Here is a 72,089-nt window from a genome sequence, read left to right on the forward strand (position 1 = left end):
GGCTGGTTACATTATTTGCACTATTACTGTAAGTATACCTATAAACAAAGATACAGAAAGATACATACATACATACATCTTTATTATTATTATTATTATTATTATTATTATTATTATTATTATTATTATTATTATTATTATTATTATCTGTTGTAAAATATGTATTGTTATATTTGTAAATTTGTTTTATATCTAAGTAGTACAGGACACAACGTGCAGCCTAATACAGCTATAATAATACAAGGCCGCTGGCAGCCTGGCATATTAGGTTGCGTTTGTCTATTTAGTTAGAACATAAGAACATAAGAAAGTTTACAAACGAGAGGAGGCCATTCGGCCCATCTTGCTCGTTTGGTTGTTAGTAGCTTTTCAAGCAGCTTCTTGAAGGGCTTCCTAGGGTCTCAGCTTCAACAACTGGGGAGTTAGTTCCAGAGCCTCACAATTCTCAGTGTAAAAAAGTGACTCCTATTTTCTGTTCTGAATGCCTCTTTGTCTAATCTCCATTTGTGACCCCTGGTCCTTGTTTAGTTTTTCAGGTTGAAAAAGTCCCTTGGGTCGACACTGTCAATACCTTTTAGTATTTTGAATTAGGTCGCCGCGTAGTCTTCTTTGTTCAAGACTGAATAGATTCAATTATTTTAGCGTCTGCATATGACATGCCTTTTAAACCTGGAATAATTCTGGTCGCTCTTCTTTGCACTCTTTCTAGAGCAGCAATATCCTTTTTGTAGCAAGGTGACCAGAATTGAACACAATATTCAAGATGAGGTCTTACTAATGCAATGTACAGTTTTAACATTACTTTCCTTGATTTAAATTCAACACTTTTCACAATGTATCCGAGAATCTTGTTGGTCTTGTTTATAGCTTCCCCACATTGTCTAGATGAAGACATTTCTGAGTCAATAAAAATTGCTAGGTCTTTTTCACAGAGTCCTTCTTTAATTTCAGTATCTCCCATATGATATTTGTAATGCACATTTTTATTTCCTGTGTGCATTATCTTACACTTTTCTCTATTAAATGTCATTTGCCATGTGTCTGCCCAGTTCTGAATCTTGTCTAGATCATTTTGATTGACCTTTGCTGCTGCAACAGTGTTTGCCACTCCTTCTGTTTTTGTGTCGTCCACGAATTTAACAAGTTTGTTTACTATACAGAATCTATATCATTAATGTAGATTAGGAATAGCAGAGGACCTAATACTAATCCCTGTGGTACTCCACTGGTTACCATACTCCATTCTGAGGTTTCTCCTCTAATCAGTACTTTCTGTTTTCTACATGTTAACATGTACATGTGTTTATCCATGTACATGTGTTTCCTTGAATCCCTACAGTGTTCAGTTTGAGAATTAATCTTTTATGCGGGACTTTGATAAAAAAAAAAAAAAAAAAAACTTTCTGGAAATCTAAATAAACCATGTCATATGCTTTGCAAGTATCCATTATCGATGTTGTATCCTCAAAAAAATCAAGCAGGTTAGTTAGACATGATCTCCCTTTTCTAAAACCATGTTGACTGTCTCCCAGGATACTGTTACCATATAGGTCATTTTCCGTTTTGGATCTTATTATAGTTTCCATAAATTTGCATATAATTGAAGTCAGGCTAATTGGTCTGTAGTTACCTGGTTCAATTTTGTTTCCCTTTTTGTGGATCAGTATTAAGTTTGCAATTTTCCAGTCTGTCGGTACAACCCCTGTGTCAAGAAACTGTTGCATGATCTTGGTTAGCGGTTTGTAAATAACTTCTTTCATTTCTTTGAGTACTATTGGGAGGATCTCACCCGGCCCAGGGGATTTGTTTATTTTAAGAGCTCCTAGTCCCTTTAACAGTTCTACCTCGGTTATGCTAAAGTTATTTAAAACTGGATAGGAACTGGTTGACATGTGGGGCATGTTGTCTGTGTCCTCCTTTGTAAAAACTTGTGAAAAGTAATCATTTAATATATTTGCTATTTTTTTTCTTCGTCTATGATTTTGCCATTTGTGTCTCTTAGATATTTAACCTCCTCTTTGAATGTTCTCTTGCTGTTGTAATATTGGGAAAACATTTTGGAATTGGTTTTAGCCCCCTTAGCAATGTTCATTTCTATTTCTCTCTTGACCTTTCTAACTTCCTTTTTGACTTGCGTTTGCAGTTCTGTGTACTCTTTTTGTGTACTTTGTTTTTGGTCCCCTTTTAATGCTGTGTAAAGTGCCCTTTTTCTCTGAATATTTTTTTTTAATTGATCTATTAAACCATTTTGGCAATTTAGTTTTACATTTAGATTTGTCTAATTTAGGGATGTAATTGTTTTGCACCTCTGGTAGTACATTTTTGAATAACAGCCATCCTTTTTCTATGGATGTTTTCTCTATTTTACGCCAATCTTCTGTTAGTCGCTGTTTCATACCTTCATAGTTTGCTTTTCTAAAATTGTAAATCTTAGCTTTAGTCGTTACTTTTGGGGTTTTAAAAAGCACTTCAAATGAGAACATGTTGTGGTCTGAGTTGGCTAGTGGTTCTCTGACCTCTATTTTAGTTATTCTGTGTTCGTTATTTGAAAAGACTAAATGAAGGCATGCCTCCTCATGGTCGGTGTTTTGACAAATTGTGTTAGGAAGCAGTCCTTTATCATTTCCACCATTTCAATTTCGTCCGTCGTGCTACCCACTGGGTTTTTCCATTTTATATGGGGGAAGTTTAAATCCCCCATTAGTATGGCTTCTCCTTTGGTACATTGTATAACAGATTATTTTGCTCATCGTCTGATTCTGGCGGTCCATAGCATGCTCCTATTATTATGCCCTTTGAATTTGTGTCCGTTATTCTGATCCATATTGATTCGGCTTTATTTTCTTTGTCCAGGTTTAACACCTGGGCATCAGGTGTTAAGTATAGCAAAAAAGGGCACTTTACACAGCATTATAGCGCTACCCCTCCACCTCTTCTGTCCTGTCTGTCTTTCCTATACAGTGTATACCCACAAATATTATATTCGTCCCCAGCAGGGGAGTGTGGAGATGAACATTAGTGCAGGAATACATGCCCCTAAACTCTTCCCAAACACACAGCTTATTTTTCCTTGGGTATTAAGATAAACAAACCACAAAAACATGAAAAACAACCAGGCTATGCTCTGTACTCAACAGTAGTTAAATTAATTACAGGATAATAAAAGACAGCTTACTAATAACTAATCTGGAGGCAGCTGCTGTATGCAAATTATGTCATTTTTACTAAATGAGAAAATCTTACATTTGATTGGTCAGGGTGACAGCTTATGTATTTGCAACACCCTAAATAATAATAATATAATAATATACTTATTTTTATTTAGTGCCTTTCATAGTGGATCACCATCAAAAAGCACTTTACAGAGGTAGGCTGAGAACTGTGCATTATATACAGAGTCACTTACAATAGGACATTGATTTAACATATTTTCTGCTGGATGAAGCAGAATGAGGTTAAGTGACTTGCTCAGGGTCACACAGTGAGTTAGTCAGTGGCAGGGTGGGATTTGAACTGGTGACCTTCTGGTTACAAGCCTTAACCACTGGAATACACTTCCTCCTATCATAAAATAAGCTTGGACTAGGTTTGTACAAGATCTAATGTTTAAAAAAAAAAAATTTCTAACACTAAGTGTACTGCAAAAAAACTGAGAATTCAGTGCAACTGGTAAGTACTGTATTGATCTATTATTCACAGGTGTGGAAAATACTACAACTGAACCATTACATTTTTATGTTCCCTTTTTATATTTTACATTTTAAAGCTGCAAATATCAGATGCCATATGCTGACACAGTACAGTTGTAGATATAATTTAAATTAGAAGCTTTGGCTTTTGAAATGTTTTATTGTACAATTAATTTGTATCCCAACGATGTTCAGATGTCACCCTCCTGAAGTGTGGTTGGTAAGACATTGTGGGAAAGCGTAAGCACTTCTGAAGGTGGTCATCTGTAATACAATTTCACTGGTGATTTTTGATTAAATTAATTGCAGAGAAACCAGATTCCCAGTGATAGGTTGAACCAAACACGACTAATAAAAATAAAAAAAAGTGTGGAAAGCTTTTGCTTCACAACATCCATTTGCCAGAATGTAAATGGTTGATGGAGAAATAGAAGCAACTCATTTCAGAGTTTGAAGTCATGGAAACATGTATTAAAATTGTCCATCCGTTTCACTTGAATCCTTGCATGACACAAAGTTTAGGGAAATGGATCATCCTTCCCAAGACAGTGACAGTGATTGGAAACTACAGTATAGCAGAGTTTGTTGCAATCAGCCACCTGGTTAGTCCTTTTTTGTGCTCAAAGCATAACTTGGAGCTCCATCAGTCACAATCAAAGTTTATTTTGTACAGATCCAGGAATTTGCTTTGTTCTTATTTCACTAGTAGTTCAGCTATGCAAAGGCTGCACATAGAGTAAATCTACCCTAAAAGATTTTCTATCAAAAAAACCTGAGAAAAGCTGACACTTAATAATTTATGTCCAATGACTCGTCAACAACGATAAACACCAATTTGGCCAAAGTAATGAGGAAAAAGTCCTCCAGAGCACCTCCACATGTCTTTTGTCAGATAACTGAATTTGTTTAACAAGATCAGTGGTTACCTTTTTAGCTTTCTTGTTGTTACACAGCACATATTGCAACATTTCTATTACACAGTCCTTCACAAGCTCTCCATCAGTGAATGGTTCTTGTTCAGCAAGAAGCCACTCAACAAAGCGTGCAGCTGCTGCTGCATGTTCCTGTTGAGAAACTGTGAGGCTGACTATGAGGTTAGCATGCTGATAAGATGAAATAAGGCTTTCAGTTTTTTCTTTGAGGATTGTAGAGAGAATATGTCTCCTTAAAAGTGTGTTTGGATTCAGAGTCCCTCCGGATATTTTCAGCTTTGCAGACTAAAACAGTTTGTGTGCATAGCAAACACATTGGGCTTAAATCGTTGTAACCTGGCAAAATAAAAAGATGTTCAGCTGGAATTAAACTGATGGTTTCCACAATCAACTTTGTGCATTCTAGAACTGCTCCTGAATTTCTCTGCTTTACTGCTCGCTCACTTTCTCTCTCACACACAACCTTGTTCTCGCTTGAAGTTAATGATGCCTAAAAAGCAGGAAGTTGTGTTTGCACATACCTTCTTTACACAACCCCTCTTTATTATTGCTTGAAGACAGTGTAAATTATTTTTTAAATGATCCAGTTTAAAAAATATAAATAGAATGGTTGCCATGGGCTACAGTATAAGCTTTTTGGGGCTGGGTGTAGCCCACAAGCCTCCTATTGAGGACCACTGCATTAAGCTGTTCAATTGAAACAGCCTCAGAAGCCCAGCTACATCTTAACTACACATTATAGGAAGATGTTCTTATTGCTGTGACTTTAACCTATTGACTACACAATGTAGTCAAAATAAAAAAAAAATGATGTTCATAGGAAAAAGACACAGAAGTTGTTATTAATCTAAACCTATCATAAAAAGGTAAATAACACTGTCGACGTTACATATGTAGTCACATAACTCAGTCAATTTAGGGACTATAGAGTCTACTTAAGTTGTATTTCGAACCACTTTTAAAGCAATATCGGCATATTTTCCTTTAAATTGCATCCTGGATCTTCTGTATCTTCAGTGTGATTTGCTATTGTTGGGTTTAGCAGATGGTATAGTGATTTAACAAAGCGTGTGTAAGGCGAAACACAAATGCTCAATAGGACACTGAAGAACAGCTGTGTCAGATTTGCATCCAAGTCTGTGTTAATATGCAATTAAGAATTGCAGGAAAACCTGGAGTAACACAAACTGTTTGTCGTATGTATCTCAAATGCTTCCTTTGGACATCTGCTTGCACATTCAACATCCACTAGTACTTGACAAAATGTCTCATAATCTCCTTCAGAATCAGCTAAACAATGATAGTCTTTAGAAAAAAATGTTTACATTACAAAATGACACATAATAAGTATAGACTTCTTGAAACACAGGGCAGGATTTTTAAAAGTTTGTAAATGATAACTCCAGTGCTAATCATTTTGGCATTTTCAAGCAGTCGTTATGCCTATTTCGTTATTAAATAATCGACCTAATGTGATTTCCGAAATTATGTTCATTTGCGAAATAATGTTAATATCTTAACAAGCAGTGCTTCTTGTAACTATTTTGTTTGTTTGCTTGGGAATTTAAAAGCAAATCTGTGTTAATATGCGCTTGGAAGAAGAGGGTTTTAATTAACGAAAGAGTATATAACTCATCTTGAAACAGACATTTAACAGACTGCAGAGAGAGTGAATAGGACCATGGTTAATTTCTTATATTATCATAAGAAAATAAATTCCAACCAACATACATAGATGGCTTTATGGTATTATATATATATATATATATATATATATATATATATATATATATATATATATATATATATATATATATACAAGAGAGAATATTGTTTCTCTTTTTAACATTTAACCAAAAAAAGATTGGAAAATGCACATTAAAAGATTTGTATATAGTCAGCTGTGGCAACCCCCCCCCACCCAACGAGGACTGACTAGTGGGGTTTAATACACAATTTTAAATGAAGTTTACAAATTATACACAGCACAGTTATTCCCATTGGACTGCTGCTCATTGGAGGGAGAGCCGCCTCCCTGTAGCTTTGTAGTTTCCATAACAGCGAAGTGTGCTTCCATTCATTTTTCTTGATCTTGTTAACATGCATTTTGATTAATAAGTTCCCCTTATTTAGTCGTTGAGACAGGAAGTGATGTAGGTGACCTGTGACAATTGGGCTTTTTAATGAGAAATTAACTATCTCATCGACTCAATTTCAAAGCATTAACGGATTGATTTAATAAACGCATTTCATTTGAAAATCACTCGCTCGTAAAGCTCTCATTGCTATACCACGAGTTTGATACAATAACGCTGTTTTTTTTTTTTTTTGAAAATCCTGCCCATAGTGTGTTGCAAACTTTGAATGCCACCTTGTTTGTGTATTTGCACACATTTTGTATTTACAAGGTTGCATGAAATACATCACTGAAAAAAATGACATTTCGACAAGTAAGAGTGTCTTTGACAAGGTATCATTATAGCAGCACGATAGTGCCGCTATAGTTATGGTTTCAGCTTTTATTGTTATGTTAAACAATGATTTGCAACCATTCATATCATGCCAGTGGTAGGGGGCAAGTCCTTTGAAACATAAACACTTTGTGACATTGTCTTTCTAAATCTTTAAACATCCTTTCAACCCGATTAGTGTTTTGATAAATGGGGGTGCAAAATGTACAAATGTCCCCTGTGTACAATGTGAAATATAATGACATTTTTCAGCAGACCCGGAGAAAAAAAAAAACTGCAATACCTACAGCTATAGTACATAGTGCTGAGGTAGCTGTCTCTGATGACTTGATTTCCTACAGTTGTTAGAATTTGATTGGATTTGTAGTTTTAAAGTTATTTAGATTTTAATGTTGATTTTTACGATGTGTACATTCAAGTGTTTGAAAGGTGGTTTTCAATCAAAGACACAAGCCCCTAACACAAGGCACTGTGTGAGAATGCTGCTCAGTTAGACACGACTCCGGCTCTTTTGGTGGGGGGTATCTGCTCTGCAGCCAACCACCTGGAACTAATCTCCGTTCTCTCTCGCTATGGCAGCATTTCGCTACCATGTGTAGGTGTGACGAATGACGTAACAAAAAACTACCCACAACACGAAAAAGACTTGAAACCAGGGTGCATTTGTAACATGCCGAGGTACCAGACAAGATCGTAATCTAAACTAAGGTACACTTCAGTAATACCCCGGTCGACAAAGACCCGATCTGCAGTGCTGTCCTACTGAGGCGTATGATAATAGTATAGTATTTAACAGGCAATTCTCCCTTGACGAATGTGAGTTTGGACTAGGATCCATGTAAAGTGGCTGTATTAATGAAATACAAATACCAAAATACAATATTGACTTTAGGTATAAATAAGTGGCAGAGTAGTGCCCCATTTCCAAATACAAAGTCCTGATGGTCCGGTGTGCTCCGGCCTAACCACACCCTAGTAACCTGTGTCCATAACTTTGCCTTCTGTATATCCTATACAGAATGAGTCATTTACACTTCTTTTGGAGGTACATAGCATGCTGAAATGAAGGTTAATTCATAGAATAGTTAATTCCTTAATTTCCATTTGGTATTACAGAGATAAGAAAATAATTTAGTTCAGACACTTATTAAAAAGACCTGTCAAAGGTGATAATACATCTAGTAGTAATCATCAGTACCAGGAGCACAATTAGTGATACATGTGATTCTATCAATCATCGTTCTGAGAATGAGTAAAAGTATTGCCTTTTAGTTACTTTATTTCAGCATACTAAATTAGAAATTATCTGGTAGTATACAATGTGGAGAGGGTATCATCACAGTGGAAAATATAGGGAGGCACACTTCTTTAAGTAGGAATATCTTTTATTGAAAGTAAGTAATTAAATATGTATGAAAAATTTTTAACTTTGTACAAGTTGAAATGTATACTGACATTGAAACTAATTAATTAAATACATATACTGAAAAAAAAAAAAAAAAAATATAAAAAATATATATATATATATATATATATATATATGATATATATATATATATATATATATATATATATATATATATATAAATGCCCAAACTTTGTGCAGGGCTACTGTATAAAGATGATAAAGATGTATTAAAGTAAAAGTATATATTTATGAAAGGATTAAACGTGGGGACTGAAAAAGACAATTTTGCAGTTCCCCTAGATTTTATGTACATTTTTAACAGTGAAATTGTCCAATCTGACAGTGCTGCTTTAAGAGAAAATGAAAAATAAGTGCTGTGTTTAGTTTTAAACAGACCACGCATGATCACTGAAATATTTACTTTACATGCTGCTTTAGTGGGGATAAGCTGAGGGAAGGTATTCATGACCCATGGCAGAATGTTTACTCGTGTCAGAATGACATTGAGTTTAAAACTGTTTAAATGTACTGTATGTGTGAGGCCAATCTGTTTCATCATGTTCGCAGTCATTTATGACACATTTTACTGGTCATCTAAGGAGTTTAGACGGCTATAACTCATTCATTTATTAACCTAGTCTGGCCTCTAGTATAAGAGAGATTTTCCAAAGCATCAAATGGGTTTCCCTTAAGCACTTAGGCGCCTGTATACGTCTAACCATTTGAATGTATGCACTAGTGTCACCCTTATGACTAACTTGCTTATAAGCTTTTGTTTTCACGGTGTGTTTTTTTTTATTATTATTATTATTATTGTTATTTAGTTTTGATATTTTAGGAATAAATGCAGTGCTGTCTTCATGTTAACCAGGCCAATTGAAATTGGTAAATTAGGTTAAAGAGGGTGGGCGCTGCTTTCCCTATAGCTGGCTGATTTTTAGTATTAGTATTTTTAAACCTTTTTATTTTCAGTTTTGTTTTTGTGTGTGCATTTATTTATTTATTTATTTTTTTACTGGGATGCACTATAGTCAGGGACGGGCTGCTGATTTGTCTTCTGTTTTTTTTTTTTTTTTGTGGACTTTATATATAGCTGCCTGCTCGCATTTCCTGAGTAACAGATTGTTATAGTTTTTGTTTTAACTATTTATTTATTATTTTTGCTGTGTGCTTTAATCTTTTTTTTTTTTTTTTTTTTTATTGGGACTTGTACTTTTAGATTATTTATTTTATTTATTTATTTATTTATTTTTTTTGCTGGACTTTTTGCTGGACTATTCTGTTTGCTGTTTATTGTTTCATCACCCATCCACCCCCGAGAGGACATCACCCCCCAAGGAGCAGAGAGAGGACACTGTTAGATATGAGAGACCCTGCTCCCTCAGTGTAGTGGCTTAGGTGTGCTGACTGTCGAGTGTTGAGATAAGTACAGTCGTTTACTGGCACACCAGGCAAAGGTGTAAGGTGGTCCCACACGTGTAGAGGCGGGATTTTAGAACTATTGCCATACACTTTTACTCACTCCTTCACATCTCTCCCCCCTCTTCTTCTCCCACTTCCTTTCCCTACTATCTTCACTCCAGGACGGCTGCCGGAGGTGACCAGCACCCTGAGTGGCGAAACCCGAGTTGGGGCTGAGCTAATTCGGGCTGAATGATGTACTTTTCCCCGCAACAAGGCCATTCTTGCAGTTCTACATTTCTTCCCCCTGCCTGACCCTTCATTTTTGTGATATTCAGTTTTTCATTTTTATTTTTTTCAAATCTTTTAAATCTTGTTTTTGGACTCTAGTTTAACATTATTATTTTTTTTAATTTTAGATGCTTACCTTTGCCTGCAAATATAGTAGAACTTTATAAACTGGCAGGGATGGAGTTAAATTCCCCTACCTGCCTGGGTTTATTGTGTTAAGGTGGCTGGGGTTGATTAGAGTAATTAACGATCAATCAGCACCCAGCCACCTGACATAAAAGGAGGCCTCAGCTTCCCATTAGGGAGAAGAGGGAGCTGAGGAAGCAAGCTGGTGTTTGTGCTTGCTGTTTTTGTGGGTTTTTTTTTGATCCAGTGAAGGCATCGCCCAGCCTGGAAACCTTTATTTTTGTAAGTCTTGTTCTGTGTCTTTCTATTTGTGTTTAAATATCTTTGTTTTTGCCCTTGTGCCCTTTTATTTTGTGTTTATTCATAATAAAAGTATTATTTTTTTTGAACTGCAGTCTGTCTCTGGGCCTCTATCCACTTGCCAGCCTGTCACAAGAACCAATAAAAGCTTCCTCATAATACTTACCTGTTGGTGTGCCTCTTTGCTGTGCATTCGGTGTGTGGACCTCCGGATCAAAACGAACCTGTGCAAAGAAAGATAAGAATAAATTGACACTTACCTGGTTATAAACTTGGCCCTGTGTAATACTGTCAGTGAGAGTAACTTCCCAGTGAGTCCTGGTGCTCACTAGCCTCCACCAGATGACATAGTCTAGGACACAAGTAATTTACAGTGACACTAGTACTTTAGGCATCCTTACCATTACCAAGTGTGATTGTTAATGCATTTACATATCAAAACTTAGTAGTTTCGACATCTAAAGTTTCACCTGCTGCTACTTGGTGTAACTGTGTAGCTGAACTCTATAAAACACAGGCAGTTGCCTCACGGTTTAAAAGAATAATGATGGATTTGTTTGCAAAAGAAGGGAATAACCACATTCTGGTTGTAAGTAACCTAAATAAATCTCAATACAGAGCGTATTTGGCAGGACCCCTGTAGCTGTTTTTCAATTACCAAGCTCTTAGCTGTTATTGTGCCGCCTTGCTTTTGCACTCTTCTGAATCAGAATATATATTAATTTTCAAAACGCAACAAGGAGATTACATTTTTAATTGTATTTTTTTTTTTTTTTTTTAAAGCATAAAGGTTAATATTATGAATGTATTGTAGTTAGGCTAGGTTTTCACTTTACAATTGGGGCTGAAGAAAGAAACATTTAGATGAAGAATAACCTCCTTTTAATTGAAAAATAATTACAATTAACTATGTAAACTCTTTGCTGCTTTAAATAAATAACTTGAGACTCGGACTGAGTTCAAAGAGTGCAAAGTTGGGACGCTACCACAAAGCCACACCAACAGCTTTGGACTTTTTTGTTGGTATGTAAAGAAACAAATATTCACATCTGTACAGTAGTTTTACAGAAATTGTGATCATTTAAATTAGGATGTTAACATTCAAGAAGTCCAGGTTACCTCCTTAATATTTAGGATATTGTTCCTCTTGGTCTTTTATTTTACCCTGATTTGGAATGTACAACAATTGTTTCCCCTCACAGCTCAGGAGAACCCACAACCAAGCCAGCTTCCTTTTTTACACCCAGGAACTCAAGAGTGGATGTCAGTGAGCTACCTGCCTCTGAAGGAAAAAGGCAAGCTCTGCAGGTGTCTTCACACAGCCAGGAAGCATACTTGTGCTCCCGACTGTATTACTCGCCTTGTGCACCACGCTGCTGTGCTTTTACTAGGTGAACCACTCGGGGACCTCCTATAAGTTATATATTTCCAAACATTTTAAAGACTGCTCATGTAGACACTGTGGCACTGAGAAAACTGGCCAACATATTAATGAGGCTATTTTATGACTGCAGGCTTCGCTAATTTAAAACTTCTCATTTGAATATTAATCTGGCAGCCTATTGCTTTCGGATATGTACTGATAGCAGATAGAGTAGATAACCGGTGCATATGGCTAAACTTTTAAATACAGTTAGAATACATCACTTCATATTCTTTACATGCATTCTAATTTATAAGTAGCTTAGTCTAAAGTACAGAAAAGCACATTCATCCAATTGTAACCCTATGAGGGGATATAGATGTCTATGTGCACAAACAGAAATGCAGATGTCTTAAACCAGGGGTTTTCAATTATTTTTTTAAAAAACTGCACCCCTTCTGTGTGGAGGTTTCAGTAGAAGTTCCCTTTACAATGTTCGCTGTACTGAATGCTATCACAGTTGCAATAAAAGGCAGAATAATCTGATTAACATTTTTTTTCCAGTTTATTTAATAAATCATTTTTCACAAAAGTTTGGGACTGACAAACTGCAGGTTTTGACAGACAGTAAGCTTCATTCTTAAAACTGAATTACATGTCTCCGGATGTACAGAATTAAAATACTGTATTTAGGAATCTCTTTCTATTTGGCAAATTTATTATAAATAATACAAAATAGTCTATATTGTAAATGTTTATCAAGTTACCATTTACTTCACATCTCAGCATAATTCTGTGTGCCATTTAAAATGTTTACAATATCAAAAACACTATACAACTGTAATAACTAACAATATATATATATATATATATATATATATATATATATATATATATATATATATATATATATATATATATAAAATATCTATATATATAAATTTAGCCACACAAATAACCAATTGTTAAAGCCAGCAACACAAATAACCAAACAGATTCTGTATAACTCACAGGCCTACCTGTCAAAACTGAGTTTTCAAAATAAACTGAAAATCTTAGTGCCTGAACTGAACCATTCCACTGTTTTGCTTGGTAGAATGGCAGACTGTGATATGGTGCTCCTTCTAATTGCTTTTAAAAAAGAAAAATATCAAACAGAAAAACAACCAAGAGATGCTTCACAGTTCTCTCTTGGCCCCTGTGGTTCTTATTGTACTGTTGTAGGTGGCTGATTTGGCAGCAGTCAGTATTTGTAAACAGGTCAAGGAGTCCATCATACATGTTTTTTTTAAAAGCCAAAATACAGAACAACATGGTATTGCAACGTTATTCATTACACTGCACATGTTATCAATCCACCTCAATTTCTAAAGCAATGGGTGCTGAAATTGTAATAGAATATTCTTTCACTATTTATTTGTGTGACTTTTACACTTTCCTGCAGAATACTGTGCAATATATGAGTCTGCACATGTCTACTACAGATGTTCTGAACTAATCACAACATGTAAATAACTTAACTTTCTTGATCTCCATTTTTCCGTTGGCAACACAGATGTTTTCTGAGCGTCACTAGATTTCCTGTGTTTTTGTGATCTATCGTGCTTACCACAAATATACAGTGTATATATATATATATATATATATATATATATATATATATATATATATATATATATATATATATATGTGTGTGTGTGTGTGTGTGTGTGTGTGTGTGTGTGTGTGTTATATTTATTTATTTATTTTTTACGAGGAGGGCTTTTCGCAGACGGTAATGCACGTGAGCATTGAATGCATGCCTGCCACAGGGCTCCCCTGGGTCCTAAACCCTGGTAGGTGTATACAGGATTGCAGTAACCAAAGACAGTACATGACTTTTGCTGAAATTAAAGGTTTGCCGAAGTCATGGGGTTTAACAGTGGAGTTTTTGTTTGAGCAAATACAGGAGATAAGATCTATCCCGGGAGGTGTTTTGGGAGAAGGGTCCAAGAAACGGGAGAGCCGCAGCAAATAAGTTGACAGGTCTGATAACTTTCTGTCGTGCAGTTTGCACTTTGGGTCGATCAACCCGCTTCTATTGCTAAATGCGCCGCATCTTTTTGAAATAATAGAAAAACTCCCAAATATGGAGTATTAAAGGGTTCTATTTATGTTTACCGGAGCATTTTTTAGTTAACAATTTTTTTTTTTTAAATAAAAAAATGCAGAAACGTTGTGCTTCACTGATACAAGTTGAAAACAACAGAAATCATGAGCAGCACACAGTGCTCTCCATAAGCAAAATGCATTTGCTTAAACCGCCAGCATATATATATATATATATATATATATATAGATATATAATATATATATATAATATATATATAATTAATATATAAAATCAGAGTGAAAATCCGCTTGAAAATTCGATCAAAATCTTGCATGCATACCGGTGAAAAGTGTAGACGTGATAGATTCTTTGTTTTTATTTTTTAATTTATTCCCCATCTAAGTTCACTTTGAGCTCCTGAACAAAAATGAAAAATTAATGCACAGTGGTTTAGAGATAACATATAATACCATTAAAAAATAAATTCAAGGTCATTATTTTATTGAACTTTCATTTTTATTTGTGCATTTCTGAGTCATTCTGCATACCCCTGTGACCCTTAGAAGTACACTTGGTTGAAACCCCCTGTCTTAAACCATCTACATCCCTGTGTCGCTGTTTAAAATCAGGTCTATAGAAGCATCAACTAAGCCTAAAAAAAAAAGTGTAACTTTCTAAACAAAATGTATTTGCCTTTGTAAACTGCCCCCTGACACTTTTACATAAAGTCATTGATTAATCACACAATTATAAAGAATAAAGTCAGGAGTTACTGCAACAATACTCATTAGTCAGTTGCAATTTCTAAACCAGACCAAATATGCAATATAATTATAAGAATACAAATTAGTACTGAGTATTAGTACTGGGATACCTAGTCAGGATTGATTCTACAAGGAACCGTAAGAATGCATCAGCCTAATTAAATGCCAGTTCTATGAGAATCTAACAACCTATTTGCACCTATAGCTTTGGTTATACACTGTTTTAAAACTGAATTTGTAAAAAGCTCACCACCTACTACAAATGTGTTTATATTGAAGGAAAAATGCAACTCATATATCTTAGTAAGTAATGATATGCCATTATTTTGAGGCCATACTGATATGATTTGGACCTGGGTTGGAATTCAAGCCATTTTCTCACAAAATGTTCTCATGAACATTTTATGTTGGATGAATAAATGTGGATAGATTGTACACATGTCAGTGTGGTTCACTTCGGTCTAAAATGGTTTTGCACAAATAATCCGAATTACAAATAAGTAGAGAATTGCTCAGAGGGATAGTCTTGAAAGCATTACAGTTGACAGCCCCATAAAGCTAAAGGCTGGGATTGCAAGCCTGATAAATTATGTTGTCCTCAATATAGATGTAATGGGGCATAACAGCACTGCCATTTTAGTAGTTTGTTGGTGGACAGCCTGCTCTACCAAATCTAAAGCAACTCCACCAACTGGCTCACTTTATATTGCTGCAAACAGTATATCTAGTTTGTTTAATGCAGTGGAAAAACACTATATAAATATTGACATCTCAATCCCAGCAGAAGAACGTCAACAAAAGCGGGAGATGAAATAATTATTGAAGAGGCCCTTAACAGTGAAGAAACATATTTTGGACCAAAGCCAATTCATCAATAGGGAAAATTAAGAGTTTGGAAAGGCATCTGTGCCAGCATTATTGAGTGCCCTGGATGCAGTCGTATTGGGTAAATAACTTATTACATCTTGAAAGACAACATTAGTTTATTAATACAGGTGTCTTAGAACACTAATTAAAAACTATACGGTATACTAGTACATTGGAACCTAATTGAGGTGGTCACCAAAGATTGTAAACTTGATCTTGGCAATTCTGTGTGAATTTCTATTACAACATATTCTGAATTGTGAAAATATTTTTTTTTTCATGTTCTTGCCTTTTAAATGACACAGATAAACACAATAAGGAATCAGTCATGTCATATTTTAAGTCTTTGCTGTTGTTACTTGCTGCAGAACAAATGATGAATAAAGCCCTCTGTGTGTAACCATGTGTTTCTTCATATTAAAGATCAATGTATGCAGTAGGTATGTATGTAGAGAGTAACTGTGTGCTCCACTAATAATCCAGGATGCTACGACCACAGGGAGACATATGGAATGAACATCTCTGCAGTATCAGCAGGAGCAGGACCATGCTTGTATCACACCAGTAGTCAATGAAGTGATTTCAATGTGCTGTCCAGCATTACTTTTTGATAAAATGTGAGCTGCAGAATTCTGAATAACCTGCAGCCTACTCATGATCCCACTAGACATGCCAAAGAAAAGAGCATTGCAATAATCAATCCAGAGAATTATACAAGTATGAACCAGTAATATATACTATTATTACAGCATATTTCTGAACCATCCTGTACTCTACAGATTAAATACATAAATTAATTGCAGGAGGAAGCAGGATTTTAGTTATATTTTCTTTTTAGTGAACTGTGATGCTTGTTCTTAAAGGAGATTCGTAAAGAAAGAGCATGTACCTTGGTACTGAGAGACATCCAGATCTTCATTATAATGCTCTACAGCTGTCCACCATGACTGCTAATTCCTTATTACTGACTGCAACTACCAAGTATTTTGTTTTACTTGAGTATGCAGTGTGAGTTGTGCTCAGTGGCTTGAACACACTAAATGAGTGATTCATTAACAATGAAAGGCTGCTTCCATGTTTTTGGTTGCCAAGGAAACTTAAAAAAAATAGAAAGGATATAGCCCTGTCTTCAGGGGCCAATTCCAGAGTTCTTTGTACTTCTGTTTAATCACAAGCCTATAAAGAATGCTTAAGGATAAGGCAGAGTTTAAATTTTAAATTTTAATTTTAAAGAGAAACACTTAAAAATCCTAGATCGGATCACTTATAATGCACAACTTCTGCAGTTCGTGTCATTGCTTGTTAAATATATATATATATATATATATATATATATATATATATATATATATATATATATATATATATGAGTGTGTGTCAATCAATCAATCTTTATTTTATATAGTGCCTTTCATAGCTGACAACCATCACAAAGCGTTTTACAAGATGCAGTAACAAGAAAATCCATAATACTTTAAATACAGAAAAATGCATAATACATGATATACAGTAAAAAAAAAAAAAAAAAACATAACACATTAAATACAGTAGAAAGTGCTTAATACATCATAGTAACATAATACATTAAACAGTAGCAACAACATAGCAGCTAACAGAATATATCATACTTAAAGAGCATGGAAAGCAAAAGAGAACAGGTGGATCTTGAGAGCTAATTTAAAGAGAGTGATGGTGGGAGCATCATGCACCAAATCTGGGAGAGCCATGAAGTTAAATAAGCATTCTCCAAGTGTGGTGCACTTTTGCTTGAGGATAACAAGCAGACCAGAATCGGAGGACCTCACTTCCAGGTAGGGACATAGAGAATCAGCAGGTTGAGGAAGTACTCGGGACCTGTGTGATGAAGGGTATTGTAGGTAAGCAAGGCAAGAAGGGGGGATCATGTTTTTTACATCTGGTAATAATCCTGGCAGCAGCATTCTGAACTACTTGCAGTTGGTTTATGATGCGTGCAAGGAGACCACCATATAGAGAGTTGCAGTAGTCAATAAAATTTGCAGTGGTCTCTTCATTTTTTCCAGAGCTCTGTGTGTGTATATATATATATATATATATATATATATATATATATATATATATATATATATATATATATATATACACACACACACACACACACACAGCTCTGGAAAAAATTAAGAGATCACTGCAAATTTTTCTTAAATCAGCATCTCTACATGTATGGCAGCCATTCCATTCCAGTGTCTGTTGAATTCCAACACAGGCACACCTCATTCTACTGAATGAGGTACTGATTAGGGGATCACCTGAACCAAATCTTATTTAACAAGGAAAAGTATAAAAACCACTCCTGTGGTCATCACTATGCTCTTGCAATAGGACCAGCTGGATGGCAAAACAGTGCTAGTAGTACCTCAAAAGTAATTGGAATCGAAAAATAACTGTTGACCATGCCCACAGAGTTGAAAAAGAAAGTTTTGAGTGAGGAAAAGAAGGGTTCAATTCTGGCTTTACTGGCAGAGGGATACAGTGAGCGTCAGGTTGCTTCCATCCTTAAAATTTCAAAGACTGCGGTTCATAAGAACAAGGTCAAGCAGCACACATTGGGGACAACAAAGCTACAGACCGGCAGAGACAGACTGGCAGAGGGCGAAAACGACTCTCCACTGACCGGGATGACCGCCAACTCATTCGAATGTCACTCAGCAACCGTAGGATGACATCAAGTGACCTACAAAAAAAATGGCAAACGGCAGCTGGGGTGAAGTGCACGGCGAGGACGGTTCAAAACAGGCTCCTAGGGACAGGGCTGAAGTCGTGCAAAGCTAGAAAAAAGCCCTTCATCAATGAGAAGCAAAGAAGAGCCATGCTGAGGTTTGCCTAAGGCCATAAGGAATGGACCGTAGAGGACTGCAGTAAGGTCATCTTCTCTGATGAGTCCAATTTTCAGCTTTGCCCAATACCTGGTCGTCTAATGATTAGACGGAGACCTGAAGAGGTCTACAAGCCACAATGTCTCGCACCCACTGTGAAATGTGGTGGAGGATCGGTGATGATCTGGGGGTGCTTCAGCAAGGCTGGAATAGGGCAGATTTGTCTTTGTGAAGGACGCAAGAATCAAGCCAAGTACAAGGTTGTCCTGGAAGAAAACTTGCTTCCTTCTGCTCTGACAATGTTCCCCAATTCTGAGGATTGTTTTTTTCCAGCAGGACAATGCTCTATGCCACACAGCCAGGTCAATCAAGGTGTGGATGGAGGACCACCAGATCAAGACCCTGTCATGGCCAGCCCAATCCCCAGACCTGAACCCCATTGAAAACCTCTGGAATGTTATCAAGAGGAAGATGGATGGTCACAAGCCATCAAACAAAGCTGAGCTGCTTGAATTTTTGCGCCAGGAGTGGCATAAAGTCACCCAACATCAATGTGAAAGACTGGTAGAGAGCATGCCAAGACGCATGAAAGCTGTGCTTGAAAATCAGGTTATTCCACCAAATATTGATTTCTGAACTCTTCCTAAGTTAAAACATTAGTATTGTGTTGTTTAAAAATGAATATTAACTTATTTTCTTTGCATTATTCGAGGTCTGACAACACTGCATCTTTTTTGTTATTTTGACCAGTTGTCATTTTCTGAAAATAAATGCTCTAAATGACAATATTTTTATTTGGAATTTGGGAGAAATGTTGTCAGTAGTTTATAGAATAAAACAAAAATGTTCATTTTATCCAAACACATACCTATACATAGTAAAACCAGAGAAACTGATAATTTTGCAGCATATATATATATATATATATATATATATATATATATATATATATATATATATATATCTGCGTGAGACCAATAGGAACTGAATGAAGCCAATTCTGAGCAATACAGATAGCCCCTGCACCACAGAGATAATACGGATACAAACAAAGGAGATAGCTGCTTCCGGACCCAGTGCTCAAAGAATATCACAAACATACGCAGAGCTTTTTGAGATGTTATAGTAATAATTTGGATCCCATTAGTGAGGAGTTTGGTGATAAAATAAGTGATCAGGAGAGGATTTATCAATATGCACATCTATAAAGCGGTATCTGGAAAATACAGCAAACGGGGTGGGGCTTGGATGGAGATGCAGTACTGATGTCCTTTTGCTATGCAGGGCCTTTTAAACCTGTTTTACTCTAAAAAAAAAAATTAAACAGCAGATGTAAAATAAACAGCGCGTGTGAAAATAAATTGGACCTGACGCGCCTGACAAGTTCTGAATAAATGGACTGCTAAGGGTTAACTGATGTTTCCTTTACTAACCCTTATTTACATTTATTTATTTATTTATTTTTGCATTACTTACCTTTTATTTTATTTATATTTTGCATTAGTGGCGCAGATGTCAGGCGTCCTCTTTTGGGGGCAAGTGACATCACTTCCTACTCTTAGGTCCAACCAAGCTGGCCTTGACCTCCAAGAGAAAGGTTCTCCAAGAGCCAGAGGGGACCCAAAATCTTTTCAATCTTTCATTTCAGGTTCCTTCCTACCTTGGAGGTCATTTGATTCAGTCTCACCTTCGACAGGGCGGTATTGCTCCTTGAGCCAGAGGATAACCCTGCACTTTTCTCACATCTCTGTTTTCTATCAATTTTTCCTCATGGCATACATTCTCCCTGAGCGAGGTGAAAACCATGTATCCTTCACTAACAACTTGCTTCTCCTATGCCAGTGTTCCTTTCTGGCCCCTTTGCATGTTCATTTAATTTTCTCTTTGAGAATTCCTGTCGCCCAACTGGGCTGTCTTGGAGGATGGTCGTGCCGATCTCTCGAAGAATAGGTCTTCCATTTCAGTCAGGGCGACTTCTTCTAGTCTTCTCAAATGTATCCTCTATCCTTCTCTTAATTTTATCCCTTGGGGGGGAAAGTAAAGCTTGCTACCCAGCCTTGGAGGCCGATCGATTTCGGTCTCATCTCAGTGAGGGCGGCTCTCACAAGCCAAAGGGAAAACACGTTATCGCCCTAAAGTCCAAACACATAATTACTATTTCTAAGTCCCAGGGCTTATTCCTCGCAGCTCTTGTTCTGTGAACCACTCTTGTGAAAACATATTACAGAGTACTGGCTTTCAGTGTAGAGCTATTTATAAATACTTAAAAAGGATGCCATATTAATCCATTAAGATTTGCATAGAAGGTGAAGCATTTGACCTTCAATTGACATGCAGTTTTTTTAGATACAAGTACTCTTGTGAGCTTGACCTAGATGGAAAATCCAGCACTGGTTTCTGATACTGCTAAGAGCGTGCTTATTTAAGTGCTTGATTAGTTTACTAAGCATGAGATGGTTTGCTGAGTATAATGGTATCTATTTGTTCAAATTAATGTGTTAACGCTCTTTTATGTTCCCCACTATAACATTATTCACCTAGAGATGGTGCTAATGACTGAGATTGATATTGGCTATGATCTGATCAGTTAACTATTGAGACGCAGAATAGTTCTCTGTATTACATAGCTTATCCTAGACAGAGGAAGATTTTCATGTAGTAGGAAGAATATGCTATAATGAAACAATGTGTAACATTGGGGGGAGTTTCCATTTGTGGTTATTTACACGTGAAGTGGTGATGCACTTGCATGTTTGGGAGAACAGCACACAAGGATCAGGTTTGCGGCCGAAAATAATGGCCACAGAGAGGGATAGGGTAAATCTCATTTACTTGTGACCATGACATGAAACACAGGAAATCCATGCCCATTTTCACATGGAAAGCTTCATTTCACATGAAAATGCCCAGTGCTCCCATTCCAGACAGCCCTGGGAGCATACGTGGAAGGTTAGTTGAAATATTATTCACTACCAATGGACATTTGAAAAATAATTTGGGCAAGATCAGTAAAACACATTATTAAACAACCAGTCACGAAGCATTTACAAAATCACAGCTTTATTACATGAGCTCAACACTGTGCTTTAAAGCCATGGATTTCCAGATGAAATTCTCTCCTGTACCTGTTCTCTCTGCATGGAAACTACATTTTCCCAAGCTGTCTGCGAAAAGAGCACCAGAACTCTACGCATGTCTAATTTGCATATTGACCTCCTCCTTTCCCCTTCATTTGCATGACGTCAGGTGAAAAGAGGGTCACTGGAAACCCAAAGTTCATAGGGTCATTTTTCATTTGGCTTGAGCACAATGTCTCCACAAAAAATTGAAAATTAGAATAAGGAAACTCCCCCATTCTCATTTTTTTAACTGTATAAATATAGAGTGTGTGTTAGCATATCTTTACAAAACATGGCCATGGCAATCTCTGGAAGTTACATCGTTCCACTTTTGCTAAGATTGTGGTAGGGGCGTCAGTAGGTTTCCAAGAATAGAGAGGATAGAACGGAGAATAAGATAGTCTGAACAGCACCATCACTGTTCATTCAAGTTAACCACTGCTTACTATAGCAACTATAAAATCACTTCATTTACAGGGACCAGCATGCTAGATGTGTTTCCATGAAATATCTAAAAAATACAGTTTTTCCATCGTCATTGTGCCTTATTTGACCTCGGCCAACTGTTTTGGAAAAAGAGATGCCAACACACCTACCTATTACAATAAATCGCTCACAATCAATCAATGGGACGTAGGCAGGCATTCCAGTGAATAGAACTCTGTATACTTGCTTATGCAAAACTTAGCTGTGCTCAGTTGTTATAATGTTATTTGTTCCTCCATTTTCCATATACAGTAGTATCGCAATGCCCATGGTCCTCATTATATAGCCTACAGGTCACTGGTATGGCTGTGTCTAGCAGCTATCACAATCCTGAAGCATTTATGACCTACATAACTGCTGAAGGACCGATTTGAAGCAAGAATCGTAACATATTTTAGGAAAAAAAGTAAAAAGGCACATTAGGGATTTTCAATGTTGTTGTTGCTCATGTGAAAACCACTGGCTTAAAACATACCATATCAAACAATAATTTGTTTGTTCTTTTGTCTGTGTGGACTATTTTACCATTGTTGTGTTATTGTATGTACTGGTTTTGAATAGTTCAACAAATGTTCTATGCAGAATAAGTTCCAAATGGTGCTATTTCTGGAATGCTGTTTATTTAATCAAATGCAATAATGTAAGTAAAATTTCATAGACAATACATGTACATACACATATACAAGCTTTATGTTGAGAATCCCCACTGTTCGCACAGGTACCCAAGTGTGTTTCAGGGTGGCAGCAAACAGAAATGATTCTCTAAAAAAACAATTCTGCTCCACCACATACTGCAACTTTGCCAAAGCAACCAATTAATGACTTGAATCAAACTAGAAAAACTACTTTTGCTTGATGCCACTTAATACTGTAAACTACAGCAATCAGCTCTATTCTTTCCTAAAGATTGTGTTAAAAGTCAATATACAGTACCTTGAGGCAGCGATGGTAGTTACTGGCAAAATGTATTAAAATGACTTTCTATAAAACTCAATTTTGTTTGATATGTGGTGCAAATATTAAGTATGTCATCTTATAAAGACATTACACATTTTGTTGTCAATCTTAATTATACATTGATACTGACATTGTGCCATGCAAGAAATTGAAGACAGCAGGTTTCTTTACAGCGATGTTTAGTGGCGCAGAAGACATTCACAAACGTTTGTATTATGTTGTTGATGAGATTACATAAGCAATGAAAAATATGTTCTAGAGATGTATCTAGGTGGGTAATGAGTCACTGTTGTGCGTTCAGATGGTACATTTTGTGACTATAGGATGATATGAAGCTGTGAAAGCTTGTAGGAGTTGATGAAATTTCAATATGCCACATGCTCTGTTCATACTTGGAAAAACATTTTTTTTATTGGTCACGACCAAGGGTAAAGTTCTCAACAAAAAAGTACAGGTACTCATATGCACAGCAGGGTGTATGCATTTAAAAAAACTTAGACCATTTGAAAGCTTTGTACCCTCTGCATGTATCACTCAGTCATGTACTGTAATATAACACTTAAGTTAAACCTTAAATGACAAGCATTAAGAAATATTACACTATGCAGTAACTGCTGTAAAGTTTTGTTTCAAGATATCCTAAAAAACGGGATGATTGTATAAAAAAAAACAACTGTGCTATGAAAAATTGAAACAAAAAAGGTCTAAGTCAAACAATAGGGGCTAAAATACCCCTCACATGTATTATATAACAGGTACTACTATGACTAATGATGTAATTGCCCATTTTAATCGCCATAGTATTCTCTGAAATCATCCCCATACTCTCCAGACCCTGGGTACTCACCTACAACAGGACCTGGCCATGCTACAATATTAGCCTTGGATTAGAACATATATCCCTGTTTCTTATTCTTATTTATTTTGTACTTATTACTTATCTTAAAACACTCTGTTGTGTTTCTGTGTAGATTAATGACCACGAGCTATTCCCAAAAAAAGATTATAAAGTAGTCTACAGTATAAAAGTAGACTTTTGATTTTTATTTTACTCCTAGTATTGTGGTTTTCCGCATAAGAAACAAAGTGGCAAAAAACACATTTTCATAAAGTAATATCATTACTGTTGTTTACGTCTGCCTTTTTATTTATTTTTTTAGATGTGCATGCAAGTAAAAACTCACCTTTAACTTACATAAACTCTTCAAAATGTTTTAGAAAAAGGTGCATTGTACAAAGAAAAAACGCCTCACTGTTTTCGTTTATTACAGTCCTCATAACAGAAAGTATCACAACAAAACAAAACATTGATCACTATGCTTAACATGCACCTTGCAAGTTTGGCTAATGTTTAAAAAGCATGAAGCACACATACATCTGTATCCCGATTCTGACTCACTTACCAAGTATCTGAAGCTGCACGTTGATCCCGTTTTTGTATGTTATGTTAATCCCTACTGTTCCACACATCACTTGCCATTTTAGAAAATGTGGTAAATCGGTGCAAGGCAAAACACATTATCATCATTATTTTAAATATTTATTATGACTTCATAATAATGCTAATTACTCCATACCACTGTTTTCACATTGCACTGCTAAAGTCATCTCTCATCTATCAATGAATGAGCACTGACACAAAGCGAAATGGGCGGAGATTTGTGACTCGTGCCAAAATTAAATCTGATCAGAATGAAAGCTCGGCCAATCAACATGAAGTGAATATACTGACATTAATGGTGGCCAATACCAGCTAACTGAAACAGAAGCAGTATGAGGAAACAACATGCAAGCAGCACTAACTATGCTGAATGAAAGCACGTTTGAGAAACATTGCGCTAGTGGACTGTGTGAGTGGATGGAATGCATTCGCGTTGGAGGAAAAGCAGATTAAATAAGTCCCAGTAGCCATTACCGGAATCTAAATAAATCCCGGTACAGAGTACCAGTGAGTACCGATAGAATTTCACCCCTTGTCACGCCCTAACTTACTGCTGGAAATTCAACTGTAATATATGAACTCTCCTGTGAATTATCCTGTTGACAGTAAAGAAATAGTAAAATATTACAATGCTTAAATAAATAACAAAAAAAAAACACCAACACATCTAATTGTGATACAAAAAAAGTATTGTTACAGAATACTGTAAAGCTATGTCTTAGTTGGTGCTTATCTTGGCAAGAGCCGAGTTCAAATCAGCATGAAGTTTTAACATCTACTCTCAAGTAATGGAAATCATGAAGATCTGGATACGTCCAGTGGCTGCTATAAATAGTGCTTCTGGCAACAAGAGAAAGACCTTGTGACAGCATGGAGAGACAGAGACCCCATTGGGGCTAGCAAGGGTTAGCTAACCTGGTCGGCAGTATCCAGCTCTGTGTTTTCAAAGGTAAACAGGATGCTGGAGACACCCACCCAAGGCTTCTAATAAATTAAAGAGAATAACACCCCTAGAGTCTGCGAGAGCGGGGGCAGAGGATGACTCAACGTTGGATAACAAGGTTAATGACTTAGGAACAGAAACGGATATGAGAATGTACTTCACAAAAGTCTATTTCAAGATCTGCAGTTAGCAAAGACATGGAACTCCAGGTTTGTGTCTGTGGCTGGAGCAAGGCAACAATGGTCAGGGGTTTGAAGATTCATCAAGGGAGAATGAAATGCTTGAGGGAGAAGGGACAAGGGCCTCACATTGATCAGTCCTTCTTACAAAGTCAATCAAGTCAGTCGAATGAAATCCAGCGACAGGAAGCAAACCACGGTTCACAGGATATCAGCACCCCTGTCATAGATGTAAGGAGGACTTTTGTGGATACAACTAGAGATGAACCTAACGATTCTTGCTAACCCGGTCAGATGAACCAGCATAAGAAAGAAAAGAACCTCAATGGGCACAAGCCTGGAGTTAGAAGTCCAAGAGCTTGTGAGAAAACTGTGTGGGACACAGTATAAATGGATCTCTGTTTTGTATTGGAAAGATTAAGTGGAACAGTTGAAAAGAAGCTGGATAAATTTGGGGACATCATCTACACATATGGAAGTGAGAGGTTTGGAGTCATTTGTGTTCATCACCTGCAACATTAAGGCACATTTTGACAGGAAGTAAGGTGGTTCCTAGCCAAGGACGGTTTACTTGGCGCCATGACCATGTGCTGCGATGTTTGGCCTTAGCATTGGAAGACAAGTGTAACCTGACCAATAAGTTGCCACCAGTTCCATTAAAGCATTACACATGAAAGACTATATTCCTCTGTTCAGGAGAGCAACCACCAAGAAAAAGTGTTAAAACCAAGCCTCGCCAGATGGCAGATGTTGATTAATGGCTTATTTTTCCACCTGAGATTGCTACCATTAACGTTCAACCAAACAATGTCTTGTGGTCTGGATCAGCACGCCTTGTTCATCTGGTAGAGTTAACAGTGCCATGAAGGATGCTGTGGATGAGGCATATGAGAGGAAGAGTATGCTCAACTAGCTGCTGAAGCGGAACAGTGAGGATGGAGAGTCCGGGTTTACCCAGTGGAGGTGGGTTGTCGAGGATTTGTGGCAATAGTTGCGTCGCATAGTGAAGAAGCAGAAAGGAGCAGCAACTGGCTGTGGTTGAGACGGAAAGATTCTGGCTGGAGATCTCAAGCACAATAGAAAGAAAGTAATGCTGACGTATGAGTAAGTAAGCTGGCCTGAGCTGAGTGGGGGATGGAGAGGGGTGATGATTGGACACTGGAATCATTGTTGAGCCCTCTTGAGGTGTTGTAGGCTAGTTGACAAAACACCAAGGATGGAAGGTGCCCGCCTGAAGACCCCAGAGATGTACCCTACTTAGCTCAATCCAGACTGTTGTCATGCTGATGCGCTGGGGAGACTGCACTTGGTTGATCCCTGGAGCCAGCATTACATGTCAGCTATCAACACCAGGCAGAAGGATATCAACATCATCAGATGGAAAGAAAAGCACATGGATGGAGATGCAGATGGATCACATTAGTTTACTGTAAAGCTACATCTTATTTGGTGCTTATCTTGGTGAGAGCCGATTCAAATCAGCACAACGTTTTAACATCTACTCTCATGTAATCGACATCAGTAGAGATTGAGAGCTGTAACACTAAATCATTACTTAATAGATTCAGGCACAAGAAAGAATGATTACCATATAGGACCATGAGAGGCATTCTCAGTAAACATGTAAACCAAGATGACGACTGGTTCAAGTTTGAGCTGGAATTAATTTAATCTCTGAACGTAGAGTATATATGGAGTATCCTTTGTACCAGAGTAAAATCATAGCAAAGTGTAATAAAACCTAGTAAAGATATGTCAAAGCATAAGTAATAGCTGTAAAGCACCAAGAAAGATGGTAAAGCATTTTTCTAAATTAAATAAATAAAAATAACATGGCAAACCATGTTAAACTATGATATATGCATAGTATAATAATGGGAAAAGCATGTTAAAACTTCAGTGCAAGTTTGCTGTGGTAAACGTGTATACAGCATCATAGGCCCTATAGATGTTTTTAAAATGTATTTACAGCACTATTGAAAATGAGTTACAATGGCAGTGTACAGGATCCCGATGGCTTACCATGGCTGACATGCAGAATGGGTGATACCATCAGGGAACCACAGGTTCACATCGTACAGTTGCTGTGCTGTTGTCCATTTTCATTGAAGATTCTGCATGGGGCATTGGCTTGGCTCAGGCTCCCCTGCGAGTTAGGGAGGCAAGTTTGTAGGTAGAAGCTCCTGGGTTTAACGTGGTAACTAGCTTGGTCTTGGTATTAGGGGACACCCACTTAACTTAGTATTCCTAACGTTTCATAGCAATTACTATGGTGAGGGAACATAACTGGACAATTGGGGTTTAAAAAAAGAGTACAAAATTAGGGCCCTCTAAATTTAAAATAACTGCAGTATTCAGACACCTTACTGTAAAACATAGGATTACTTACCATGTCAAACATGTATATAATGAACACTAACATCATGAACAGGGTCTGCCAAATACCTTGTATTACAAGCTAATTCGGTATGGTTTGGGAGGTGGCACTGGAACTATAAAGATGACTAGAGCATTAGAAAGTATTACAGCTGTCCCCAATGCTTTCTATAAGCAGTCTTGCAATGCAAACAAGACATTTTACTGGATCATTATTATTTGCCTTACTGGTTTTTATTTTTATCATTTGCCAGTTTTTGAGTACACTGAGGAGACAAGCCTGGAAACTTAATTTCTATCAGAAATGCATCTAACACCTACCTCCTCTTTGACAAGTCAGATGCCTTGAGACTTGTGAATACACTAAATCATACACACAGATGTGGAGGGTCTGCATTCACCTTTGCACAGGTCCACATGGTTTATTAAAATAATCTCCAACAGGTATGTAAGTATGAAAACAAATCTTCAAAAAACAAATCTACTGTATAGAACTATACTTACACACAAATCTCCAGTTTCCCATCTAGAGTAGAAAGGGTTAAGGGACCTAGCCATCATCCACACATTACCCACTGTGCTTATCTTTGTTAGGAGAACTATCAGTCAAAAGGGAAGGACTAACAAAAATCATGTCATATATGACAATCCATATTGTAGAGACCGGGTCCAAGGGCATTTGAACCTTGACATCTAATTGATTTATACCCACTACTGGTGTCTGGCGGTTTCTTCCTGATACCTGATGCTTCACTCCTGACAACTGATGGTAGTTTCCTGCCTTTGTAATGCCTTAACAGATGTCTGATGTTATGACTATTAGTGCACAGTAAAACTGAAATAAACTGTTATCAAATGTTAAATATATATTATTATGATTATTATTATTATTATTATTGTATTATTATTATTATTATTATTATTATTATTATTATTATTATTATTATTATTATTATTATTAATTTCTTGTTTTTAAATGCCTGCTTGGGACTGACTGTCTCTTACTTGTGACACACCAGGTATGTAAATTGTAAAGAATGCATGCAATTACACTGTACTTTTAAACAGTTTTTAGATTTTGTGGTGGATTTTCCTCTTAAATCAATTATGCAGTAATATGAAAATAAATTTACATTCTGCATATAACCCCCCATTGAACCACAGAGGGATCCAGATAAAAGAATCAGTGGTTAGGAATGATTAAACCCACAGGTAATCATAGGCTTAAAGCAACTCTGTCACATCCTTGTCAGCAACCTTTTTCTTCTACTTCCCTGCTCAACAACAGCTCACCGAAACAGTCCCCCTGTTATTACAAATGATTCCCTGGTACTATATACCCCCTCCTCGTATTATATTATTGGTTTTGTATCTGATAATTAAAGTTAATAATAAATATAATACTAAGTTATTAATTACAATCCATTACAAACAGCATTTGGATGTTATAAGTGGTAGTTTCTTTCCAGATAGTGCTTAAAAAGTCTCAAATGTGTCCCAAGATGCTGCGCCAGATATAACTTCAAATAAAATATGTCCAAACTAATTTACTTTTCTTGCCTCAAAAGCTCTGTATACAAAAATGTGTGCCTACTCTGAGGGTGCTGTAACTAATGGGGACTGCTGCAGTTCTTTACCAAAAAGGCCATGTAACCAACAGATCCTAATTGTATTGCAGATATGTAACCCACTGTATTAAACATATAAATCAATGTGCTTCACTGAAAACACAACATATCATAGGGATGCTGGGGGGTAATTGTATGAGTGATTGGTCATTCAGGTGCTACTTTCTGGCTGGTTTGTGGAGGTATTTTTGGCTGCACAACTTGGTTTCTGTTTTTGGTTGCATCATACAGAGCACATCTGGAGTGGGTTTGAGACTGAGTGCTTTATGGATGGGCTGCACAGTCAGTCAATAGGGGCTGGTGTGAGGGCAGGTCAATGCTCTCTTCAGTCTCCTTAATTTCAGTGTTAACTTGTTTTCCATTTTTAAGACTCGTAACACCGCCCAATCCTGTTTCCATGCATATATCATTCAGAGATCAATGTTTAATGCACAAAGAACAATGTTTAATTATCTGAATGAAGGGCCATAATCAAACTAATTAAAAATATACTAACACATATGCATAAGATATGTATTTAAAAAAGCATATTTATATTACATTTATGAATATATTTTCCCATTTAATTAATAACATACTTAATAAATAAGATAAATGCTCCAAATAAATCCAAAAGTAATTTTACATATTTTACATTTCATTGTGTTGAGCCTTTATCCATCCATGTATACACGAAATATTAATAATTCATAAATCAACATAACAAAGCCACATAAACTGTACGACTATGAAGTCAGAAATTGCTAACAAAAAATGCATGTTTATTATACACATAAATTGTGTAACTGACTCAACCATTTATTTGTTATATCGCTAAAAATGTGTATAAGTTAATGTAAGGATAGGCATAGTGCAAATAATTGCGTCTGCAAAATCCAAATTGCCGAACGGCCAGACAATACTATAGGAAGAAAATACTATAGTAAAACTGTAGTGTATTTACTAAAGGTTTATCACAGTAACTTACCATTTTATTTTTGCGGAAATTATAGTTTTACCATTATAGTATTTACTGTACTGTGCAGTATAGTAAATACAGTTTATACTACACCTTCAACTATAGTAGTTTACTATGGTATTAACTACTGGTATACTACTGTGTTTACTATATTTATAAAAACTATCACTAATATTAACTTTCTATGGAATATGATGAGATCCCAGAATAAACACAGAGATACTCGTTGGAACAAAAGACCCTGTGTATATCCACCTGATGCTGGTGAAAACTTAGAACATGAAGGAAACTATAGATTTAAATAAGAAAAAAAGAAAAAAAAAAACTGATTCCCAAAGCAATATATGCATATTCTGAATTATTTTAATTTATTAAAGGGAAACTATTTTAAATTTACAAAATAAAAAATTACATATTCGGTTGTTATTTAAGCGATAGAGCCCGTCGATGCGGGCTCTACTGTGTGGTAGATGACCACGACTGGAGTTATGCGTCCCGAGCCGTAGGTGAGGGCGCTAACAAAGTCAAGGTCATCTAGCACACAGTAGAGCCAGCATTGAGAGGGCTCTATCGCTATTAGAAAATTATTTATTTATTCATTTTCTCTTTAAAAAAACTTTAAAACCTATATTTACCTTGAACTTCTGATATTTCGCAAGGTAACATTCCGCTGAGGAAAATAGTCCCTAACATAATTAAAATAGAAAAATGACATACACATAGAGAAAACATTATTGTTATTGCTAACATATTTATTTATTGGGGTCTTACTCTTTCTTATTATTATTTATCTGGACATGTACAATTGTTGAATAGTCTGTGCAGTATTGAGTCAGACTTGAAACTTGTTGTTGGAGGCGGGGCGTCATTCAAGCTGGCAGGGAGTGGAATGGCTGGTGCGGAAAGTACTGAAACAGGGTTGGCAGTTTGACTGGCTGGTTTTGAGGGAGGGTGTTGTTTGGATCCAGCTGATGACACAGTTGTGGACCAATTGTGTCTTCCCTGTTGATTTGCTGTCCAGTAGCTGCGAATTGAGCCTTCACTATGGTGTCCTGTCACAGACATGATTTCACTTTTCTCTAGACCAGCATCAGAAAGTATGTTTAAGTAACTCTTTATGTTATCAGATTAGTTGTAGATTAGAACGTTAAGAGAAAAATCCAGTATTTATGCATGGATTGATTTTAAAATGTAATCCACAGTTAAGCACTTCAACGTTCCAGTGGGCATCTATGCAAAATAGAAGCCCGCTAGATCTGGAAGCTGATTGGCTGTTCGCACGCAATCGTTTTCTAAACTCATTCATATAACGTATTCACCTACGTTGCAGTATAAGTAGTATTCTGCATGTATACTTGTGTAAGCCTTTTATGTTGCTCTTCTGGGGAAGATGTATTTTGGGGTTCGACTTGCGATGCAGGACTCTTAGACAGATATATCGTACTTCTGGTTTTAGTTTTATATAACCGAGTTGCAGTTTAACAAGTAGTACAAACAAAGCACAACAGATCAGCGGCCAGTTGTGTTGTGTCACCACGATAATAACTGCTTGTATGTGAGTGTGTTTTCATTGGTTGGCTTCCCTAGCAACTTGAATGGAGTGTGCTACGAGTTGAGCCAATGGGCTGAGCCAATGGGAATGGAGGTAGAAGATATGTGTCTGTGAACATTATGTCTCTGTTCCTGCCTGTTTGTGTGTGTTCCTGCCTGTTAGTGTGAGAGTGCTTAGATCGCACAGCTTTGAGCCAGAGTAATTTTTTATAGAAATTTTCCACAACATTAGCGGGCCAGTCATAAAAGTTGCACAGGTCGGATTTGGCCCGCAGGTCATGGTTTGGGGACCCCTGATTTAAATGGATTAATGATGTCAAAGTGATAGTTGGTGCAAAACGACAGGTGAAAACCATTCTTTACATGCGCCACATTTCTAGTGGCCGCTAAAGTCACACATTATGGCCGCTAAACACGGTTTGAGTGCAAAACGACAATACTGTCCGCAATATGGGTGTTTTACAGCCACAAATTACTTTGCACGCATCCTTCCATCAGCCCCATAGTCTCCAATTCTTTATGAACAAGTTCTTTCTAGCTATTCAAGTGACTAGTTTTTTATTCTTCAAATATGTACCCAGGATTTAATAAATAATGTATAATTTCACATTTCTTTTCAAGTGTTTGTTATTTGGTAATATATCACATTATTGCAATTGAGTTGCTGTGCAGAGGGATTGCACTGCAGCGTTCATTAAGTGGTTTAATACTGTATGAGTAGTTCAAATTGCTTAATCACAAGCTAACTAAACCGGCTGGACCCAATCATTTTCACGATTCATCCTGTAGTTTAGACGGAAGCTGTTGTGTGGTGCTGCGGGCACCAAAATAATCTACAGCAAATCAACATGCCAGTATTTCTGAGTTAAAAATAATAATAATAATTAAACAGTGGTTTCCTATGTGAGACAATTTCTGCAAATGTCTGTGCAGAATTGTGAATTCTGTAATAATTTATGTGATGGCAGAATTGAGGAATCCTGGTAGGATTAGTGATTAAACCAGTTTGTTTATGATTAAAAAATAGTGTAGTGTTGGATGTAAAGATGTACAAAAAATAAGATAAAGTAGATGAGTTGAAAACGTTCTCACTACGTACTGTTTCATACATGCTAACATGCTGACACTTAAATATAGTTCAATATTGAACACTTGATTAGGTGTGTTTGATGTTTATAAATAGTTCAATTAACATTTGGGGAGGGGGGCCACAATAAGGTCCTGCACCAGGGCCCATCTTTCTCTTCCTCCACCACTGTAGTAGGCACAATGCATACTGCAAGGTGTTTATTGTGTAGTATTGCTGCTATTTATAATCCATATGCTAATTTAATTATTTAATGTTTCAGTTTGACACCACACACACACACACACACACACACACATATATATATATATATATATATATATATTTTATATATATGATATATATATATATATTATACACATATAAATGTGTATGTGTGTATCGTGAAAGGCTATTTTATTAGTGTACATATTGATTGCATTATTATTTCAGTGCTGGTAATTGTGTAAAATGTAAATTATTTCATGATTAAGATCTTAGATCTATTTATTATACAGGTATGTAAGGTTATCTATTGCTACATTTACTTAGGTAGTTATTAATTATGTGCAGTTTATAAGCAAGATATTTCAAAGAATTTGATATTAAGGTATATTTAAAATACTTATCTGAGTGTGCCCTCCTCCCAGTTGTGTAGTTTGGATACCAACTTGTCCTGTTAAGGGTGAGTCAAATTGGGTTCAAGGGTTGATCTAAGGACTAGCCCCTTCATACTCATTTCCAAAATCTAGAAACATATAATAATATTGCATGGCAATATCAGAATTCTAGATTTAAAAAAAAAAAAAAAAAAAAAAAAAAAAAACAATTCTGGTTTATCATAATCATTGTTGTAAGACTGTACTGTACAATCATGACTTTATCTATAATTGCTGACAGCATTTATGTTTTAATTGAGCTAGCTTTTCTGACAAAAATGCATTACTTCTTTTTTTAATTGCTTCATTCACACACAATTTGTCTTAAGAAAATATCATTATCTTGACCTATTTGTTTATTTTACAGGCTTTTACGTACGTTGTCACGGAAACTGCACTTGCTTATACCTGCACTACTTTTTGTATAGAATTTGTTGAGTCTTACATTGTGATCTAAAATTTAATATGCATTATGCTAATGACACAGATTCTTCTATTATTTTTCTGTCTCTCCCCTCTCTCCCTACTCAACCTACCCTCACAAGTCACCTCCCACCTTAACCTCCTCTCTCTCTCCCACTCTATCCTTGCCTCCACTGCTCTCTCACCTCCCCCCTATTGACTCCTTCTCCCAACTCTGTCCAATAACCTCCCGACCTGCCCGCCCCTCCCCTACCCAACCCTGTGTCTCCTCTGTTCTCGGCTCAGCAAGAACCGAACTGCACTCTGCTGAAAAGAAATGGAAGAGAACCAAACTCCCTGCTTCCCTAGATCTCTACCTCTCCCTCCTCCTCCTTCTCTTCTACTCTTTCCTCTGCTAAACACTTCTATTTCTAATCTATTATCCAATCCTTCACTAACAACCCCAGGAACCTATTCTCTACCTTCTCCTCCCTTCTCAACCCCCGCCTCCTCTATCTCTTCTGATGACCTTTGCCTCTTTCTTCTCCTCTAAAATCTCTGATATCCGCAAACTCTTTAACACCTCTCCCTCCCCTCACCCCCTCTCACTCCAACCCCAACACCCTCTGTCTCCCCTACTAACTCACTCTCCTTTTCTTCTTTCTCTCTCCTCCCAGACTCTGACCTCTACTCTCTCTTCCAGGTCCATAAACCCACAATGTGCACCCTGGCCTCCCTCTCCACTCACCCCTTTCAAGCTGCTGCTGTTGCTCTACTCCCCTTCATCTCCGCCCTTCTCAAGACCTCTATTCTCTCTGGCCTCTTTCCCTCTGTCGTCAAACAAGCCTCTATCATCCCCTTCCTCAGAAAACCTACCCTCGACCCCACCTCCCTCCAGAACTACTGTCCTGTCTCTCTTACCCTTCCTCTCTAAAACACTCGAGCAGACAGTACACTGCCAGCTCTCTGCTTTCCTGTCTAACCACTTTCTGCTCGACCCTCTCCAATCTGTTCACTCCACTGAAATGCTCTCCTGTCTGTCACTAATTCGCTAAACTCTGCCTGTGCTGCCTCTTTCTCCTCTGTCTTAAATCTCTTTGCTGCCCTTGACAGTCGATCACTCTATTCTCCTATCCTCTCTTGCTGACCTGGAAATCTCTGGCACTGCTCTGGCTTGGTTCTCCTCCTACCTCTCCGACCGCACCTACCAGGTAACCAGGCACGGCTCAAACTCCACACCTCACCCTCTCTCAACAGGAGTCCCCAAAGGATCAGTCCTGGGATCTCTCCTGTTCTCTCTCTACACCCTCGCCCAGACCCTGGTACTCTCCTGTCTAGACTACTGCAACTCCCTCCTGGTCGGCCTCCCTGCGTCCACAACCCATTCGCTCCAGCTCAACCAAAACTCTACTGCTCGCCTGGTGTTCTCTCTGCCTCACTTCTCCCGTGCTACTCCACTGCTCCGATCACTCCACTGGCTCCCGATCACTGCTCGCATCCAGTTCAAGACTGTTGTACTCACCTACCGATGCCTTGATCAGACTGTACCCAGCTACCTCCAGACCCTCATCTCTCCCTACACCCCCACCCGATCTCTCTGCTCCGTCTGCAGTAGAAGACTGGCTGTACCTTCTCTATACTCCCCTGCCTCCAAGAGCCCACTTGTTCACCACTCTTGCCCCGCAGTGGTGGAGCAACCTTCCACTGAATGTCAGGACTGCCCAGTCCCAGGACTGCCCAGTCCCTGACCACCTTCTGCTGCCTCCTCAAGACACATCTATTCAGACAACACCTGTAAAATTCAACTCTCCCCTTCTGGTCTATATAGCACTATGTCTTTAATGCATTTTAACTTGCACTTACCTGCTCCCAATTTTACTCTATCTGTAGCATTTTGTATTTCACTTGCACTTCTATCTAACCCTGCCATAACTATCAACACTGTTATCGGCTCTTGAATTGCCCTGATACTAAATCGTACTGTGTTTTGTATTTGCTCTTATTAGGACTGAAATCATTGTATTTTGTATCTTGCTCTTAATTGTACTGTAATTCTTGATATGTATTTTATTTTGTATACAACCATAAGTTGCCCTGGTTAAGGGCGTCTTCTAAGAAATAAATAATAATTATAATAATATTCACAAAGAGTTCCTTTTGATCTACGAATTGTTGGCTCATTCAATTACCATATGCAATAGATTTCCATTAAATCTGTTTAAAGGAGGAGTACTTATTTATGCAAATGTAAGAATATGCAGCTGAGCCTGAGCTTGAACAGCTTAAGTACAAAATCTTGCCATCTGACCTGTCTGTTATTTCTGTAGCAGTGTACATCTAGAAAGGGAGTTGACCAATTGTGACAGATGGCTTGAGTGCGTGTGGGAGACATCAAGTTCAGGAAGCAGTAGTAAACATAGATGATACAGGGCTAAAACGGCTGCAGATGTATCTTTATTAAATAACGAAACAAAACAATTATACAAAACACAAAGAAACTGGCACATTAGCCAAAACAAAATAAACACAAACAATTAAGAAGAACGAGTACCTACAAGGTCTCACAGTTAATAGCAATCATTTATCTTTTTCTTATTCACAGTATCTTTCCACTATCCTCCTCTTAGCTCTCACTCCCTTAATGAGCCAAGGCAGTCTCTTTAATATCCTGTGGCTGGAGCCTTAACTACCATTTGGTCAGACATCAATATATAACTGCTTTGTAATATTTGCATGAAAAACTAGCTTTGTAGGGTACAATAATGAAACAGCATGAGGATAGTATAAATGCAATATGAATTGGATGTGTTGTCCATTTATTCTTGAACTTTGCTTAGCTGAAAAGATACACCTCATCAGACTAGGAAAGGCTCCCGAGTCACTAAACAAACAGAACAATAGTTTGGTGTTGGTTGTGATAGAATATGCTGTATATATTCTAAGTACTGTATGTAACTTTTTTTTTTTTTTTTTAAGAGCAGTGGGGGGTACAAGGTCATTCCATATTAATAATATATGGGAGATAGTATAGTACGAATATTGTAGCAATAAATATTGAATTGTATATGTATATAATGTTTCAGCAATGTGTAGCCAGTCCCATTGGAACAAGCCCATCAACCTAATGTGATTCCTGTGATTCATTGGTGGTGTAGAAAATCAAGATATTCAATTCTCTTCCATGCTTTTTTTCTGAATGTGAAGGCCCACTGTGCCTCAGAAAGATGGTTGTCCTTGCTACAGTGGAAGTTTCTGAAAGTTTTAATGGACAGCACAGATCACTGGACTATTCTTATACAGTGCAAGTAAAACAATGAGTTGCAAAAAAAGAGAGAAAGGTGTATATTGATGTGTGTCTGTACACTATATAACTTATGACTGACAAAGCAATGCATGTTAAACATACTACAAATATACACAGTCAAGTGGTCAGCTGTATTTCTGCTCCTACTCTCAATTTTGCTATTGAAGAATTAGAGCATGTCTGACCTAGCATGCTATTGATTTTCATATAGTCTGACTTTTACAAATGATGCCAAGATATTGCCATGCCTGAACAAAGGGCTCAATCAACCATGTTGAGTACATACCTGGGGAAAACCTAATAAATCATTTCATTCCCTAGCTCTGAAGACCTCCATCTTGATAGAAAAAAAAACTAATTCTAATCAGCCAGACTTTCTTTAAATGAAAATTCACACCACCAAACTTTCTTTTGCTTATAAAATATTCTCTAGGTGTCTATTAAACTGAATATGTAAAACAGTTAATTTCAAATTCAGTGTTACCTTTCCCTTTCCACTATTCTAGAAAAATAAATGGATGGAGAAGTAACATTGACAAATGTTTTGGCTTATGCCTTCCTAGCACTGAGTGGTTTATAGTGTTACAGAACCTTCCAATCTATTATTGAGGGTTTGAAATTATGGAAACATTAATTGTATAGTACACAACATCAAAACTGGGGTTGAAAATGACTTTTACCAACTACTAGAAAAAATTAAATGAAGGAAATCTTTATAGGTTACAAAGTACACTTGTATCTTGCTAAATGAATGAAGCAAACAACTGCCAGGGTTCAATTATTATTATTATTATTATTATTATTATTATTATTATTACAGTTGTTATTAGCTAAGGCTTCCTATACCCTAGATAAACACTTGGCCATAACTTTCCCTATTTTATAATTGCCCTTACAAACATGGTAAAAAAAAAAGGTTACTTATATACATATTTAAAAAAAAAAAAAAGTTAAAAAGGCATATCTGTAGGACCATAAAACAGATAAAAAGGAGTCTGGTATATTTCTAAAGAGTCCATCACCTGGAAATTGCAATAAAAAAGGAAATGAGAGACCAGCAAGCCTTGTCTCTATGACAACCAGAGCGATAAAGAGAGGGCCCTGTTCTTTTGGGTAAAAAAAACGATGTGAGACTTTAATGTGTTATTGTAGTAATTAGAAATATGTACAACTGTTGCTGCAACTGTTTACATAAGGTGTGTGATTTGTTTTAGTTGTCTTTCTTCTTTTTTTTTTTATATTTTGATCACTTTTTAAAACTTCTAAATTGCATTCTTTGCCTCATGATGGCTGCCAATGTACCCGCATGGACCTCTCAGAACTACATTTCCCATTACCAGTGAGTAGGAGGATGATGGGAAATGCAGTTCTGAGAGGTCCATGCAGGTACATGGGCAGCTATCATGAGGCAGGGAATGCAATGTAAAAGTTTTAAAAAGTGATCAAAATGTAAAAAAATAAATAAAAACTAACACACTAAAACAATACACACACCTTACATAAACAGTTGTATCAACACATGGGAACATGTAACACAATAAAATAAAAGGTCCTTATGAACCCCTTAAGCAAGATAATAAAAGCCTAATTAGATCGGATGGCATCATATCATCTATTTTTCCAAATGTGTTGACAGTTATTGCCTAAGGGTAAAAAGAAGTTTCTATTTCTGAAACAATCTTTATTTGTTATTTAAACTACTGTAAAGAGCAATGTTAAAAAAAATAAATAATAAAAAAAAAAAAAAAAAAAAATTCACACCTGCCAGCTGAATATAATTCAACAAGGCATACCTTTACTGGAATCTGCCTGTCAAAACTGCTCTGCTGTTATTCATAACAACTTGGAAATTGTATTATTTCAGTTTAATCTTCCTACCAGATTTTTAACATATGGAATGCAGCTTGAACTTAATGACTACAGTATTCTTGATCAATTGTATAAGTTGCACTGGTCCTAGATCTGTATAACAAAAGAAATACCTAAAAGCACAAGTTATATATTAAATCATGCAGTAGTAAAAAAGATTGTGAGATTTTTCCTTCTATTTTCCTTTTTTCTGTCAATTGTTAGTAGAGCAATGCTGCAGTGTTAGGATCTGGCTGGGTTCTGCTAACACACATGGTTGCTTCTGGAAAAGATTGGAATAAAAATATGATTTTGATAGTATTCCATGTTAGACACTGAAGATAAAAGTTAGAAGTTAGTTCTCGAAGTAGTGAGTAGTTGTTTCTTGATGTGAAAACCTAGATGCAAATAAATGCACAGTTCTTTTCTCCAGATATTAGTTTGATTTATCAATACATGTGGGGAATCGTTTTCCCATTATAGAGCAAGCAGATTAAAAAATTTATACAGAAACAAGCTCATTAATACCCATTTGCACCCAGGTTTGTCCCCTCCCCTGTTCCTTTATAGGTCCAATCACCATGGGAAAACACCCTGTGGGCTACTCCAGCGGAGGGTCTCATGTGCAGAGACAATGACGTGCCATGTGCTAAAGTGATCTAAAGGTTGCTATTGCAGAAAGTAAACTGGTTCTAGCTTGATTGTGTTTATGTTTTATACTTTTGTGTTCTCACACTTTGCCAAAACTTATGCTATCTTGGACGTATTGGTCCCTCCATCACTGGATGATTGAGGTTTCTTTAGCTGCTAAACTGCTGCTGTTGTTCTATGCACAGATTTGTGGATTCAAAATAGAATTACCTTTTTCTGTAATGTAGTGTCATTTATGAACAATACAACAGACTTAAGGCATCCTTTTCCATAGAAAAGAACGTTTTTACCCACTAAAATCTTTACAAAATATTATCACACTATTTGAAAATCAATCAACCCCAAATCTAAACACACATATGGAGTTATGCTCTCTATATACACTAGAGAAAAAAAAAAAAAAAAAAAAAAGTTTTGTACTGAATCAGTAAACCAGAATAACCCACAAATTGTAAGATATAAAACTAAACACTTTGACCATTTAGAACAGAAAATTCATTCATTAATTGTTCAGTATTACTGGACAAATTCTGCCAATTACAGAGAACTAGCTCATAGGCAATGGACAGTCAAGGAATTGCTGGCAATATTATTCCAGCGCTAGTAGCCTACATGCCACATACGTGTCCACTTTTACAGAGAGAGGAATATACTGTAATGGAGTTTAAATACAAACAATTTTTTGGCAATACAAAAGGAAGTTTGGGTGGACAGCTGCATAACACTACGCTCGCCGGGTGACAGCTGCACTTACACATAAGTCAGTACTTGAACATTCATCACAATTTTGTCTTGTTACTTGAGAACACTAATTTGTACAGTCTTGGATAATTCAGCACCTAATGTCAGCTCTCTACCAGTCACACTCAGCTGACACTAATTTTACCTGAAAATGACCTATATATATATATATATATATATATATATATATATATATATATATATATATATATATATATATATATATATATATACAGGCAGTCCTCACAATTACGACACAATTGGTTCCTGAAAGTCGCGTTGTAAGTCGAAGCGTTGTAAGTCGAAGCACATTTTCCCATAGGAACAATGTTATAAATTGGGATTACGTTCCTGGCTTTCAGCCAGATAATATATTTTTACAAAAATAACCCGTTATATTGTACTCATGCAAATATTTATTTAGCTCTGTACCCATTGGGTACGCGCAAATTACTCAGACATTTATATGGCTTGTTTAAAAGTACAGAACAGGAGCTTTCCAATGACGTATTCAGAGTGTGTATGCGGTACTCCTAGCTGGAATTACCAACATCTTAGGTTTCATTTTGAGTCCATTGCTCTTATCAGACATTGTTAAAGGCAAATAAATAAATACATAAATACAGTTGCATGCATTAAAAAACAAACAAAAAAAGCTAGCCTGAGTCAGGGTGACCATGACAGGTACTGCGGTTCGGGACTCATAGCTTGGTTCTCGCCCATGTCTATTGTCTCGCCGTGTTGTAAATGCTGTATCGATATCGTAAAGTTGAAGCAGGGTAATAATGCAAAAGAGTCGGAAGTGCCTTGCGTCGTAAGTTGAGGCAGGTGTTGAACATTTTTTCACACCTGCCTAAAACTTTTGCACAGTACTGTATATATATATATATATATATATATATATATATATATATATATATATATATATATATATATATATATACAGTACTGTGCAAAAGTTTTAGGCAGGTGTGAAAAAATGTTGTCAAGTAAGAATGCTTATATTTATCAATTAACAAAATGCAAAGTGAGTGAACAGAAGAAAAATCTACATCAAATCCATATTTGATGTGACCACCCTTTGCCTTCACATTTGCACAAAGTCAGGGATTTTGTAGGCATATAGTCAGGTGTATGATTAAACAATTATACCAAACAGGTGCTAATGATCATCAATTCAATATGTAGGTTGAAACACAATCATTATCTAAAAGAGAAACAGCTGTTGAGGAGGAATAAAACTGGATGAGGAACAGCCAAACTCAGCTAACAAGGTGAGGTTGCTGAAGACAGTTTACTGTCAAAAGTCATACATCATGGCAAGACTGAGCACAGCAACAAGACACAAGGTAGTTATACTGCATCAGCAAGGTCTCTCCCAAGTAGAAATTTCAAAGCAGACCGGGGTTTCCAGATGTGCTGTCCAAGCTCTTATGAAGAAGCACAAAAAAACGAGTAACGTTGAGGACCGTAGACGCAGTGGTCGGCCAAGGAAACTTACTGCAGCAGATGAAAGACACATCATGCTTACTTCCCTTCGCAATTGGAAGATGTTCAGCAATGCCATCAGCTCAGAATTGGCAGAAAACAGTGGGACCCTGGTATACCCATATACTGTCCGGAGAAGTCTGGTCAGAAGTGGCCTTCATGGAAGACTTGCAGCCAAAAAGCCATACCTCTGATGTGGAAACAAGGCCAAGTGACTCAACTGTGCACGAAAACACAGGAACTGGGGTGCAGAAAAATGGCAGCAGGTGTTCTGAACTGATGAGTCAAAATTTGAAATATTTGGCTGTTGCAGAAGGCTGTTTGTTCGCCGAAGGGCTGGAGAGCGGTACACGAATGAATGTTTGCAGGCAACAGTGAAGCATGGTGGAGGTTCCTTGCAAGTTATGGGTTGCATTTGCACAGTACTGTATATATATATATATATATATATATATATATATATATATATATATATATATATATATATATATATGTGTGTGTGTGTGTGTGTGTGTGTGTGTGTGTGTGTGTGTATGTATGTATAACAGGTGCCATTTAGGAAGAAATTAATCAGTCTCTTGAGTAACTGCTTTTCTTTAAAAGAGACAGGTTACACCAACCATTATACAACCAGTATAATGGTTGGTGTAACCGGCAGTGTACCTAGGGAACGCATTTATTATAGTAGTTATGTTTACATTATTTTCTTACTAAAAAAAGGCAACATTTAATTTTAGATTAAAAACATTAAGTCAGGTTACAAGTTTTGCATTTCTATAGTGGAAATATTTCATTTGAGTTGAGTTATTTACAACAATATTACAGAGAATTAATTTTAGTCATCTCAATTCATCTGCAAGTCACTTTCATCACCTATGGTTTTAATATTTATAGATTTAATTTGCATTGGAATGCATTGGAGTAGACACACTACTCAACAAAAATTAAAGGAGCCATATTTCAAACTTTAATTTACCAATAATTTGAGTATTAACAGAGTACATTTTACACCCTGATATTAAGAAATAAATTAACACGAGACCCATGAAAACCAAAATCAAACATTGGAAATTATCCATCGGAATGCTTGAGTATCGAGTATCCTCTGGTGTCGATATAATCTCTACACTGAGGGACATGCATCTAATCATGCAGTGGTTGATATTTTGAGGGATCATGTCCAGTTCTTCAGGCAGTTCAACACCAAGCTCTGTTGTCACATGAATGGTTACAGTACTGACAGACACAACCTCCTACAAGATCCTAAAGGTGTTCTGTAAGATTGTGGTCTGAACTTCTTGCTGACCAGTCCATAACCTCTATAGTCTTCTGCTCAATATAATCCATGACTATCCTGGCAGTATGACAACCAGCATTATCTTGCATCAGAACAAACTGTGGACCAATTGCACCTGCAGATGCTCTTACTAAAAGGTCCATGACAGTGTCTATGTACAGTAGAGCTCTAAATCCTTGCCTTGAAAGCAAAATTAAATCTGTGCAACCTCCAGTGCAACCATTCAATATGTAATGGACTGGCTACTGCTCATTGACACATTGTGTAGATATCAATCATTGCATTCCCCAACCTTGCGTAAGTCCACAATCTGGAAACAACAGAAGGGGTCACATCAAATTAGCAAGCTACATGTCTTTGGGTTACCAAGATTCCAGTATTTGGACATCTCTGGTAGTCTGGACCAGTCAAAATTGCCATCTATGACCAGCTGGCATCATTAGAATGCAGGATTCCCACACCAACTACATCAAAGGTCTACCTGATGAATGCCTTACAACATTTTTTTTTTTTTTTACTGCATGTTAATGGTGTTTATGCTGTTTGCTCCTTACATTTTTTTGGAGTAGTGTACATGTTTAGGTACATTGGAACTAAAAAGGATAAGGATAATGGTCCTCTCTTTCACTGCACAATTGACAAATATTGTAGTAATCCGTTGTGTAGCTACCCGTCACAAATCCACTTAACTGTTTATCTGCCATGACAATCTCTTCAGCAACTGTAGTTTATTAATTAAGTAGAAAAGATTAGTTCAGATATTGCAGATCCTACCAAAGTTTTTGTACACTGCGTTGTATGTGCTCTGTGTTCTGATATTGCTGGTAGTGTCACATGAGTCGTTCAGTGTGTTGATAAGTTAGTAAATCCTGTTTGCCTGCGAATTTCAACCTCCATCTCGATCACCTGCCTGTCACTAAGCAGCGAATGCACGCACCCACACGGCAGATGGCTACTCTGTCACAAGCATCAATACCCTGTATCTTACTAAACAAGGGATTTTGGGGAGCTCCCTAATAAAAACTGAATCTCAAAACAATAACTGTGTGAATATAGTAATTGTTACAGCTGTGTATAATGGTATTTAAAACAGAATACATTCATCCAGCTGTTTACATATCTGCCCGTACTTTGGTACCACCTCAGTCAGATATGCAACAGATTACTGTATCTGGTTTTCATATCCTTGACAGAGAAAGTGTGTTACTTATCTCAAATAATACTGTCATTAATATGTAAAAACAGTCTTGACAATTGTGGCAGGTGTTTCTATTTGGGCAGGTGTTCCTATGTTTCTGTGTATCTGCTTTATTTGAGCACTGAAACATTGTGATAAGTACAAGTACTACAATAAGGACATAACCACTAGACCACTGTGAACCTATGAAAAACACAAACAATGCAACTGATCTGGATGTGATTTGTGTTTAGGAAAAATGTAGCAGGTACTATTTTGCTTGTTAATGGTGTCCTCTGCACAGCAATGTTTTGTGGCAAAGCGTTTTCATGTGAAGTAAAAAAGATAGCAGAACCCCCCCCCCCTTCCCCCTTCCCTTTTCCTCCTCTCATTCACCACCCACACTCACGACTAACACACAAGCTCACATAGAGGTTCCCAGACACAAAGCAGCACAGTGACATTACTCTGTCTCATTGAGAAATAGATCGATTATCAGTCCAAACAATCTCTGTCTTAACCTGTGGTCTTATACATGTTATGCCTTCTGGACACAATGTACTAGAATACTATTTACTTAACAATGGTGGAACATAATTCCATTGAGGTACCTTGTTCACAGAACAAAAGTAATTGAACAGCTGTTTTTACAGTAAATGCAATCCCTTTTAATTCCTTGTTCTGCAAATTCCAATGCTTTTCAACCAAAATCTAAAGATAGAGATGCGTATACAGGTATGCGTCTAATTACACAAAAAGGAGTAGGCCCATATAAATGATAAAAATTGGTTGAATATGTACTCTATAAAATAATTGTTTGTAATCCTATCATACCGTGTAATTTGAAGTTTAAAATTGTATTGCTCACTGTCCCCATAGCTCATAACTCCCCTGTGTCTTTACATACAGATTATAAGCTTTTGGAATAATTCATGTTGTGAACATGAAATTGACAGCATAACCGTTAGTTTCTTGTAATAGCACGTTGACGCGATATTATTATTGTTTTTTGCTCCAGCTGCAGGTGTTTATATAACATACACGTACTACCTGTAAACTTACTGCAGGCAGGTTAATTATCAATACCATAATACGCATTCGTTACAGTTATAAGCTTCTACACATTTATTTTAAAATAAGCAGAAATGAGGAATAATGCTATTGCAAAAACCGCTAACGAAACGAGAAGTGGGAAAGCAAGGTCGTATTCGTTATGAAAAAAAAAAAAAGTGCAGAAAATGTTTGTGAAATATTCTGTTTCCAGACTTTATTCTTTAAATTATGTTGGATGTAATTATAGTAAAAAAAAAGAGGGTCTAGTAATATTAGCGCTTAGTAATTTATAAACATAACTAAACCATTATCCAGTCACTGTACTGAGGACAAGTGCATGTAAATACTTAGTATAACGTATGTTATGTATGCAATGTATTTCTCAACACATTAACGATGATTATAATTAGGCTTTACTTTTAGCTTTAAAACATAAATATTTCTGATTGATTAATGTACATATTCACATTAATGCAATCACTACAATTCTATTAAACTCTGGTTCCTTTTATTATTAACCAAATAATAATAAAGAGTCATACTAATATAATAATAATATTAATAAATAATTATTTTATATATATACATATCCTAGTTGATTGTTTTTGTATTACTGTTCCAACCCACGCTTTTTAAAAGTAACTCCTGCATGATCCAGTTGCTAAAATGCTACTTGATAAAATAAAAATGGCGTATGTTATAATTACCTCCATCTGCAACTTGCATGCCTCTTGGATATTGTAAATGTATTCTTTCTAAACGTGAAAACAATCAGCGCACCGTATCTAGACGCTAAAGGTACAGAGGTGAGGAAACTTATAAAACCCCATAGTGCAAAGTAATCCGTTTAGGATAAGCGTCTAAACAGATCTGCAGCTTTTAATGCGAACATTTTTTAACGCTTGCCCTGTACGTGGAGTGATTTTTTTTTTTTTTTTTTTTTTTTTTTTTCCAGCATTCCCTCAGCAGATGGATTTTTGCCACTGCAGCTCAGCAGAGGGTGTCAGATCTAGAGAGCACCAGGCTGGAACGAACAGAGCATCTTAGCAACCCTGTTTGTAATTCAAAAACACAAAAAGACAGCAAGAGAAACAGATAAAGGAACGGAAAGCTGCAAGGATTGCGGATTTTTTGCAATGTATTGTGATCAGCAGTAAATCTTTAGTCTGGGGCGTGATTTCAGCACCAAGGGGAAAGAACAGCACCTACCGAAAGCACCGCACAGAGAGAAAAACATGATTTTTAAATTTTGCAAGGTCAGTCAATATCCAACCAAACAAAATGTGCTTGAAGACGTTGTATTTTTCTGTTTTGTCTACTACGTTGCTAAGTTATGTTGTTAAAACAAAGATGTTTGCTTAGGGCAACGTCTTTTGTGGTATTGTCAACAACTGCCCATACTACATGTCTGAACATAGACATGCATGGATATAATAAGTGATTAATCTGGGATCTTTTAGGTGGGTATCATTTAAATATCACTGAGCAGGCAGTGCTATTGTAAATTTCATTCATGTCTTCAATTTGGGAATGAATTGTTCTTTTTGAAAATGCTGCCTTGGATTTTGTTGTTGAAGGCGACTCTTTGTGTTGCTATTGGAAATGTTACAAGGGACGTTTGTAAAGAGGGGATCTGTTCATGCGATGAGATAGAAGGCGATTTGCACATTGACTGCGAAAAAAGGGGTTTTTCTAATCTGCAGCATTTAACTGGCCCAAGTTCACAGTTCTATCATTTATTGTTACACGGAAATTCCCTGACTAGGTTGTTCCCCAATGAGTTTGCTAACTTTTACAATGCTGTCAGTTTACATCTGGAAAACAACGGTTTACACGAAATTGTTCCAGGTGCTTTTCTTGGACTGCAGTTAGTTAAACGATTGCATATAAATAACAATAAGATCAGATCCTTCAGGAGGAGCACGTTTTTGGGCTTGGATGACCTGGAATACCTACAAGGTGATTTTAATTTGTTAAGGGATATTGACCCAGCAGTATTTAGGGACCTAAATAAACTGGAGGTTCTGATTTTGAATGACAACCTGATCAGCGCACTTCCCACCGATGTGTTTCAGCATGTACCAATAACCCACCTCGACCTGCGAGGAAACAGAATTAAAACTTTGCCTTATGAGGGAGTCCTGGAGCAAATACCAGGAATTGCTGAAATTCTTTTGGAGGATAACCCATGGGACTGCAATTGTGATCTTGTGTCTCTGAAAGAATGGCTTGAAAATATCCCTAGAAATGCTTTGATCGGGAGGGTACTGTGTGAGGCCCCAACGCGATTGCAAGGACATGATTTAAATGAAACATCAGAGCATGAGCTGTGCCCCTTAAAAAACGGAATTGACTCCAGTTTGATTGCGCCTCCCACAGAAGAAGAGACCACTGACCCTAGACCTATTCCAACCCCCTTCAAAATAAATGGAGTAACGGTGACTCCAACTACAGCGTCTGGAAATAAGGGGCGTCCAAAATCACGTGGAAACTGGCAGCTGAAAACCAGACCTACAGTAAGAATGGCAACAGTCAATGGAAAGAATATGCAGTTATATAATGAACAATGCCCACTTACATGTAGCTGTGAACTGGTTGATTCTGAACAGGGACTGAAAGTTAATTGTAAGGAAAGACAATTAGAAAGTTTAGCTGATTTAAAGCCGAAGCCTATAAACGTCCAAGAGCTGAATCTTAGGGACAACAACGTACACACTATCAAAAAATCCCACTTCCTAGATTATAAAAACCTTCATCTTCTTGATTTGGGGAACAACGTCATTAAGGTTATAGAAAACAGTACTTTTCAAAATCTCATTGAGCTAAGATGGCTTTACATAGATAAAAACTACCTGGATACCCTTATTGCCGAAATGTTTACAGGATTGCTAAATCTGGAATATCTCAATTTGGAATATAACTCTATACAGTGTATAATGCCTGGCACATTCAAGTCAATGCCAAAGCTAAGAGTTTTAATTCTAAACAATAATATTTTAAAATCTTTGCCCTCGGATGTGTTTACTGGTGTTACTTTATCAAAAATCAGCTTAAATAACAATTATTTTACATTTCTTCCTGTAATTGGTGTTTTAGACCAGCTTCTATCCATTATACAAATTGATCTGCATGGGAATCCGTGGGATTGTTCGTGTAATATTGTGCCTTTCAAACAATGGACTGAAAGGCTCGGATCAGATGTTATTGTGAGTGACTTGAAATGCGAATCCCCAGAAAAGTTCTGGACAAAGGATTTCAGATTCCTAAGAAATGATCTTATATGCCCGCATCTTTATGAAAAAATCTTTCCCACGTCTTTGTCTAAAAACAGCACCGCTGCCTTGGATACGGGGACTCGCTCTAATTCGTACCCCGAAACAAGCAGGGTATCTATATCTGTACTGGTTCCTGGGCTGATCCTTGTTTTTGTCACTTCTGCATTTACAGTTGTGGGAATGCTGGTCTTTATTCTTCGAAATCGCAAAAGATCAAAAAGAAGAGATACAAACTCTTCTGCGTCTGAGATAAATTCCTTACAGACAGTATGCGACTCTTCATACTGGCATAGTGGGGCTTATAATGCAGATGGACCCCACAGAGTTTACGAATGTGGCACCCACTCACTTTCAGATTAGAAGTACAGCTCTTAATGGGCACATTGATACAGAAAGACAAGGTTCATAAACGATCCTGTGTACAAAGTAGTGGGTTGTTACAGTTAAAAAAAAAAAAAAAAGATCGATAAATGCTTACTGCTAATAGCACTGTTGGCTAGCTGTTCATGCATCAATTTACTGTATTGCCGATGAGAAATTGTCTGAAATCGAAGCAACTGTAAAATATGTAAAGACCTATCTCATACAGATATTTGCTGCAACAAGGAGGGAAACTACAGCATACGAAGACTCGGACAGAGTTAGAAAAGCTGCACGAACGCATGAATGTAATGTAAATAAGTGACAACTATAATCAAACGCTGCATGGCTCGCATGATCTCTACAAACCACGGGGACTCATCATGGTTATTTGAAAACATTCATCAATGTTATACATACAATCTATATAAATATTCAAAGTGCCATTTCTCTATTTTTTTGTGGAAAACGCAGTACTACATTTGTATCTCTATTGTTTTAAATTGTAAAAAAAAAAAAAAAAAAAAAAAAAAAAAAAAAAAACACACAACAAAACAAAAAACAGTATATGCATGTTTTTTATTATTATTATTATTATTATTATTATTATTATTATTATTATTATTATTATTATTATTATTATTATTATCATCATCTGATTGTTAATGGGTTGCAGTATTAATTATGCTTCGTGAAGATTTAAAGGTTTATCTGACGAAGCATCTCCATTTGAATGTAACAGTTTTAATCCTTATCGTGTGCCAATTGTGTGTACATTCAGAGAAGCAGATGCAGTTAAGCATGACCAATTAACGTCGCTCGAGTGCTTATGCTGCAACAGTAATGTTGTACTATTGTCCGTGCTGTTGTGTTAAATAAAGAAAAACGTAAATTGGCTAAGACAAATATTCAAGGTTTTTATAATGCATATATTTTCAAAATTAAAGTGTTTTCAGCTAAAATGACTGCTTTGGAATTTTTATACAACTACTAGCATATTTACTTTTGTGTTGCGATTTTTTTTTTTTTTTTTTTTTTTTAATGGGTTTTTTACATGCTAATGGTGTTATTGAACCCCTTTCCAATGAGTCACACGAGCACACAGTGCACATAACTTTTTAGGATCCTTCTCATTCGGCATAACTTCACTTTCTACCGGTCAGCACTTCAGACAGATTTGTTTTACATTTAACTTGGTGCGTAACAATTCATTCATTTTAAATACGACTCCCACAATCCTCAAAACTGAGCAATAATAATAATAATAATAATAATAATAATAATAATAATAATAATAATAATAATAATAATAAACAGTACAGTATGTTTATTGTTTTACGATGATTAATTCGTTTAGCTGTTGACATTTAGCTGTTGACATTCAGTATAAAACTTCTGACACCACATGTGAGGCGAGAGTGTATTAAATGGAATGTCCAGACAGTAATTTATGTGTACAGAAATAAAATAATTTATTTTTATTTTCTATACACAACAAAAGGATTAAATAACAAACGAAAAACAAAATGGTGTGAGGGAAGGAGTGCAGGGGTGGAATCCAAAACAAACTGTGATGACTCGTCTTTAATTTGTCTTCGTGGTGACCATACATAAACAAAAAAAAGACAAAAGAAATGTTAGTGTTTCAAAAATCCCGCTGCACAAAACCAGACTCTCCCTCCACCCGTTACTCCTCCTACTTTACTTTCGGACCAACCCCGAACACAGTAGTACGTTCCCTTTAGTATGTAATGTCCCGCCTCTGTAGTCAGTGGAACACCAATCCCCAACTGACACGTGTCCTTATCCTTCACTTGACTCCAGTGGCTGGAATTTACATACTCGTACTTCCGCCCCTCACCAAGGTGCCGCCCCTCAAAAGATGACTTTTGCCATGGTCACGAGATCTTGGTAAGGGAAGTCCCGAGTTGGTTTGATGCCACCTACTGTCGGGAGGCTGAATCACAGACCGAAAACCCTTTGACTCATCACAATTGAACATTGCTTATGTATCTTCAGGGTTACTCATATCCATTTTACATGGAACTTCCATGGAACCACACTGGCAAATTAATAAATACATGTGAATACTAATTAAATGCAAACCACAAGCACATTTCATGATCAATAATATTCACCTTGTGACTGTACTTGTCTTTTTTATCTTGAGTCCAAGTCAGAAACAGCAGGGTAAAAAGAAATGTGGAAAGTGTAGTCTTATTGAGGGGTTCATCAACGGCAACATGTTATGCATTAACTAACAATGTCTTACACACAGTGTCTGATGCTAGTGTATGTTTCTTCTAAATCAAGGATTCATTGGTGTCTGTTTATCCATGCTTGTATGCAATAGCCTGGTGTCCTGTATGTCTTTTTCTTTGCTGTCCTGTTTGTTAAAATGAATCAAAGGTAGTGTCAACTGCCGCAACACCTATTCTTCCTTTCTTAATACCTTCTTAGCACTCTGTGACACAGCAGACATGATATGTAGCAGTAGTGTCATGTGCAAGAATAGCTGCAGAGCTGTCAAGGGAAGCTGTGCAATCATGTAAACAAGTGAAATACGTGGATCTCTTTCTCTGTCTCTTTTCTTCACCAATGTACTCTGCCTAGTGAAAAGCTCAGGAGAGTAAGTAAATACTAGTAGCTTTATGCACATTTCAGCAAAAAGGCTTTTACATTCACAGTGTTTTAAAAGTCAGAGTACAGCAACTGCATAATTGTTTCACTCTGTTTGGGGCTCATCCATAATTCCATCGTTACTGCTTTCTTCCACCTTAACTCAAAAGCTACTTGTATTTACTTACTGTTCTGAGCTTTTTACTAGTCAGAGTACAGTTACACTGCACTGATAAGCTCCAAACAGGGTGAAACATGTATGCAGTTGCTGCACTTTGACTTTTAAAACACTTTCTTTGGCTCTTGAAATGCTGAAATTTGTATATCTTGATTACCCATATATCTGTCTATCTATCTATCATTTTCTATTAAAATGCATTTATTTTCCATCATTCTATATATGGAATATAAATGCATTTTAATAGAAAATTAATATAATATATACACATTAATATATTTTAATAGAAATGTTAGTACTATAGGCTGTGTGGTGCAGTAGTTAAAGAAAAGTGCTTATAATCAGGAGGTCCCTGCTTCAAATCCCAGCTCAGCCATTGATTCATTGTGTGACCCAGGTCAAGTCACTTAATTCCTTGTGCTCTGTCTTTTGGTTGACACCTCTGTTTTCAAACACAATTTCACTTGATAAAAATATGTTTAAAAGTTGGTTATTTTAAACCAAAATATGGAACTAACCCTATAGAAATTATTGGTAATGCATGCAAGTGGCAAAATAATCTGACTTTTAAAATAGTCTTATGAAAGTATAATTATAATGTGGCAATCATTTTTAAAAAGCACCAAATCAAAACCAACAACAGCGATTAAAAAGATAACTGATGTTTTGTATTAACATTTTATGTTACATGATCAATAAAAAAAAAAAAATCTTTAAAAAATGAAATGATAAGGCTGCAGTAGGTTGGCACTTATCTCTTTCCGGGTTACAGTTGATACATTGACAGGCTAATGACAAATAAGTCTGCCATAAACCTCTGCATGCAATATACCCGACCTTGGGAACATGGACATGGAATACAGATGTGCTTATACATGTATAATTTGTAGGTTGAATATGGTGTTGCGTTTCTTAGTGCAGCATATACAGTATGGGCTAGATTCTCGAAAATATGTATTCCAAATCATTATATATATATAGTATCTATTATTTTGCTTTAGATGAAGATTACTAAAACATTCCAGTCATTTTCCATTGTATAATATCTGATATGATTTTTGTTTTTGGGAGTTTTAGCTATACATAATTTTAATTATTTTACAATTCAGGTAAAGTACCTTATCTTTTATACATTATGGCACATGCCTAGTGTATGTTTTATTAATACTTGGTTATACAGTATTTGGCAGGAATAAGTTAAATAATACTTTTAAGATGGCATTATAAACTTTATAGTTATGTAAAATCTGATCATTTAGATAATGTTATCATGTGTATCATTCAGATGCTGTTTGCTATCCTGTGTACTGAAATTAATTCCACTAAGAAATTTGTTTAACAAAATTTACTGTGAAAAATAACAAGATGAAAATATATTTCACCTCATTAAATGTTTCTCTGACTCACCCATTTATTCAAAGGAAAGGGCCTCATGAATTACAGCTTTAAAAGGATGAGAAATTATTTAACAAAATGTGCACAGTACATAGGTTTGCATGTTGGTTGTAAATTGATCTAATGTACTAGATTCACATGATCCTGTTATGTACAGCAAACATGGAACAAATTCACCCCGATTACCCCAGCTGTAAATCTTAAGAGCACATACAATAAGCATGCTGAATATGTATTTATTTATTTAATTATTGAATTGTTTCTTTAATTTTTTATGGTATTCAGTAAATTACTGTATTCAATTAATCGCTGCCAGAAGTAAACCACCAACATATTACAAATGGGAAAAGCAAATCCTGTAACACTAAAATTGGACGTGCTGATGCTAGTAAAAAGATTAAGAATCAGCAGACTGAAAAGGGTAACTTGTGTAACTTAAAGATAATTCTTTTCAACATTAGCTTTCATAAAAAAAAAAGAGTTTCAATCTTTCAGCCCTGATTTTGAAACAGTCTGTTTACTGATAAAAATTGATAGCATCTGCAGCTTGAACTTCAGCTTTGATGTAGCTAATTACATTAGCATAAAGAAAGCAGGCAATACCTAAGTGTATTCAGGCATAGCAAGGGATTTGACGGTGCCTACCTGGTGGAATATCCATCATTCTAGAAAGATCCGCAATTCTAAGTGAATGAAATCCGGAAAACTGAACTCTTAAATTGTTTTTTTCTGTTTTAGACATCAGTGCTGTGGTTTTCACTTGAGGTCAAACCTATCCATATAGTCATATAGTCATACGACTGTAAGATAAAGACGTAAGGTGATACCTAATTGGGAAACCTACCCTTTTGAGGTTTTGTTCCTAGGCTTGTGTTGAACAGCGTTGATTTGCAATGTGGAACACCAACCACCAGCTACTCACATTCCAGGCGAGTCTGTTTACTGTACTGGCTTGAATACATGTTCCAATGATGTGTTTTATTATAAAAATGATTTCCGATTACTTAAAAAAATAATGGTTCTCTTTTTACATTTCCTTTCATTAATGACATTTAATGTACAAAGCCTGATAAGAAAAGTGACTGAAACACAATGGCTTAGAAACAGGGAAGATCATGATGTGTTAGAGTAAGTATATTTTTCTATGATCTTGTCTAGGCACTTGTTCTTAAAGCCATTTTATTAGATTCTATGATGATGCATACATACATGTACTGCCATGAAAGGTGAAAGTAAACCTTCCAATAAAATCTCCCTCCAGCCATACAACTGATTTAAAATATACATTTTTAACATATTCATAGTGTCCAGATGACCATTTCTTATATTCACAGGTAGTTGGATATAAGAAACGAACAAAACAATACAAATTGAATCAATACTGTAAACAATACATTGTGTAAGGTTTGGGATGTATCTAGCAGAGCAACATATGTCATAATAACATCTCTTAATAACCTGTTTACACAGACTCTCATAAGACACTAGAACAAGGTGATCTTAAGCCAGTATATGAACAAATGAATATGTATAAAAGAGTATGGGGGGGGGGGGGTATGGGGTAGGCCAGTGCCATTTTAGAACTAATCTCTAAATATTTCAGTCTGTTTATACATGTATTTAAAAATATACATAACAAATATACAAATATACACAGCAAGCAGAGCTGCAGTCAATAAGCTGTAGTTTGTGGTCTGTAAGCTCAAAGCATGAAACCCAAATGTTGAAAAAAAAAAAAAAGTATACCATAGTAAAGATGTTCGGAGAGAATCCTAAATCTTATACCAGACAAATGTTGTTTTAACTTGAGGTTCACATTACAGGAACGGCGATAGCTGCATTGGCTTAAGGGGGCATGGGTAGCCCAAACTGTTTCCCATAAAAGAAAACAAATATTCATAGTACCTGGTTAAAAAACTAATTTCAATGGAGCTGGTAGTATTTGCACATTATCAATTCTGTTTGTGCTATGTGGGAATCCTAAGGGAAACATTTAACACATAGTTAAATTGAACCACCCTCGCACAAGTAGAACACTCCAGTTACATCAGTTGTATACCCAGATAGCCATAATTGGAACATATCATTTTTAAAGTATAATTGTGCTCCTATCATAGCGTAATACTTACATTTGTGTTGTAAACAAAGCCAGTCATTTTGCTTGGTAACAGGCTGCTGTCTCTAAGGACCCTTTATGCAGTGTGTTTAGAACTGCACTATGTTGTTTTATGCAGGATAACAGGATATGGAATCCCAAAGACAATGTGAACGGTAGAGAGATTTAAGTTAACATGTACTGGTAAAGAAACAGATTATGCTAGGTGGTTGTCATAGCAGGCTAATTTGTGAACTATTCATTTCTTTCATTGAGAGGCCAAGATCAGTTCTACTGTAGTTGCCAACCTCAGTCACAGGCTAGATCTGCCACAGTGTATTTATGTTAGTATGAGCCAGTGCCAACTTGTGAACATCTTTATTGTTGCCAATACATAGTATGTGTCCAATGAATGGTACTGGTGCTTACAAAGTGTTACTTATGTCTTGGGCTGGCAACTAGAACTGAGGAGCTTCTGAACTCAAAAGCAAAGGCTTTTTGACTCTAATACATAGGAGCTAACAAATCTGAACTAATGCAACAAGCAACACAAACACCTTTATAAAAACGACTTTCAAAATTCTTACAGATATAACCATAATTACTTTTTTTTTTTTTTTTTTTTTTAGCTCACACTTGTGTAAATATTCCCAACAAAATATTTAATATTACAATAGTTAGATCCCACCATAGTAGTTCTCCAGTACTCATTTTTGTGAATTAAGTTCTCAGAATGATGACACCACCAAACATGATATTTGTAATGTAACTGAGCTATGAATTAGCGGTCTGTGCCAATAATATGTTTCTTTACTAGGGGTGTGTGAATACTATTAGTCATACTTGTAATAGCCTCTAACAAGTATTTATTGGCAGATTTTTCATAATATGTGTTGATTTCCAACCAATGGCTTCTGTCATTTATTTTTACTGCCACAGTGCCGAACCAAGTCTGAAAACTGACAATTAATATTTGTTTTTTAAAACACTCAGTGCGGAAGTCAATTGACATTGATTGGTACTCAATTGTAAAAGTGAGGGAAGGACGGCTTTTCTTCTTTTCAAAGCAACCTTTAATGCATGGATTTATTTAATACCTGACAAAAATTACTTCTTAAAGGCAGTTCTGAGTATGAGAATGGGTATCAGTATGCCCCTATTCTTTGCCATTATATGACAAGTGGAATCTTTCTATTGTTTTAATACATTGGGATTCCAAGTCCTGTTATACTGCAATGTAACATGGGTCAGTTTGGGTAAAAAGCACTGCAGCTGGTTGTCAAATCAAATGACTGATGTGGTTGATGCCAGTTTCTGAGTATAAGAAACACATAACAGGCTTTTAGGGCGCATTTAGTTTACTTGGAGACAACAGTTCCCCGTGGAGTATTGATGCTGCCTGTTTTTACAGTGGGTCAAATATTTTCAATATGAGCCATTTAAAAACAAATGTAAATATCAGCAAAAATGCATGATGTTCTTCAATCTTTTGATTGAAAGAATTCGACAAACTTCATGCCAACAGAAACAGACCCAGAATATAACACAGCCTATAATTCCTTTCCTCGAGTCTGATCTAGTCACCAGGTTGACATCAGCCAGACATATTTGGCTGATTTAAACCGTGTGTACCATGATTAATAATGAAACTTTTCACCACACCAGAATCCACTGATGCTGATTCGTACACCACGAAAGTTTCACACAGACAATAGGCCCAGTAATGAGAGGCTTGTGATGCTGCTTGAATGGGTTGTCCAAACTGCCGGACATCCCCAAAGGTGTGTGGTTATCATCTGTACCTGGAACCTCTTGCCTCAAGGGGTCATTTTTATAGGTTGGCCAAAATGATTAAAGATGCCCCTAGTACCTGCATTATTGGTTTCTCTGTTTTTATTTATATACCAGTATGGCAGTATTTAAAACTCAATGATAAAAAAAAAAAAAAAAAAAAAAACTATTAAGTTAACATCAAATCCACCAAACCATGTATTATTATCTCTTAAAAATGAATTGTCTTCATCACTTTCTATCTGTATCACTGTAAGGAAGAAAATACAGTATTTAATATTGAAGCTTTAGTTTATGCAATGTTCACATGCGAAAGTCTATTCGAGACAGTTCAAGATACCATACTTTTAATCAGATTTGGGGTGTGTGTGTGTCTTGGATGTCCTTGACGACTGTATTTTTTGCCTTTCTCATCGATAGCGGCCTGTATGAATTTTAAAGCTTCACTTTATCGTTAAGTATTAGTCACATGTCTAGACAATTCCTCTGTCCAGTGCAGTAAATTTGGTTTCAAAAGGGGGGCTGGGGGACGGGAGAGACAGTTTCTGTAGCTGATGCATGCATAAAAATTATTCTGTCTGAAATAATGTAAGAGTGGGGGGGGGGGGGGGGGGGCATGTCCCCTGTGTCCCCTGTGTCCCCCGTGTCCCCCATGTCAATTGCACCAATGCCTATGTTTTCAGTTAAGATGCTGGTACTGTAAAAACTTAACCCAAATTTCAAGAGTGTTGTAGGTTTGGGTCGCAAACTTACCATATAGAGATCTCCCATTTCATGTTTATCATGGAAGTTTTGACAAAACTATAGAGGGTGGTATTGCCTTTAAGAAATCATTAATAAAAGCTGCGGCCTCCACACACAGGGATGGCTGTTTAAAGGAAGTGTATGCACCACCCCTGGTGTCAGTTATTCAACCATCACCATGATAGACATCAAAACAATGAAAATGTACTTTACCCAGGCTTACATCAAGCTCATCATACCCATCTGAGAGAAACAAAAGCAGGCTCTGACATCTGTCTGACATGCTAGTTGCATGGATTTTGGCTGTGCGTAACTTGCACATTCTGATAATTACCTGTCAAGAATTTTTACTAGTGTTTAACCAACAAAAATAACATGGTTCAGGAATACATAATGGCTTCATTTAAATTGTTATAAACAAATACCATCCTGTATTACAGGAAGGGTCCAAACTGAATAAACAGGAAAATACTTTTTTACTATATGAATACAATAACTTTTGCTATGTTGTTTTATCATTCAAGCAATGTGTCCTATCAGTGTTCATATTATTAATAATAATGTGCAGCTATAGTTATGGCTTCAACTTGGTTTCCATGTTAAACTCCAATTTTCAACCAATAATATCTTGGGAATGGTCAGGGGTAGAGTGATATCCTCTGTGACATTGTCTCTTATTCTTTTAACAGTCTTTCAATAAGATTAGTATTTTAAATCATAAAATGAGGATCCCATTTTTAGCAGGAAAAAAAACTGCAAAAACTGCTATGGTGGTTAGAATTTGATTGGATTAGAGGATTATTTTTATGTTGAATGTCGTTTTTTGTCCCGTGTATGGTCAACTATTTGAGATTTGCGGTTTTCCATCAAGTTTTCTCAGAAAGTCACATGCCCATAACTCAAGGAGCTGTGTGAGAATGCATGTCCATAACTCAAAGAGCTGTGTGAGAATGCATGCCCATAACTCAAGGAGCTGTTTGAGAATGCATGCCCATAACTCAAGGAGCTGTGTGAGTATGCATGCCCATAACTCAAGGAGCTGTGTGAGTATGCATGCCCATAACTCAAGGAGCTGTGTGAGAATGCATGCCCACAACTCAAGGAGTTATTTGAGAATGCATGCCCATAACTCAAGGAGCTGTGTGAGAATGCATGCCCATAACTCAAGGAGCTGTGTGAGAATGCATGCCCATAACTCAAGGAGCTGTGTGAGAATGCATGCCCATAACTCAAGGAGCTGTGTGAGAATGCATGCCCATAACTCAAGGAGCTGTGTGAGAATGCATGCCCATAACTCAAGGAGCTGTGTGAGAATGCATGCCCATAACTCAAGGAGCTGTGTGAGAATGCATGCCCATAACTCAAGGAGCTGTGTGAGAATGCATGCCCATAACTCAAGGAGCTGTGTGAGAATGCATGCCCATAACTCAAGGAGCTGTGTGAGAATGCATGCCCATAACTCAAGGAGCTGTGTGAGAATGCATGCCCATAACTCAAGGAGCTGTGTGAGAATGCATGCCCATAACTCAAGGAGCTGTGTGAGAATGCATGCCCATAACTCAAGGAGCTGTGTGAGAATGCATGCCCATAACTCAAGGAGCTGTGTGAGAATGCATGCCCATAACTCAAGGAGCTGTGTGAGAATGCATGCCCATAACTCAAGGAGCTGTGTGAGAATGCATGCCCATAACTCAAGGAGCTGTGTGAGAATGCATGCCCATAACTCAAGGAGCTGTGTGAGAATGCATGCCCATAACTCAAGGAGCTGTGTGAGAATGCATGCCCATAACTCAAGGAGCTGTGTGAGAATGCATGCCCATAACTCAAGGAGCTATTTGAGAATGCTGCCCGCTCGGCAGGGGATATTGGCTGTCTCAATGCTGCTTGCGCATTGTTTATCTTTGACCACAGCCACAAAAACATAGACTGGCTGTCTGTATGAAGACAAATATCTAACAATATTTAAACACTATCATCACTTGTTTCTCTTAAACTGTTAGTTAAAACTTAACAGCGATTTAAAATAAAATACTTAATGGTTGCTATAAACTTGTTTCCTTTACTGAAATACAATAGCTGCACAATGGTTTCAACTTCATTTTTATGTTAACCGATTTTCAGCCATTAATATCCTGGTCAAAATGCAAGTCAGAAAATCCCACCATATCACTCCCACCCAAAACAAACATGTAGGAAATTTTACCATTAAATCAGAGTAGAGAAAAGTTTAGTCAAAGATAAAACGATTTAAATTAAAACATAGGGCTACCTCAATAAATTTTATATATATATATATATATATATATATATATATATATATATATATATATATATATATATATATATATATATATATATACAGTGGCTTGCAAAAGTATTGACCCCCCTTGGCATTTTTCCTATTTTGTTGCCTTACAACCTGGAATTAAAATTGATTTTTTTGGGGGTTTGTATCATTTGATTTACATAACATGCCTACCACTTTGAAGATGCAAAATATTTTTTATTGTGAAACAAACAAGAAAAAAAACAGAAAACTTGAGCATGCATAAGTATTCACCCCCCCAAAGTCAATACTTTGTAGAGCCGCCTTTTGCAGCAATTACAGCTGCAAGTCTCTTGGGGTATGTATCTATAAGCTTGGCACATCTAGCCATTGGGATTTTTGCCCATTCTTCAAGGCAAAACTGCTCCAGCTCCTTCAAGTTGGATGGGTTCCGCTGGTGTACAGCAATCTTTAAGTCATACCACAGATTCTCAATTGGATTGAGGTCTGGGCTTTGACTAGGCCATTCCAAGACATTTAAATGTTTCCCCTTGAACCACTCGAGTGTTGCTTTAGCAGTATTCTTAGGGTCATTGTCCTGCTGGAAGGTGAACCTCCGTCCCAGTCTCAAATCTCTGGAAGACTGAAACAGGTTTCCCTCAAGAATTTCCCTATATTTAGCACCATCCATCATTCCTTCAATCCTGACTAGTTTCCCAGTCCCTGCTGATGAAAAACATCCCCACAGCATGATGCTGCCACCACCATGCTTCACTGTGGGGATGGTGTTCTCGGGGTGATGAGAGGTGTTGGGTTTGTGCCAGACATAGCATTTTCCTTGATGGCCAAAAAGCTCAATTTTAGTTTCATCTGACCAGAGTACCTTCTTCCATATGTTTGGGGAGTCTCCCACATGCCTTTTTGCGAACACCACATGCCTTTTGCTTATTTTTTTCTTTAAGCAATGGCTTTTTTCTGGCCACTCTTCCGTAAAGCCCAGCTCTGTGGAGTGTACGGCTTAAAGTGATCCTATGAACAGATACTCCAATCTCCGCTGTGGAGCTTTGCAGCTCCTTCAGGGTTATTTTTGGTCTCTTTGTTGCCTCTTTGATTAATGCCCTCCTTGCCCGGTCAGTGAGTTTTGGTGGGCGGCCCTCTCTTGCCAGGTTTGTTGTTTGTGCCATATTCTTTCCATTTTTTAATAATGGCTTTAATGGTGCTCCGTGAGATGTTCAAAGTTTTGGATATTTTTTTATAACCCAACCCTGATCTGTACTTCTCCACAACTTTGTCCCTGACCTGTTTGGAGAGCTCCTTGGTCTTCATGGTGCCGCTTGCTTGGTGGTGCCCCTTGCTTAGTGGTGTTGCAGACTCTGGGGCCTTTCAGAACAGGTGTACATATACTGAGATCATGTGACAGATCATGTGACACTTAGATTGCACACAGGTGGACTTTATTTAACTAATTATGTGACTTCTGAAGGTAACTGGTTGCACCAGATCTTATTTAGAGGCTTAATAGCAAAGGGGGTGAATACATATGCACGCACCACTTTTCCGTTATTTATTTTTTAGAATTTTTTTAAACAAGTTATTTTTTTCATTTCACTTCACCAATTTGGACTATTTTGTGTCCATTACATGAAATCCAAATAAAAATCCATTTTAATTCCAGGTTGTAAGGCAACAAAATAGGAAAAATTCCAAGGGGGGGTCAATACTTTCGCAAGCCACTGTATATATATATATATATATATATATATATATATATATATATATATATATATCAAAACAAAGAAAACTGTAATAGCTAAAGCTGTAATTTTTGTACATTTTTGGAAACAGACTTTTCAGAATGTTAGGCTTAAACACTGGCCCGGTCAACGGGGGATATCGGCTCTCTGTAGCCAACCTTCAAATCTGGTATTCGTAATGATGAATACATATTTTAACAGTCAAATTGAAACAGTGTATTGATGTTTCTGACCATCTTTGTAAATATTATTCATTTCAAATGATGACTTTGTAACCTTTAAGTTATATTTAATGTAGAATTGTAGGATATAACATTATGGACTTAAATTAACTGCACAAATATCAAAGGGAGTCTGCATTTCATTGTCATTACTGGTGTTTAAGAACTACAGACCACTAGATATTCTATTTATTTTCATAATTATACATTTACTAACACTGTCAGAAAGTAAATGAAAAGGTATGCATTTAAAATGTTAATCAATTTCCTTTTTCTTTTTATCTTGTAATTTCAATCTGTTAGCTATGTCAAAGCATATTTGAGCACCCCGGTCTGTAGTAGTGAATGCAGCCAATCAGCAGTTTGTATAGATATTTGGTTCAGATTTTAAAGTCGATAAACAAAACTACAGCAATTACAGACACCAGTGTGTATTAAAGATACTTTCGCAGTGACATGACCATACACAAGGGATACAAAGCGACACAAAGGCGGTGTGACAGGTTTGGAAATTGCCAGATCTATACAACTGTTAAAAATTGCTATTGGCAAGACTGATACTATTTGTCAACATTATGAGTGTTCTGCTCTGATGGTATTTCAACATTATTATTGTTTCTTCTGTCATTTTGGATGTTGCTTTTCTCTGCTGGATCACATGCATTGAAGCTGTTCTCTGATTGGTCAATTACCTAGGTGACATGCGACAAATCGCAAAAATTAGGATTCAGTCTTTTTTATTGCTCATTGCTCCAGTTCCACTCTGTTGCTGCACCTGCGTCTGGTTTATCAAAGGTATAGTTCCTATTCATTTTGTCACATCATTGCATAGCTTCGCTTGCCACAGTGTGCTTGGTAGGTAGCAGTCTTAACTCAGTTGTAAGAACAAACAAATGCTTGACATTTCAAATTGAAAGGAGGTGAGCATCATGAATCAAATTATGGGTGTTATGGCCTTTCCTGACTTTGAAGCACCATACAATTTTTTTTTTTTTTGTAATGAATAAACATGATAATAAACATGTATTGGATTTTGAAAATGGTGTTTGTTTTTTTAAAAGCTACTAATGAACTGTATATTCTTCTGCGCTTCAGCCACATTCTACTTCCAGTAAAGGCATTATTATACCACACCAGTAACACTGTAGCTCATTATTATTTTGTTAAAAGATATTTTCTATTGACAGAGCCTGTCATTCCACGAAAGATACCGCTTTATGAACTCAACATGTGCATGAAAATGTCAGTTTGAATAGACATGGGGTTATGAATATATTTTTTAATTGGCAATGGCTAAAAGTTTTGCATCTCCCTATTCTAAAGTCGAATGAAACCTGATGTATAATGGTATGTTAACACGTGGAATTACATACTGCTGTGTACTTTTCCATATACTTATATTGAAAAATGTGACGTTCCAAAATCTGATGTGACATGCTATACTACTATTATGGCTTCCGGTAGGCTTTTGAGATATAATTTTGTAGTTTCTTTGATTGCATGATGTTAAATAAAATAGGTGAATTATTTTCATATTGGGTTCTTGGTGGTGCAATAATGTTGGCCATATCTGTAGGTATGTAACACACGTACATTTGTCAAGTTTACTTGGTAGTTCAATAATCTGTCTTCCACCAACTAATACTTGGGTGACATGTCTCTTTGCCTCTGTCTAATGCAGTATCAGTTCAGCTACAGTGCGCATCACAGTGGTTTGTATTATAATTGATTAGATTATCATGTTTATGGGATTCAGCACACATTTAAAACATTAAACACAGGAAATATTTGGACTAGTCCATGAATTATTAATGTGAATAGATGGAAACGGAATTGATAGTTATATGAACGTAAAATCTGTCCCTTCCTTACAATATCTGTATTCTTTTATTTTCTATGTAGTTCAGTTATTGTATAATGATAATTTGTCAAGAGTGTGTAGATAATTATATTACTATACCAAATGTTCATTTAATGTTGACTGTGCAATATACAAAATCTCATGGCTATTGTTTACTAGACAAAATGTGTGAGAAAGCTGTCCAGTAAAAAAAAAAATTAAAGGTGAAATTTCTTCAGAACACAAATGCAATTGTTGCAAACTTGATTAAAAATTTTCAATGGTGACAAGTGCTCAGGGTTTACAATGTGCCCAAGGGGTTTAAATCTGCTGCTCAATATTTTCTACTCAAAAGCAGCCCTAAGGATTCAGTTCCTAAAAGCCAAGGTGGCACAAGCACATGGTTTATTAACTACAAAGTAGAAATGCAATCTATATGTCCCCCTCTTTGATCTTTGATAAACATTTTCTGAGGCATATTCATGAAGCATTTTTTTTTTACATTATACTGTAACGAAAATAAAGCTAATCCAGAAGTTTCATAGGTTTTAAAAGATGACATAATAATAATGATGTTATCATACCATATATTTTATTTTATTTGTATATACAGTTTTTTCAAAAGTGATTAGAATTAGTATATTGCTTCACAGGGAAACCCAGGTGTGCTGAGTCAAAGGGGTTTCGGTCTGCAATTCAGCCTCCCAACAGTAGAAGGCATCAAACCAACTCGGGACTTCCCTTACCAAGGTCTTGTGACCATAACAAAAGTCATCTTTTTGAGGGGCGGCACCTTGGTGAGGGGCGGAAGTACGAGTATGTAAATTCCAGCCACTGGAGTCAAGTGAAATTAAGGATACCTGTCAGTTTGGGATTGGTGATCCACTGACTACCGGGGCGGGGTTTGCATACTAAAGGGAACGTGCTACTGTGTTTGGGGTTGGTCCTAAGGAATAGAGGCGGGGGAAAAAAGGCTGGAGGGAAGTGCGTGGGAGTTTGGACAGTGTCACGAATGGAGGCTTTACTAACTTGGCTCTTTTCTGTTTTTATTCCTTTTTGTTTTATTTTTGGATTTAAGCAGAACGCGAAGAGGACTAAGAGGCTTCCGTTCCTTTATTTTTGATAACTCCAGCACTCCCTCCCTCACATCCTTCTTTATTATTTTTCTTTTTTCCGTGTAATATTAAATAAAATTTTAATTTTTACACGTAAATCACTGTCTGGAAAATCAATTTTTACTCACACGCCTCACACCAGGTTAACATTAGAATTAGTATATCGCTTCACAGGGAAACCCAGGTTAACATTAGAATTAGTATATCGCTTCACAGGGAAACCCAGGTTAACATTAGAATTAGTATATCGCTTCACAGGGAAACCCAGGTTAACATTAGAATTAGTATATCGCTTCACAGGGAAACACAGTTTAACATTAGAATTAGTATATCGCTTCACAGGGAAACCCAGGTTAACATTAGAATTAGTATATCGCTTCACAGGGAAACCCAGGTTAACATTAGAATTAGTATATCGCTTCACAGGGAAACCCAGGTTAACATTAGAATTAGTATATCGCTTCACAGGGAAACCCAGGTTAACATTAGAATTAGTATATCGCTTCACAGGGAAACACAGTTTAACATCAGAATTAGTATATCGCTTCACAGGGAAACACAGTTTAACATTTCCTTTCCTTGTGGGGTGGATGCACATTTTCCAGGTAAAAGGAATAATTTTTCTAGCACAGGTTACCCAGATTAAGTGAAACTTCAGTATGCAGCATGCAGGTTGAGACACACAACCAGAGATCGCAAGTTGAAATCCTGGTTGTGCAAGGCAGTCGGTCTTTGCTGGGGACTCCTGAGGGCGCCACATTAGTTTTGGCTCTTGAGTTCCTGGGTGTAAAAAGACACCGATTGGCTCGTGGGATTGGAGGATGCCCACTGAGCCTCGGGTCTCTGAGCTGTGTGGGGAATCATCGCGGTGAAGGAGAAAAATAATAATAATAATAATAATAATAATAATAATAATAATAATAATAATAATAATAATTTAAAGGTTCAGCTTTCACAGGACTGGGGAAGATTTTGTCTTAATAATTGTTTCATATGTGGGAAATGTCTCCATGGATAAAGGCAGTGTTACATCAAATTAAATCCTTTTGAATAGTATGTGTGTGGCACATGACATAGGCTATAGACACTCTATATTTCATCTATAGCTATAAAACACTGAATAGTGCTAACTTGAAAAAACGAAATCTTAGACATTGAAAAAAGGAGTTGCAATGGCTGTCATTTAATTGATTTACTTTCATTTGGCATTAGCAGGTTTACACGTGTAGCTATAGTTTGACATTTTCATTGAACGATGAGACCATTTGCTTTGCGATTTGTTCTCTCTTTTTAGGACATGTATAACAGAATATACTGGGGATGAGCAAAAATAGAATCACCTTGCATAACTATTTCAGTTGAGGGTAGGGTCACAGCTGCTATCTGATTCAGTGCTAGGTGTTTATTTGACTATCCCTCTGTACTTTCAGGCAGGTGATGTGGGCTTCAAATAAAGACCTAAAATAAAGAGTTTCCAAAGACATATTGGTTATGCTTGAAGTTTCAAGCACTTGACAACCAAGGCTACTAAGTCATTTATCAAAGTTTGTCAGACCATTTAATCTGCATAAATAACCTCAACCACTCATGTGAAGAACAAACCATTTACACTAAAGTGTGTTCTGTTTAATGTTTTTGTCAACCTCTGTAATTCCTGTGTCAGAATCCAAAAACATATTGTCATTTTAGTTGCTGAGCAGTGCATTTAGAAATTGAGGAACACAAGATTATGATGTCTTGGGTGTCTTTAAAGGCAATGTATATGGAATGGAATCAATAAAGTTTTCTTGATCCCCCTGCAGTATAGTTCTCTCATCAGAACAACTATTGCACCTGCCTTGTCAGCAGGTTTCTACAAGCATCTGTTCTACTTGAAGGCTGAGTAATTTCAGTCTGTATTTCTTTATTTTGGCAATTTAACAAGAACCACTAGAATCTGTTTCAGTTTTGTTGCCTGGGGTCTTCATGTTATTGGAACATTAGATATATTTATACCTACTGCCAGCATTCCCTCTAAGGCTAAAATGCGTGCATTTTTCGCAGTAACTGGCAACAACCTTCGCACTCAGTTTACTAACTTTCGCAAGTTATTATCATAAATATCAACCTCAATTGAGACTCCAGTCTCTCGAGGTAAACCTATTATTTTGACACCATTCTTATTTAGCATTAACGTAAGCATATTTTGACTGTCTTGTAGCTGATTCTCTAATTTCCCTCTGTAAAAATGTATGTCATATTAGGGCAGAGCTCGCTCGGGTACCAGCAAATCTACTGGTACAGGGTGGGAGAAGCAGGAGTCTGGCGATTCTGCCTCTAGAGTGCTGTGCATGAAATTTGCAGTTTTTAACTCGTCGTACAATTGAATACTAAAATCAGTGAAGCACAATCTTCCTGCGTTATTTAGAAGTATAAATACTCTGGTACAAATACATAAAAACCACAATACATTTTGACGGTTTTTGTTTGATTTCCCTTTTAAAAAACGATCATTTCAGAACTCATCGCAAGCCTTTTGAAAGAAGAACAAAAAAAGCAATATTTCAGTAAGACAGAGCTAAAAGACATATGAGCATGGTGAGATAGTATTCTTAAAGATTTGCTGTATTTCTCATGATTACGAGTCAATACCATTAAATATCATAATGCCAGTCGTAAACACGTAAAGAACAAGAAAATAAGACGGCAACAATGGCAAAGCATTGCATTCTATGCTGAAAAACTAAGACCAAAGGTACTGCGCTCAAGGTGGAGCTTTCTGAAGTAAGATAAATTCATTGCGTATTTCATTGTTTACTTTATTTCTTTCAACGCTATACCTGCCTTTAATTAAGCTATATTTAACCATTTTTAACCATGGCCATTTCTTAATTGAATTATATTTTATGATGACAAAGAAATTAGCTCCAAACTTTTTTTTTTTTTTTTAGCTATACAATCCTTAAAGGAAATTGATCACTTTACTGTGTAAAGGATGTAGTCACTACACTACACACCGTTGGTTTCATAAAGACATTCTGTCTGGAGACACACCTTTTATAATTCTTGCAATTAACACTGCAATTAGGAAAGAAACAATTGAGAGGATTAATTATGTGCTTACATTAAAAGGGGCGCTATTTAAATTACAGTCGGGTAATACATAGCAGTGAACGTGTTTAATGGCAACAAGTCAGTCAACACGCTTTTATCAGTGTTTCATATTTTATCCTGGTTATTATTATGTTAGTAAAATGCTAAACTTAATATTGTACATAGTATTACTCTTAGGTGACATTGCTGGACTGTTACTAAACTGTTTCATATTTGTGTTTTATTGTTATTGTAAATGCCAGCAATAAGCTAAACAGGTCTTCTCAAAACACCTTTATTTGTAGACTGAAAGATAGGTTCCCTGAAAGAGAAAATAACCATCAAGGTATGAGATATTGCCGTCAGGCAGTACGGATTGGCTGAGCTTTATAGCAAAGCTGCCGTGTAAGTCCACCCCCCTGGGAGCTTACTCTACGCAGCACTTGGAGAATCTCTTCTTCTTTTGCTCTTCAGGCCTTGAAGGCTTCCGGAGCGACCTCACGGCTTGATGGTTATTTTCGACTTGAAAGGGAACGATAGGTTGCGTATGGTAACAGTGTACCCAAGCCTTCGCGAGGGAGGATTCTCAGCAGTAGGACAGACTTACGTCATAACGCCACTGCGTAGGCAATACATCTACGCATATGCGGAGCTGCGCCTCAGCGTCTATGCTCGCAATGACACCTGTCCTAAGGTGGAAAAGTCAACACCATGTTGGCATCCTGAGGTGCCATAGAGTGTAGTACAGCTCCAAATCGTGGAGCAGAGGAATCCAGTATGTTCAACCGTTAAAACCTCATAAAAGTATGCAGTGTAGCTCAACTGGCTGCTGTGCAAATGTCAGACACCGGCACACCTCTAAAGAGGGCCCAGGATGTCACCATACCCCTAGTGGAATGTGCCTTCAACTGCTCTGGTGGCGGAAGGCCTGCAGATTCATAAGCTAATTTAATAGCATCCACTATCCAATGGGAAAGGCGTTGTTTAGGCAACGGCTGACCCAGAGTCTTAGAACCATGGCATATGAACAATTGTTCTGTTTGCCTCACAGTCGTTGTACGGTCAATATAACACCGAAATGCCCGCACAGGGCAGAGCATGTGTAACCGTTCTTCCTCTGAGGAAGAAAAAGGAGGAGGATGGAACGCCATCAACTCGACTGGTTGGTTCATATGAAACAGGGTAAAACGGCTGGATTTGGGCGCATGGAGACCTTAGAACAGTCTCCTGCGAAACTTGTACATGATGAATGCATATGACAGTGCATGTAACTCGCTGACGCATTTGGCTGATACCACTGACAGCAAAAACGCAGTTTTTATAGACATGAGCTTCATATCCACGGTGTGGAGAGGCTCGAATGGTGCCTTGTTAAGGGCTTCTAGCAGCACGTCTAGGCTCCATGACGGTAAACTTGTCGTTCTTAGAGGTCGCAGATGTCTTGCGCCCTTCAGGAACTGTGATGCCAGAAAATGGCAACATGGTGATAACCCGTCAATGCCTACATGGCAAGCTGATATGGCGGCTAATTACACTTTAAGTGTAGAGGGAGATTTCCCTTCATCTAACAGTTTCTGTAGAAACTGTAAAATCACTGCCCTAGGGCATGCTATTGGGTCATGGCCCCCCGCCAGACACCAATCTTGGAACAACTATCACTTGTACATGTACTGCGACCGAGTAGAGGGCGCTCTAGCACTCTGAATGGTCAAAATCACCGCCGTAGAGAGCCCTAAGGCTGACAGGCGCTCCCGCTCAGGGGCCAATCCCATAGCTGCTTGAACTTGGGGTTCAGATGCCAAAGCCATCCTTGGGCCTGGGACAATAGGTCCGCTCGCAGGTGAAGCTCCCGTGGTTGACCATGCAGCAACTGCACCAGGCTCGGAAAACATATCCTCCAAGGCCACAGAGGAGTGACCAGGATCACTGTCGCTTGCTCTACCCTGATCTTCTCTAAGAAGGCGGGGAGCATTGGAATCGGTGGAAATGCATATAGGAGCCCTGGCGGCCATTCGTGACCTAGTGCATTGACTCCTAGGGGGCTGTAGAGGTCCCTCACCGAGAACCATAGGGGGCAGTGCGTAGTCTCTCGCGAAGAGAAGAGATCTACTTGTGCTATGCCGAACCATTTCCAGATGCGTTCTACCACCTGAGGGTGAAAGAACGCATCTGTCAGATCCACGGTGGTGAACCACTCGCCGTGTGTGTAGTGTAGTGTAGTGTGTGTAGTGAGGGTCGAGACGTTGATGCTCTGAGTGTCGAATGCTGGATCGTCGAGTGTCAAGGTGCGTGCGGCGAGCGTCGAGCGCCGAAGTGGCGAGTTTCGAGGTGCGTGCACTGAGTGTCGAGGCATTGATGCACCAAGCGTTGAGCACAGAAGCCTCGACCGTCGAGGTGTGTGCACCGAGCATCTAGGCTTCGATGTACCGAGCGTCGAGTGCGTCGAGGCATTGAAGCGCGAGCGTCAAGGTAAGTGCACCGAGAGTCGAGCTCCTACTCGTACAGGTACGTGCACTGAACATCAAGCACCAAAGTGCCGAGCATCAAGGTGCGTGCACCAAGCCCCAAGTGCAGAGGCACTAAGCACAAGGCGCCGAAGCGCTACACCAAAACACCAAGGCACTGACACCGAACACACCAAAGCGCTATGCGCCGGAGAGCGTGTACTGGTCATGAAGACGCTATGCAGTAGACGCCGAAATGTCAGCTGACCCGTAGAGCGGAGACGCTAAGTGCTAGTACAGTGTCTTAGTCTAAAAGACAATGGTGTTGTGCTGTACTTACCTGTTGTTAAAAGGGGCAACTGAAAAGTGTAGTTGGCGGTAGTCTTCCTAGTATGTTGTATGGGAGAAGAGAATCCTTTTTTTTTTTTTTTTTAGAGGAACTGCAGCCGCACTAAAGTGCAGATATTCGTAGCGTAGCTACAGAAAACAGCAACCACGTGGTGTGATGTTATAATCCGCGGGTGGTATTATTGGAGTGGCTGCTAGTAGCAAGCTGAACTCCGGGTCTAGCGGAGGCGAGACCGAGGCTGCAAAAAATTACGAGGGCTACCAGGCACGAATCGTGTCCTCTAAACTCTATTCTATACCTAGGGGAAGAATAGACAATACAAAAAACCCAACAAAGCAAAGAGTGATGGTGAAATATATATATATATAATGCTCAAAGGAGTGAACACTGAAATAAACTCAGAGAAGGGGCAGTAGCCAGCTTCCCAAGCTCAAGGCTGACGAATACAATCAGTGATGTAAATCTCTTAGAGAGAAAACTTACCAGCTCAATGTCCTACAAAGACTGAAGGCAAAAGAGGAAAAGAGTCTCTGTGCGCTGCGTATACTAAGCTCCCAGAGGGGGCGGGCTTACACCGCAGCTTTGCTATAAAGCTCAGCCAATCCCTATATGCCATACCTCGATGGTTATTTTCGACTTGAAAGGGAACTACTGTTTTTGTGGAAGACTGTAAATATGATTCTCACAA

The 72,089-nt window shown here is 37.2% G+C and overlaps 1 protein-coding gene and 1 long non-coding RNA gene across 2 annotated transcripts; one reads left to right on the plus strand and one right to left on the minus strand.

Moving 5' to 3' along the window:
- Positions 1 to 17,257: 17,257 nt before the first annotated feature.
- LOC121321031 lies at positions 17,258 to 46,777 on the minus strand. Its single transcript, XR_005950907.1, has 3 exons — positions 46,591 to 46,777; positions 27,707 to 27,830; positions 17,258 to 17,558 (listed from the first exon to the last, which is right to left on the minus strand). It is a non-coding gene; the product is annotated as an uncharacterized LOC121321031 (long non-coding RNA).
- Positions 46,778 to 46,861: 84 nt separating this feature from the next.
- LOC121320918 (SLIT and NTRK-like protein 1) lies at positions 46,862 to 50,047 on the plus strand. Its single transcript, XM_041259697.1, has one exon. It carries the CDS (start codon positions 47,434 to 47,436, stop codon positions 49,516 to 49,518), a length of 2,085 nt encoding a protein of 694 aa, XP_041115631.1. The 5' UTR covers positions 46,862 to 47,433; the 3' UTR covers positions 49,519 to 50,047.
- Positions 50,048 to 72,089: the final 22,042 nt, after the last annotated feature.

This window comes from Polyodon spathula, chromosome 9 (genome assembly GCF_017654505.1).
Source record: "Polyodon spathula isolate WHYD16114869_AA chromosome 9, ASM1765450v1, whole genome shotgun sequence".
Classification (NCBI taxonomy): domain Eukaryota; kingdom Metazoa; phylum Chordata; class Actinopteri; order Acipenseriformes; family Polyodontidae; genus Polyodon; species Polyodon spathula.

Bases quoted from the DNA above. Each gene is read 5' to 3' on its own strand.
- LOC121320918 (XM_041259697.1), top strand. From the start codon at position 47,434: ATGCTGCCTTGGATTTTGTTGTTGAAGGCGACTCTTTGTGTTGCTATT.